Source organism: Chiloscyllium plagiosum, unplaced genomic scaffold (assembly GCF_037043375.1).
Source record: "Chiloscyllium plagiosum isolate Xiang-an unplaced genomic scaffold, Cpla_swu_hap1 HiC_scaffold_4, whole genome shotgun sequence".
NCBI lineage: Eukaryota > Metazoa > Chordata > Chondrichthyes > Orectolobiformes > Hemiscylliidae > Chiloscyllium > Chiloscyllium plagiosum.
The window spans coordinates 50,474,071-50,546,159 of NW_028270142.1; the positions used below are offsets into that span (position 1 = coordinate 50,474,071).

Here is a 72,089-nt window from a genome sequence, read left to right on the forward strand (position 1 = left end):
CCCGAAACGTCAATTCACCTGCTCCTCGGATGCTGCCTGACCTGCTGCGTTTTTCCAGCACCAGATTTTTCAACTCTGGTACTCCAGCATCTGCAGTCCTCACTTTCTCATAATTAGACTGGCCTGTGATCAGTACGCACGTAAATGGGATCTGGAAAGGTAAGCTTTCAAGTGCAGACGCCTGCACTTTATACTTGTCTGCGTGGTCAGATTTCAGACTCCCACCAAACAAAAATCCGCTTGAAAAGTGAAACACGTGCTGCAGGAAAGGTTGCACAGTGTCTCTGCTTCATTCCAATACATTCACTGAGTTCTGTAACTCCACCCGAGTTACACACCAGGAGTTCTCTTGTTTGTGGAGTGTGTTCAATATGCATATATTAACACCCTTTAAATTGTCTCTAGTAATGTATGGAAGGCAGCCTGATGTGAGAATGCAAAATCTTTTGTTTGTGTAAAGGAGGCCCACTCTGCACCAATAGAGAGGGTTAAGATGGGGCAAATCCTGCAAATTAAAGGGCGCTGAAAAAATCCTTGACCAAAACTAGAGCGCATGGATTTAAGGTGAGAGGGGAAAGATTTAAAAAGGGCCTAAGGGGCAACTTTTTTTCACTGCAGAGGGTGATGTGTGTATGAGTTGCCAGAGGAGGTGGAGGAGGCTGGTACAATTACAACATTGATGGAAATGTGTTGCTGGAAAAGCGCAGCAGGTCAGGCAGCATCTAGGGAACAGGAGAATCGACGTTTCGGGCATTAGCCCTTCTTCAGGAATCCTGAAGAAGGGCTAATGCCCGAAACGTCGATTCTCCTGTTCCCTAGATGCTGCCTGACCTGCTACGCTTTTCCAGCAACACATTTCCATCTCTGATCTCCAGCATCTGCAGACCTCACTTTCTCCTCAACAATTACAACATTAAAAGGCATCTGGATGGGTACATGAAAAGGAAGGGTTTAGAGGGATATGGGCCAAATGCTGGCAAATGGAACTAGATTAATTTAGGATATCTGGTCGGCATGGACGAGTGGGACCGAAGGGTCTGTTTTCATGCTGTACAACTCTATGACTCTGTAACTGTGACGGAGACCTCGCACTGTTGAGGTTACACGTGCGCTGGATGTGAGCCATAGGTAGTACGTCGCCTGATTCGAATCCCTTGAATGAACAGTTATCAATATTTTGAGGAGGCTTGAGGTGCAGTTATATTTTAATAATTGACTTCACATGCAGAGAAATGATGACAGGTAAATTATATTAACCAGGGTGCAATGAAAAATGGTCATTGCGAATTTGAAGTCCGAGAAATTGACTGCAGTTTTTCCAAGTCAATCAGCTGCTGTCTGTATCCTGGACTAGGACCAATGTCAGGATGCTCTCACACTCTCGAAACATTTTGATTTTCGTTTTTAAAAGGTCCTGAAAGTATTTATAAATGTGTTTTTAAGAGCGAACACCTAACGGGCCGTTTTAAAATATAGAGCTTTTTTAAAGTATAGGTGTTTGACTGTGCTATCGATGTATCGAACTCTTCTCAATCGCGTTGTCTCGATTTCGCTTCTCGATGCGAATGCAGTCATTTCGAGTTTGTCTTCTGAGCATATTAAGTGTCTTTGATGTGGAAACGGCTCCTCAGCGATGACTTTCAAGGTGCAGAAATCGCTGGGTAAACGAACAAGTTGCCTTACAGAAACATTGGAGAACGGGATGGGGGTTTCTAACGCGATGGTATCGAGTTGAGGAAATCGCCTTGTGTCTCTTCCAGCCCGCACGGCCAATCTCTGAGACAGACCCGGTGGAATACTGCATTGAGCAGGATGCTCCTTCAATCAGATTCCGAATCGGGCTGTCAATTTGATGCTCTCCCTGAAACAAAAGTTTTAACCCACGTTGCATTTTGTACAGCCCAAGTTAAAGTTTCTGATTTAACAGTGCCACCTGAGTGAATCAGCGGAAGAGAATTAAATAATTCATATTATTAGAGTGCACGTTTTAAATGTTCTATTTGTGACTAAATTCGATCGTTTTCCTCAGGCTTATATTCACACGATTGTGATAACGAACGTTTCAAGCCAAACACTGGGAGAGCCGAGCGGTGAAGTTTAGCTTTCAAAAGTCCACTCACTGTTTCTAGAGCGTAACCCGGGATCAAACCAGATAAATAAAATATGAGCATAACATCATCACTGCAAAACCAAGATATCATCGTGCACATACGGATGATTCCAATTTGTTTACGAAGAACGAAAATTCTATGATTATTAGATCCAATTGCCTTTCATCGAAAGTTATAACAATTTGAGGTGGACTATATTTTAAACAAACACAAAAACTCCCATCCCCGATGCATTATTTTCATATTTCTTTGGCTGTCTTCCAGTCCTTCTGACCCTGTGTGTTCCTTGCAGAGTACATATATCACAATGTGCAGTGATGCTGTTGTGCGGCTTTTTGAAGAGGAGCCATATTCGCCGATATTATACCCTGTTGGTCAGCAATGTTGGAGGTAAGCTGTTAAAATTGGTGCAACATTAGCTATGGAGAGTTAGTGCAGCACACAGGTAGCTGAGAATGTCCGTCAGTGTATGCTGAAAGTTTCTAAGTTTAATTACAAACTTTTGAGCAGGTTGTTCAGTGACTGACGAAGGCCTGGAGAAGACTCGGCTCATAAAATGTAAACAGAGATTCGCTTGCCTGGTTCTTATTCTCCTCTCTAAACGGTAACAGAATAAGTTGATGCCAGCATTGTAATTAATTTGTGAGCTGTGCTAATTCTGGTAATTTGAACCAGCCTCAATAATCTGGCTAAGTGCAGGCAGCCCGGTGGGATTCACACATTTCATGCTTCATTACTCAAGTCAAGCACCTCCTCTCAGTGTAACCTGAATGCGGACTGCTCTTTGAGATGAAAAGTGAGAAAAGAAAATCACAACAGAATTTTAAATTGAAACTTATCTTTAAACCTCCTCCACCACCCCCTCCATCCCCACCAACCGAAAACATCCGACTCAGATAAGATTAATGATTTTCCATGGAATTTAAGTTCAACATTACCTTGAAATTATAAAACAATAGGAATACTGCTCGTAGCGCCTGGAAGGTGCATCTTTAAATAACGAGGCTGATACACCTCAGCGGAGGTGGTAACTGCAGATCACAGACAATCCTGCACTCAGGAGGATTTCTAACATGACATTAAGATTGGCCAGAATTTGGTCCATCGTGACCTGGTCTGTTGTACTTAACATTATAAGGAGAATAACAGAGACGGTAAATCTATTCCACGGGTACAAATGATTGCGCAAGTGTCTGTTTGCCGTTTCCAACAACTGTCGCTTGCAAAGAGAACGGTGGCTCCCAATGTTAGCCATCTAGCAGTGCGCTGGCAGGCACCTTTTGATATTTCACAAGACTTCCACCAGGTACACATGGCAAACATGGAACGGCCCGAAAATTCCAGTATACCTACACTAACACGCACTCCTAGGTAGTGCCACTCGCTTAACAGACATGCACTTCAGAGCGAAATCGATCTAAAGTAAGTAAGAGAGATAGCGTCGTGAAATGCATTTATTAAGAATTCTGAGACCAACAAGATTCTTGTGGAGCGATTTCCTGCTGCACAGAGCGCATGATCTTGTGCAGTTGAAGTCTGATATGAATATGCCTGAGAAGTGTATACATCTAAAACTATAAGCGTATCATTAAAATAAATATATCTACTTAAAGACGACTAACAATTAACCTCCAACATATACACGAGCAGGTAGTTCACGTGCAGGGAAGGAAGCCATGCAAATATTATCAATACTTTAGTAGTGAGTGGCTGTTTAGTTTAAGCACGGAGGAGATTATATCTAACATGTACACAACAGAATATGCCTGAAAATATACACAAAGACATTGTGCACTGGACATTATTGAGTCGACCTTTTGCATTAGTGCAACAAGTGTCGGTCTGTTACAGTGCAAAGAAATGTAATTGATACTGGAGGGGACTGCTGAACAGAGAGAACAGAATTACAATGTTTCAACAAGCAATCTGCTTAGAGCAAGCAGGCTTTAGTATAAGTGCGGGTACATTATGAGGATATCCCAAGGAATTTCCTCAGAAAGTTGGAAAATAACAACAAAAATTCTAATTGCCTGAAGTCACCAATGCTTCCACTAACCCTAATTGGATTAAGTGATTAAGGGGATGGCTTTTGCTAAATAGCTAGAGAATCGAAATGTGAGACCTGGGCAAAAAATGACCATTTTGAGCAAGGAGGTTATTAAAGTAGCAGTAACTAACCTTATATCACCTAAACTTTTTTTTAAAAATTATAAACACCAGGAGACTAACGCAAAGCAATTGTAAAGTTGACGTAAAACACCTGTCGATTCCAAAATTAACAAAACAGTGAACATTAGTAAATAATGAAACATTGATTAAAATGCTTTGAAACCTTATGCATATCCAGACATTGCTTTCTCACTGGATATATAATACTGCTTAAGTATTGCATATCATTTCATGGAGCTGGAATCATCCGTTATCTACTCCAAAAGTCCTCATTGCAACTATGTCTCTAATTTCTGACCCTGCGCCTCACAGTGTACTTGTCAATGCTGATTAATTTATTTGGCCGACTTTTATTTTGACATGAGCGAATCCAATCGCAGAAATTATCCGCAATAAGAATTCGATTAAAGTTAACAACGTCAAACAAACGCCGACGCCAGCGCATTGCTAGGAATTAGAGCAAAATCAAAAGGCACGCTGGTTCGATTGTAGAGGAGACCAGCGGGTCGCATTTGTCCTTTATGTCGCAAACAGGTCCTTTTTTGTTTGTATACAGGTAACACAATACACGAGCAAAAAATGAGCAAAGCAAAGAGAGACAAAAAAAAAGCTACCCAACCATTCGGTGCATGTCGATTCATTTCCATCTGCCCTCTCTTTTCTCTCCGAAAAGCAACCTCGCCAGTTTTGTTTTTGCATAAATTCCGCCGAGCGTTTGCGCTTTCCTGCTGATGCTTTCCATTACCTGAACCGCCCCCCCCCCCCCCCCCCCACCCCCTCCGCTCCTCCTTCCACAACATCCCCAGTCATTGCAGATGCCTCTGTCTATTGTAGGCGCCTGGAAGACAAGGAAGCTCCCCCAAATTCACCGAGGTGTGACTCCTTTTTGTCATGAGTAGCCTTTGTTGGTGTTGTTGGTTGTCATTGAGGTCTGGTTGCCGATGGAGCTTCGTGGTACATGGCTGCTGTAAATCCATCAGTGCTGAGACAGGCGATTTTTTTTTTGAAGCTGCTAGGTGCTGACATTCCTGAGGAGTACGCAGGCGCGGACAGGTGGCACCCAACACTTTATGACCAGGTGAGATGATCCTGGAGAGGTAAAAGGAGAAATTACTCAACAGCTCGCAGATCTTTTGACGACACCACGGACAACTCGAGGCGATATGTCAATACTGGGCAAAATGGGGGACTGGCAGGTATGCGAACTTATCTATTAACTGCACTCCTTTGGCATTATTACAGAAGTCCCAGTAGCTATTGAAAGTTGCAGTCTGTTCCAGCGGTGCCTAATGTTTTATTATGTAGATGCAGCTCATTGATAAAGCCAAGGAATTGGGACAGTTACAATTTGTAAAGCAGTCAATGAATCCAAACTTTCTATCAGTATCTGCATTATGTTTACCTGCATGACGTAACTGATACAAACTCTATAAAGTTTGCGGTTGAAAAAAAAGATTAGATATCCAATTTACGGTACTGCAGGCGAAACTCTTGGTTTAGTTGATTTGTTTGGTTTAGTTGATTTGTTTGAATGGGCCCTGAAAAGGTTAACTCCATAAATACGCCTCAAACCTTTCTGTCTTTTCCCTTTTGCGATTTGAATTAATTTTCCTGTCAGTTTACTATCGCTACGGTGCTCTAGGTCCACATAAAGTAGCAGCCTACTGTAATCATCGCCATGTTACAATTTTTCCTAACTTGGAACCAATCACAATGAGATTAAAAACAAGAAAGATTAGCGTCTTGTTTAACATAGCGATTATATGACTTGTATTGGTCTAACAGTTTCTTAGAACAACACCAATCTTGGGCAAAACAACTATCTGATGAAGGAGCAGCACTCCGAAAGCTAGTGCTTCCAAATAAACCTGTGGACTATAAAATCTTATGTGAATTTTAACTTTGTCCACCCCAGTCCAGCACCGGCTCCTCCACATAATCGTTTTCTCAGGACAGATTAACTGATGTTAAATTTCATATTTTCTTTTACATTTCATTTTTTAACTACTTTTCAGATTGAGGAATGGCAGTTTGTCTGTCAACTGCCTTTTCACAAATACTCACGCTGTTTCAGGTTCATTGGAAATTTTACTTAATAGTCAATAATTTTTACAACGGGATTGAAATAGCAATAGATTTAACTATGTTTAGTGTGTGTGTTAAACTATATTAACTGATAGAGTATCCATTCAAATATATTTCTGTGAAATTTATGTACTATTTGATCCGTACAAAATGTGTAACCTAATCCCATTGTTTCATGTTTCCTAGATTTTCTGAAAGATTGAAAGTAGTCTGAAATAATGTGATATTGCTTGCGGGTTCCAATTGAAGAGTCATGCTCTCTGTATAATTTCCCAAACATTTGAGTGTATTTTCTAAACTGGAGTTATATAAGCTAACTTTGTTAAATAATTTAAAAGTTAGAACAGGTTTGACGTACCTAAAGTTTTGAAATGAGAAGGGATATTCTGTTTTAGCTGACACAAAAAGGTGTGCACCAAAGATTGTGTTTGTTAGATGCTGATTATTAACGCAGGTATTTATCATATTAGAATGTATTGAAATCCATCGTTCTATACAATAAACATAACGACAGCAGCATTCAAACAAAAGTATTTGCTGTACCGTATAACTATTCTCTAGCTTGTTTATGGTTTCTCCCGCAGAACGAAAAAAAAGTCAAAATATCTAAAGCACACGTATGACCAGGTACTACAATGTTGTAGGATAACTGGATCTTAAAAGTCCTCTTCACCTGTGTACCAAGTATGTGAATGCACAAATATCACGTACTTGAACATTGATTTAATAATCGATGCAGACTGCAACAGGTGTTGAAAAGTTATTTTCTTTTTGCCTATTTTGAAAAAGCAAATCGGGCAAATACTTTTTTAAAAATCCGTAAGGAGAAGATATTATTGTGGTTAATGGCATTTCACCTCTCTTCTCACACTTTAACGGAGAGGGCTACATTTATTCTAGTCCACTCTAACAAGACCTTGTGACCAAATGAACAGATGTGAATATTTCCCTCACCACAAAAAAATCGCTGGCATTTTTAAACGAAGTGAACCTTGTTATGGCTGCATGTGTATAGAATTACATTTAATTAAAAGAAGTGCAAATTAGGGAAGGGAGGAGCTGGAATACATTTCACCGGTTTAGGCTGCTCAGAAACTGCTCCACAAAAGCAGAAATAAAATCAGCATTGCATCACTCTTCTGATAAAAAGAGCTTCCACTCGACAGGAGCAAAAATTTTAATTATTCATTGTATTTGCTATAGCGATCGATTAGAAGTTAATTTCATACATTATTCTCAAATGAAATCACTCACTATGTTCTTATACTCCATGAGTCTGTCAGCACAGAAATGAACATTAAATGATTTCTAAACTAACTAGCATCAGTTTACCTGAGATCAGCAACTTATCAGTTGATAAAAAAGAGGGAGACCTAACAAATGTCTATTCCTTAAAGTAATCGAGATTTGTACACAGGTAACATAGAAAAGCTGCAAGTTCTTTGCTTTAAATCAATGATCTTGCAAACTCGTTATCTGTTTTAATACGTTGCTATTTTTAAGAGGTTACATCCCCTTCACAGCTCATGCAAGCAGCTTGTTATGAATAAATACTTCACAGTGGAAAGTGAGCAAATTAGGGGGGAAAAACAAATAATTTTTAAGGTAAAAATGCTGCCGGACTATTAGCGCCATCAAGAAAAAAAAGACATTAGATGCGTGATACTTTAATGTCATTGCATTGATAAATTTTAAAATCCAGGTATAAACAAAATATCTTCGCCCTTTAAGACCAAAGGGTGATTGTGACTCCAGCAATAAAAAATATTTTGAATTTAAATTTCAAAGTGTTCAGCCTTTTGGAGCGAGGTGTTCTGAATCGGTTGATATGTCGGGCCATCTAATTAAAGACAATAGATTCTGATGACATCTTTGTCCTAGAGCTCCACCAAAAATGGTAATGAAGATTAGCTGAAGACGACGCCTAGATCTGGTCACCCAGATTACCTGCGTTGATAGTTACCCTTACACACTTTCTCACCTTGAATGAAAGACTGCGATGCAACCTTCTGTCTCAATTCATAATTCATCGTCAGTTAGGCATATATTATGATAATAGCTTTAATGAAGCGGCTGTGAAGAGGTTTGCAATACGACGTTAGGTCAAAATAGTTTGCTTTTAAATTCCCTGTTCATGCATGAATTGAATAGCTACATAACAAACATGATTTCCACCTCAATGGTACCAAACCAACAGTCTACACGCTTGTTGTTTAAAGCCTCCAAATATCAAAGAAAGGTGAATGCCGAAAGAAGCTCTGGCGCACAAACCTAATATCTCACAGATAAGGAAAGGGACACGGCCACCGAAACAATCTAGTAGTAAAATCATCTGATTATCAATGCAATTCAGGATTACTGAGGTTTTCCACTCTGGTAAGCGTAAACGTGGAAATAACTTGCTGAGGGAATGTTGAAATTGCCCTTACTTTACCCTGAATTTTCCTGGGGAAAGTCAGCAAAAAGCAAGGTTATCGGAACCAGCTCGAAATCGGTTTCACTACATCCATTGTGAAATGGGTTTATTCTAAACTGCTAACTTAGTGAAAGGGCATATGGATGGAAATTGGGTGCTTGATGTGCAGAGGAATATGAAGTTAACAGTTGAATGAAAATATGGGTAATATTTATGTGTTAATAATTATCGCTATGTAATATAATGAAAATGTTAAGAACATTCGCCCTGTAGTTACATAGTAAACGATTGAGTTCGGTGTTTCAGCAAGGTTATTGCCTTCATTGGAAGGCACAATCAGGTAACGACAAAACAGTGCATGATCATTGTGTCTGCTGGGAAAAGAGTTAACCAAAGAAAAAAAGAAAGTCACATCGTATTCTGTGCATTGGTACAATGAAAGGTAAAGGGAGGGTTTAACAAGTAACAGAACAAGTAGCTCCATGTACATTTATTAACTGTTGTCCACCGCCAATGTATTTATGTTGACGTCCATTGCCAGGCGGCAGGGCAAGCTCTCTACCTGTGTCCATTGGAGCAGTAATGTGGTTGAATGAGTGTTTGGCTGGCGTTCATATGCTAATTGGGCTGTTATTAGCGAGTTACTAAAGAGCTGAGAGGGGAACACGATCGACCATTAGAGGGAGATCTCAGAGCACATTCAGAGCGCTAAACCAACACACACTCTCTGTACAGGACTGTCCGCTCTCTGAGACATCCAGTCAGCCACTTTTACACCAATCCATGAGAATGCTGTGGAAATTAGCGGACAATATCAAATATGAGGAGTGTGAGGTAAGCAATTTCATATTAGCTTCAAAAGAATTAAAATGCAGCTTTCAAAGCCCAGCCGAATGAAAAAAACAGCTGTGCATCACATCTCATTTAAACCGAATATTGCAAAGTTTTATTTTAAACATTAAGCATGTTTCACAATTAAATATTTTACAGAAAAATGTAGCATGTTAAAACAAATGAAGCACTAAGGCATTCGGCTTAATAATATTGTAAACTAATGCAAACGCCGATTGCAGTGTGCGTACCTCAGCTCTATTGTGTTGCAATAGCTCACGTTTGTAAACAATACAGGAATCGAGAGTTAAGAAACGACGTCCACTAGATTAAGCATGCGAAACGACAAATGTTTAGCCAACCTGGCTGAAAGCTTTCGCATACAAATTCTTAACAGAATCCTTAAAAACGGCCGAACCGCTGGCGATGTTTGTGAGAGTCAAGTCAAAATTAAAACATTAAGTTTGCTGCACTTATTTTCATAGAACGCTGTGGAAAAGTAAAATTTTGATCAAGCGAAGAAAAGGAGTTTACTTTTGTAGTCAATTATCAAGAACTAGTCTAAATTGTACATCGGTCTGCGTTTGTTGCTTAAACGTTCGTAATCCCCAACCCCCACCCAACCCCCTCCCCCCCAAAAAAAACCGCACATGGAAACATTGAAATCTGCACAAAATTGTGTCTTGGTCAAGATGAAAGGTTTTTGTGTTGTTTTTGTGTGGAAATGGCAGAAGGCGTTATAGATGGTTCTGGCTAAAGGCCGTGATTGTGCCCGGATTGAGAAAGTTGATCTAGAGTTTGCGAGGTAATATTTGGGGAGTTGTTTTGAAGTTGTACAGCCAGTCAAACGGGTTTTGTACAGCAGACTAGAAGACAGTTCACACCACGGGCTAAACCAAGCAGCCGTTTAGTTTCACTTTATTTCTTTTTGTTTTGAAAACGCGGCGAGGAAATTAGAAAAAAAAAATCCAAGAAAAGTATGAAGAGTCGGCGGGAGCTTCCGGCGGAGTAGGTTAACGATCAGAAGTGAAATCCGTTTGTTTGGAGCCGGTTTCGAGTTGGGTTTAGACAGGAGTTGTTTTTTTAGGATCGCAGTAGGGGAGCAGCTTGCGTAAAAGTGCGTGAAAACGAATGAGGGCTTTGGAGACTCCATAGTGTCTCTGTCGCTCCCTCTGTCTCTTAACTTTTAACCCATTGCACGATGGATCAGACTACTAGTGACCCAGGATCAGGGCAGCAGTCACCTCCGGATAAAGAGCTGAAAAGGAAGAGAGCTGAGAGCGCAGGTAGTCGCTCACCAGCCAGGAAGCGAGTGGCCGCGGACATGCCTTTGGCGTTTGCTGGATTCTCACACGATAACGAGGTGCAAATTCCTTCCCGCATCACTCTCTTTCTCTCTCTTTTTCCTTCCCCTCTTTCTTTCTCTTCTCTCTCTCTCCCCCCTCTGACTCTCACCATTCCTTCTCCCCTTCCCTCTCTCTCTCTCACTTTCGCATGCCCTCGTTCACTTGAAAATGTTCTCTTCTTCCCTGTGATTCGTCAGAAGCAGCAATGTGTGCCCCTCTATTCTCTCTCTCTCTCTCTCTCTGATTAGATACACTGATTCAACGGACGTCATTTATAACAGACACAGCTTTTAGTTGCTTCCTCGCTTCACGCTCGATTTCCGACCATTCTCCCCTTATTAAGTATTCGTGTAATATTAATAGTCATGAATATCTGCTATTATGTGCTGAGTGAAGCCACGGCTCGTCCTTAGAGGAGGAGAAAGAGAGAGAGAAAAAAAAAAGTTTGAAAAATCTACCGACGTGACGCCCTGAAACTAGACACAATTCTGATCATTTTTTTTTTGTTTGTGTGTGTTGTTTCCCAATGAAGAAATTGTTCAAGTTCTGATGGATTCGCCTGCCTTCCTCCTGCATGTGACTCCCCGGCGTTGTGATCGTGTTGTAGTTGTATAGTACTGGACTGTTTTTTCCAATTTTCCACCTCTAGGTCTCTCTATTTTTTCCCCCTGACGAACTCAGATCAGACTGCCCGCAGATGTTAGTGCACAGTTTCTCGGCCATGGTGAGTTTCAGTGAGATGACACTAAATTTAAACCGAGCCCCCGCCCCCTCCCCCCCCCCCCCAAAAAAAAACTGATAGCACTTTCGATTTTGAAAATAAAAAAAAACCCTAGCCTACCTCTTAAGGAGGATAATATTTTGCTGAATTCTACCCCGTGTGATAATTTACAATGACTAATATCGCCAGTAAAACGTACGCTTACCACCGCCAATGAAAGTGTCATGTCAGTGATGTTTCTTTAAAGAAATAAAATACTTTTTTTTTGTTTTAATGCAACTTTACATGTCTGATTTCGTTGCAGGACCGGCACGACGGCACGAGCAATGGGACTCCACGGTTGCCTCAGTTAGGGACGGTCAGCCAGTCTCCGTATCCGACCGCCCCGCCGCTCTCTCACACTCCCAACACGGACTTCCAGCCACCCTACTTCCCTCCTCCGTACCAGCCCATCTACCCGCAGTCGCAGGACCCCTATTCCCATGTGAACGACCCTTACTCGCTGAACTCGCTGCACCCGCAGCCCCAGCCGCAGCACCCGACCTGGCCTCAGCGGCAGAACCAGGAAGCGGGCATCCTTCACCAGCCCCGCGGGCTGCCCCAACTCGCCGGCCTGGACCCGCGGAGGGAATACCGGCGGCCCGAGGTCCTCCTCCACAGCACCCACGGACTCGAGTCCGGCCTCGGAGATACATTGCCCATCCACAGCATCGCACACGCCATCGAGGATGTACAGGTCGGTTGCCTGCTGTTCTTACGTTATACTGCTGCCTTGAGTTGCAATTAACTGTTTTCGAATTAGGGGAAATTCTCAACTCCTTCCTCAATCGCACCCCCCACCGCTGGCAAAATCTGCTTTCGTGCACCCTGCATCTGCTTAAGATTTTGAAAATAAAATCGACATGTAGGGATATCTGTCGTATTTGGATCTCTTTTTTAAATTGCCAATCAGGCGAAACAACTCTAAATTTATTTCTTTTCCAAATACCCAATATATATCAGCGTTATGTAATAACGTGCATCAAATGAGAACAAATTTGTCGTTTGCGTTGTTAGAAATATAAATTGCATCTTCCCTTAATTAAATCCAGCACTTGCCTTTTAACGCTGTCAATTTCTCTCATTCATATAAACAGTTTGGAATAGAGTAAATCAAATTGTATGGTGCGCTTTATTCAATATTTCAACTTTGATAAAACAGATTTATCCCAATCTGGACTCTGCCAAGAGCTGCAAAATTGAAATAATTAATTTTAAATATATACACAGTGCTGAAGATGTTTTAATTCCTCCCTCCACCCCGCATCTCAACGAGAAAATAAGAAACCGTTTATTAGCTGTGGCGAGTTACAAAGACCTGGTTTCAATGCCTGTGGTCATTGTTGAGTTACAGAAACGAGATTGCAAAATACAAAAGGCATGCGTCCATTTATACTAAATTGTTCGTTTTTCAGCTCCGTGGTGAACTGTGCTTTTGAATTATATTATAATATGAACGGGCTCCTTCAGCAATAATCTGGAATAGTTATTAGTGTGTTATTACTTACCTTGCAAACAAAGGATGCATATTAATGCGGAATGAAAACCATCCGCCCTCTTGGTAGCTGCATTTAAGGCTATGCTCACACCCCCTCCCCAAATGTTACTCTTAATTTCGTTTAAAAAGTGCCGATTTTAAAGCTCTCGTAAAATATTCATAAGCAAGAAACCGTCATGCATTCATTTCCAAACAAATACTCATTATGAATGCTTAGAGCGATTGAAAGCTGTTCAACATTCTACTTAATACCTGCGGCAATACTTCACCGAAATGTGACTGGCTCTTTAACACACACACACACACAATCTGCTGTAAACAAGCTTACAAATGCAGCCTTAACTGTATGATATGCGTCCCCACTACTTTAGGAGAATATTTAACAACAAAGGCATAATCTGCTCACAAAAAAGGTGCTACATAGAGAAGAAGGGGAGAGAATAAAAGTCTAAATGGTTCAGTTTGTTTTGGTGCGACTGTGTTTGTGTGATACCGGAATTAAAAAGTCTTTGCCTTAGTAAAGTATTTGGTCGGAGCTTTGTGTTTCTGTGATGTGTGGGGAATCTGCCGATCTGGTTTTAGAATGCAATGATTATTGATGATGATTATTGAAACCTCTTTTAACACTCTGGTGTCAATTGTTCAGATTGTCCAAGTGGTGCCAATTCTGTACGTCTTTGTAGTGTTGCGAGTGGGTGTTAAACGCTTTTAGCCACCATGATCTTGGGGGTGGGGAATCTTATTTTATAATACTTGCATAAAACCATGCAGCCTCCCAGATTAAATTATTTTTCTTAAAAAAAATACAGACCTGATCTTAGTCATGAAAAAAATCAGAACCCCGACAAATTCAGTCACTTTCCGGGTCGTTTTGAATGTATGGTTGATGTGGACAGAGTGCCAACATTAATTTAAGCAGCCGATTCAAAATTAGTTCGACTTAAAATCAAAAATCACTCGGGGCAAGTTGCATGTGAATGGTTGAACCACGTTTTGAGAAGAAAGGATAATGGAAACTCTCCCAATGATGTGATGGGGAACTAGTGCTAGCTTTAGATGCGGAGCATATCATAAATAATAATAAAGAGAAAAATCAAAGCTGCATGAATAATGTTAGATGGGTCGCTGACATTGCAGCGGCGATCTGGAAGTGAGTGTTATTTGTAAATGAACTGATTGTTCTGCAGTGATTGCCAATCGCTCAGTCTCAGTAGAATTCATGTTCACTTGGCGAACATATTCCGACGCTGTGCTGCATGTTGATGTTAAAATGAACAAACTTGCTTCATTTAATAACAAGGAAAAGCTGAGGGTTTTGTTTTACTGTAAAATATCTGCCAGGGGATGGTCATCAGAACGACTTCCCACCCCCTATACAAACACATACATACAAGATACATATTATACAGCCAAGTTATCAAATAAATAAATCTCACAACTTCACTTGTCCCATCAAGCCCAGAAATCCATTCATTAGAACAGGGGGAAGAATAGTGTTTCGCCTTATGCAAATATTGGACAAAGAGCGGGAATTATCATTCCATTATGACAATGTATTGTCATTTTTGTTCAGAAGAATGAACCAGGCTCTGGGTAGATTCTTACAACTTCTGACATGGCTCAGTTTCATGCAGTTCTTGCCATTCTAAATGTCTGCAGTCTTTATTTCCGCAAGTTTACGGTAGTATTCTTTTTCTAAATTCCGTTTCAGCATGTTGATGACCAAGGTATTAACATCCAGGACCATACCGTCATTAAGAAAGGCAAGTTGCTTTATTTAATCTTCTCATCCAACATGTTTGCACAGGCGGTACACAGCTCACCGAATCTTGGCTGTTTTTCTCCAGTTTATTGTGTGCAACATCTCATGTCAAACTAAGAAACAGCCATGATGGGTTGCAGGAGAGTTGTTTCTGTTGTTATTGGTCTTGGGTTTCGCGAGAGGAAAATATCCTGTCTGTACATCTCAGACTCCGAGCGTTGGTGTGGGTTTAAGGAATTCCTTACAGTCGTGCTCCTTTAATGAGCAAAGGAATTAGGGAGGGTATAAATCAAACCAAATGCCTGAACTTGCAGAAGCAATTATACTGTCGATTGGCGTTACATGCTTTTGAGGGTCTGGTTAGTCATGTGCATTTAGACGTGTATTTATTTCTGTGGGACACTGGTTGGGAAATGTGCGTTCTTAACTTAGCCATCCCAAATAGTCTGCTGCTTCCATTGCTGAATTGCTACGCGGTTGTTTTAATTCTGAGGATATCGAAATCGAATTAATGTGGGTACAGATTATGCACTGTAAATGCGTAGTAATTCATAAAACTGCAGCATACGATTAAATGGCTTAAGTTTCATCTTTCTACTTCTCCAGGTTTTGTCACGTCAAATTACATGTGCAAGGGATAAATCTTAAGAGATGCTCTTTCCACGTCGACATGATAATTGGCTCTTTTATTAGTAATCTCAAGAGTTCGTTTAACTCCTATTGTCTCTATTAGCCTCCCCAGAGCTATTAATGTCACAAGTGATCTATCCGGAACTAGAAGCTCGACGTCTTCAAAGATCCAGAGTAGATTTCCAGTGGCATGCAGAGAAAGCCAAACCAGGGCACTTGATTACACTGTAAAGACCCTTTTGTGTGTGTGTAGGGAACACGTGCAGGGCAATATTTATAGGAACCAAGCACAGAGTCTCTTAAGACATATTCTAGACGGCTAACCAGTAATAAAAACGAACAGTTTCTAAATAATTTTGGGGGAATTTAGCCAGTCGGTGGACATGTTACATTGTTTAGGTCTCATAGTGCATTGATAATCAGCTACCCAGATGTTCATTTTAAGCCTAACCGCACTCTCTTAGCTCTGAACAGTTAGAGCTAACCATCGGCAAAAGCCAAGGCTATTTCACGAAAACGTCAGCGTTAATTTTCTGTGAATCACTATCGCGATTCTTTTTAGTTGATTTATTTTCGCAATGAATTGATAAGTTTGGTTTGGAATTTGGCATGTTGATGTTCCACTGTATATAGTATACGTTCGTTCTGTAGTCAAAAGCAGTGCTTATTTTACTCGCGTGTTTAGATGTAGGGTAGAAGAGCTGGTGCAGAATGTAACAGGATCGAATTAGCTTGAGAATAAAACAGAATAACATCCTCCAACACGTCCTATTATTGTAATATTTATTCTATTGGGAAATAAATGCATACAAGTATATATTGTCTGAACAAATAACTAAGTGTGAAAATGAATACAGTACAATGCAAAGGGATGCTGGGAGTTTTAAAGGGTAACTGGAATAGATTAGAATATGTATTTACTCTTGACTTGTAACATAAAGCATCTATTTGCGTTCCATTGAAACACAAATTTTCTATTACACAATGGAAATGATTTCACTATGACATTAACTGACATTGGCATAGACAGTAAAACGCGCAGTTAACAACATAACTTTGGGAAGACCGTCTTTATAATAAAAAAAAGGTGCAATTCGATCTGAATGTCTTATATTTTGCACAAATGATCAGATTTCATTTTATTTTAGTTTTTAAAATGCACAATCTAAAGTCCAATTCAGTGGAGAGGACAGTTTGCAGCAATGTGCGCAGCGATTGCTGCTTATGACGGCCATATATCCTAGTAATGTGACAAAGGCCCCGCTTTATTATCGACTCTTTCATCGAATCTAATCCGAATCGGTCCAATTGAATTGTTTTAATATATCGTGCAGAGGTTGGAATTGTTGAGTTAGCGGGGGCCACAAGTACAGAGAGTTGTAAAGTGGCCATCTATGTTAGCTGATGGACATGGCAGATGTGCGCTTTTCAGGGGATGGCTGTTGATTTGTCTGATGGTTCTGTTTCAGGTCCCATGTCCCTATCTAAGTCTCACAGTGGGGCTGTCACCTCGATCTCACTCAATAAAGACGGGCTCTTTGGCGGGGTTGCGAACCCGAACGAGGTGTTTTGTTCAGTTCCGGGTCGCCTCTCCCTCCTCAGTTCAACATCAAAGTACAAGGTGACGGTGGCGGAAGTGCAGAGACGCCTGTCTCCGCCCGAGTGTCTCAACGCCTCGTTACTGGGAGGAGTGCTTAGGAGGTGAGGGCTACTGGTGCGTTGGACACCCTCCTACACATTTCCGCTTCAGAGATGGATAGGCCAGCACACACACCAATGAAAATTCCTTTTTAATACATCTGATTGTTAAATTATTTTAGTAATGCTACCAATATTTATTTTCACTCTTTGCTAATTGTTTTTGTTCTCTATCTAACCCTTAAAGGGCAATTATCACATTTTAGACAGAGTAGTTAACACTTGCACTGCAGATTGCCATTCTTTTGTATTCTATAAACACATATTCCTTTGGGTTGCCAATATATCAAAGGCACTGAATACAGTAATAAACTAAACATTTTTAAAAATTATACATATATTCTTTACAATTTAAAGTAAAATGCTTTTGGGACAGTCTTAGAAAGGACGTGTTCCTCACAAATTGCCTCACAGTGTGGACGAAAGTAAGACCAAACACAAATGTGAAATCAAATTCATTCAGAATCTAGTAGATTATTCTGAGATTTGGATTGTTAAAGGTGAAAAAAGAAACAGTGAATTTTATTCCATAGCGGAACTACACTCCATTTGAAAATTGCTTCGTAATTCCAAAATGTGCATTTTAAAAATTTCGTTGATTCAAGTCTAGAACAAGAATATTATTAAATATCTGAAAGTAATGTGTAACAGGACGTGCATCCATTTTCAATTTAACCAGGAGCTCCCCTTTTTCTTAATAGGGCGAAATCTAAAAATGGAGGACGGTCTTTAAGAGAAAAATTGGACAAAATTGGATTAAATTTACCGGCAGGCAGGCGCAAAGCTGCTAATGTAACGCTGCTAACCTCACTTGTTGAGGGTAAGTAAACTTTATTGCATTTTTCTCATATCTAAACTGAGGCGAGCTAATAAACGTGGGTTGTTTCCAGTCTGGTACAAGAGCGGGAATTTGTTTTTGTTTGCGAAGCCACGTGCCTTTATGTAACTCACCAGCACCAGCCTTGCCTCGTGTTAACCCATCAATGTGGCATAGAAATAAACACGCAACTGAACATTGTACTGTCTGAGACCTAGTATATACATCACGCATTGTGCAAGGTTATTAAATATGTAGCCTGGCTTGACCAGACCAGATACAGCCAGAAGATGCTTGTTGTGAGCAATGTGGGCAGGTTGTAAGAAAAAAACTTTTTTGTAAAAAAAAGGTGGTTGCATGAATTGATTTAGACATTTGTTTACTAATGACTGAAAAATCTTCCAGTGAGCGAGAAGCTAATGAGAAATCCTAAACCACAGATCTGTTAATTAACATGCTGCTTTCAGGATTGGTGAGTAGTGTAAAAAAAGACTAGTGTAGATCAGGCATCACAGCAAGTTCAGTACATAGGAATCTTCCATCATCTAATTTGCAGAGAAAGAGAGAGAGAGATAATGAACAGATTATGCTAAAACATTATTTTGATTAGCGGAGTGGAGAATACAGTCTCCCCCATCTGATTTATTTCTGTTTTTCATTGGATGCCTTAAGTCTGGTCTAAGAGTGAAATGCGTGGTTGTATCTGTTTGTAATTGATGCTCATTGTGTGCGGAGTAAAGGTTGTAGTGCCGCCAGAACTGTGTTGAGAACGGTCCTGTGTGTCAGGGTCTTGTGGAGAGAGCTTCTTAAAGAAAATCATTACTTTAATCTGATTATGGTTCTGGGTTATAATGAGCCAGGAGTGGATTCACGCGTAGATGGTTTGCTGATAAATGTGTGACCAGTTGGATTTCTAAGGGGGCAGGCTGTTGGACTGTGTCCTGTTGTTATTGTTTATGATCTGTTCGATTTTATGGAAACGAGTTACTGGACTGTGCCTTTGAAGCACTAATTGGCGCATGCGTCCTTCCGGAGCTGGCTAATGGCAGGAAGCCCTGCAGTAAAACCCAACTGGTTCAGGAAATTAAAACCAAAGGCTTTGAAATCAACAAAAAGACAGGGTTCTAGAGAATGATGTATTCTAACCGTTCAAGAGGAACAGACATATTTTTATACATATATATAATTTGTCGTTTGCAAAGAATGCATATCTTTCAAAATGTTCACGTATGCAATACTTATACTTTGCAAAACCATGCCTTTATTGATTATATTGACCAGCTGATTGCTATTATATATAAAAAAGTAGTGAATCGCTCCCAATGCCAGTTCCTTCTGCTGGACTGTATTGAACTGCATGGGCACTTAGTTTGAATCGTGCTCCTTTTAACTGATTTTTTTTTTGTTATTTTTCTGCCTGGTCAATGAACTGTTTCTATTCTCTTTGGTCGCTGCGGTTGATCTCCAAACCGTTCTTTTATTTAAATAATCGGAACAAGTTCAAATATATCCACACAACTCTTTTTTACAAAGTGTTGTCCAAAGCCAGTCTAGGTCTTGGGAACCATTCCGATATAATGTTTCCTTATAATGTTTATGAGCCAACATGTGAGAGATTGCAAACGGCCATTGCAGTACTGTATTACCACAACATGCTTTGGTATTTAGTTGCTTTGGGGTTTACAGAACATAGGCTTAAGTGCAAGAGGATGTTGTAGAGACATGGCTTGGACTGGTACTGAAGGCATGACAACAAAAGAGATATTGTCAACTTATTTGATATTCTATCCAGTTCACTGCTTAGCTCCTCGTAATGTCGTTAAATGACTCACTGGAGCTTTCCGATTTTTTTTATTGCATGCTTCAAATATTTAGTTTGTGACAAATGGTACTATGAGAGTTCCAGCAGGGTACTTTTGAACTATTTCTTCCATTATGATGACTGAAAGAAACCCGGAGTGCAGCATGCGGATGTTAGTTATCCTGTAATACAATCTAAATATTTAAAGAGACATTACCATTTTTTTGCTGCTGGGCAGTACCATGAGAAAAGTGATCGTTTTGAACAAACCTGCAAACAATATGGCTTGCTACCTGCCTTATCTCAGTCATGTCATTAAATTTAATCGACTTAATAAATAGCCCCAACCAAATTTCAATAATGCAAGTAAAAAGGCAGCCATCTTTTATACGGCTATAAAATGGGTTTGAGCCACTTAAAATGTAATATGTCCAACAATTCTATTAAACATTTTGAGAACGGTTGCTGGCATTAGCTCGCTTGTTAAATCAATTTAACATTATCAAAACCAAATGCGTTTAAAAAAAAATATAAAACCCCTACCTCCATTTTGAACATTGCTCTTCATTCCCCTGCCCAGGTGAAGCTGTGCACCTTGCCCGAGATTTTGGTTATGTTTGCGAAACAGAATTCCCAGCCAAAGCAATAGCTGAATATGTCAACCGGCAACATTCCGACCCGAGTGAACAAGTGACACGAAAAAACATGTTACTTGCAACAAAGTAAGTCTTTTTTTAAATTGAAAACTTTAGCTGAGTTCTTTTCCCCCATGTGGATTTTGCTCTGCTGTTAATTGCTGGCACATGGTGTGCGGGAACAATTCAGAATTGAACAAGGTGAATATCCTAACAGTGACTATTTGTTTTCTGACAAGTGCTTAGAAATAAGTGATAGATGGTAGAAGTTTTAGCTGCGAAATCTAAAACAGTGGTCGATGTCAGCCCAAACCAGGCCCTCACACCTGGTGTATACTTGTATTATCAGTATTAATTGTATGATCCGCTGCTGTCAAAAGCAGCGCCGCCTCAGTTGGGGTCCAGTGTTTTCACTGTCAGAGGATTGAAACCACTGTCATTTTGTGAGGTCACACATCACAGAGAATTACTTAAGCCATAATATTTTGCCGGCAGTTAATAAACATTATTTAGCAGTGGGTTGTAGCCGAACTGCTTGGATGAAAAGGCATGTGTGAAAAGTAAATTATCTGCGACGAAATGTTGAAGGTTTTGTTTTCTCTTTCCCAGTGTTGTTTTCTAGCCTTTAATTAAGAATTTGAAATGTCACCGAAGGGCATTGTGGTGCAGAAGTGTTGGGAGGTTGGTGCTGCAATTTGTACAGAAGGCTGCACGCCCACTGAAATAAGCATTCCTTCAGAAGATACAGCACAAAACACCTAGAAATAGGGTTTACATAATTCTGGCAAATTACAAAACAGACTTAGTCTTTCTTTATACTAAAATTTCAAACATAACTAGATTCACACACTGTACTACCCTCAAAGCTACACACATGTGCACACACGTCTGGTATTAGCTCGGTTTGTATACTCCAAATATGTGATGATTTCACCCTCATTATACTGATCTTTCTTAAGAGTGGCGTGTTGTTGAGCACTTTTGGACATTACCCCTCTATTCGATTTTCCAATTTGGCTTTAATGAATCAAATTGCTGTGTTTATATTATTTTGGATGGGGTACTCCCAACATATCAGCAACCTGCATGGGAGACAAAGATTACTTCTGACTCTGCAGCTCTGTGAATAACTTGATTGTCACACAATTGCATTCTGGTATGAACATTTTAAACTGGGAGTTGAGCTTTGGTGTACTGGGGTCTTGTAACAGAATAGTGGACATAATATTAAATGGCGTGCTGTTTTGTTGCAAGCGTGAAAGTTAGATTTGGGAAGAGGGATGTTGATAAACATGGCCACCACTTGTACTTTCCTTGCGCAATTGTGTGTTTCCAGATAACATTTATATCGGGCTATTGAAGTGAAACTTTGTCGTCATGAATGTCATTTTCGTGCAGAACAATAGCCTACGGTCCATTCATTTAAATGGAACAGGCATTATCCAAAACTTGGTTTAGACATAACGTTAAAAAATTGTCCATTTCAATTCGGAACAGAAAATGTATGTACAAGGCATTGACGCATGATCAAGGTGAAGCACTTGTTAATTTGTACCTGTGCCATGTTTATCCGAGTGGAAGAGCGGAACTTTTCCGGAAGTTAACTTGAATGCAGTTTAAAAGGACAATTTGCGAATAAAAGCTTGCCGTCCAATCTCCCCCGGAGATGTGCAGTATCTTAAACATTACAACTTGTTCTCTTAATTTTACAGACAAATCTGCAAAGAGTTTACAGACTTGCTGACTCAGGACCGATCTCCTTTGGGGAATTCTCGGCCAGCCCCGATCCTGGAGCCTGGCATTCAGAGTTGCCTCACTCACTTCAGCCTCATCACACACGGCTTCGGGAGCCCGGCTCTCTGCGCCGCCATCACCGCCTTGCAGAACTATCTCACCGAAGCGCTCAAAGCCATGGACAAAATGTACATGAACAATACTCCCAACAACCACACGGGCGAAAACCCCAGTAAAAGCGGAGACAAGGACGAGAAGCACAGAAAGTAATGGGATAGTTTAAAAACAAGTACAATTTCGTAAAAAATAAATAAAATAAATAAAAGTTGTCATATAGATGTGACTGTTTCTCCCTCAACCTGGAACCCGGAGCCTTAGCGAACAGTGCAGGCGATGAAGAATTTTGAACTGCTTTTGAAATGACACGAAAAAAAGTTTCTGAACTTTTTACCAAGTTAAAACTTCATCCGACTGCCTCCTGATTGACATAACCCCCCGTTGTTTATCTCTGTTAAGGTTGTAGTCACAATCATTTAAGGAAGGTAACGAGGACACATTTTATCAGTATTGTGAATAAACCTGCACAGTTCCTCTGTCATAATCATCGTTGTAGAGAAAAAAAAGTCCTCTAAGGTAACGGTCAACTTGAACATTTATTGCAACTTGCAGTCCGCGGTATAACAAGGGAAACAGTGTTCATGTATGTATATATTTATTTATGTGTAATTTAATGGGAATTGTAAATATGGTGCGTCTGTTTAAGCCTTTATTTTATTTAACTGGTGATATCGTTTACCTCCTGTTAGTGGGTTTTATTCCTCATCAACCACAGTAGTTCTTTCCGTGATTTTTATGGTACTTATTTAGAAAGGTATTGGGTAAACTCTGGGATACACATTTTAGCCCTCTGTAGCATGTCGTGGCGATAAGCAGTTGAACAAAATCCAAGGGGTTGGTGGGGTGGGGGGGGGGGGGGGGGGGGTCTGAGTTTTATACAAGCATCGAAATTAGTTTATAATACCACAGAAGTCCGAATTTTAAAAAAAAAAGTTAAGATCTTAAATGAAAGAAGCATCTGCGATGCTTTTTTTTGTGTTTTAAAATACCCCACGTGTTGTGACAAAGGAATTACCTGACACCATGTCCCCTTCCCTCCTGACAGAATCACAGCAATAAACTGATATTGTCTATAGAACGGTTTAGTATTTTATTGTTGAACTGACAGCATTTGGGACGACCTGATACCTTGTATGTCCGCTGGCCAAATTGGAAGCAGTTTTTAGCTGTATTATATAGAGTTGTGTTGGCAATAGTTTACATGCCTGTCGATGTATCATAGTCCTTTGTTACCCAGATAAATAAATATTTGATACGCTTTATGTCGATTTTTTTTTATTCAGTAGCTGTCTTTGCCCAGGCGTATTTTAACTTGGCAGTCTTTTCCTCCAGCCCTTCAGTATGCTTTTGCAGTAATTGGGTTTAACTCTCCCTTGACAATTGCTCCCCTGCAATAAGCAGCTGAACCCATTGTTTCCCTCAAGTATAATAAAAAATCTTGAACTTTCAAGTTAGAGTTGAGCAGGCTCGCTCTGGTAGGTTATTGAGTCATACTCAAAATAAATGATAAACCAGGCTGGGGCGGGGTGTGTGTGTGTGGGGTGGGGGGGGGGGGGGTGGGGGGAGAGAAGGGAAGGGTTGGGTGGGTGTTGGTGGTGGTGAGGTGGAGTTGATGTAGAGAGGGAGAGAGGAAAAAATAAGATGTATTGCTAAGGTCTTCAGTATCCTGAAATAATGTACCTAATGATGTGACAAGTCAGTAAATAAACCTCGCAGATTTTCGTGATGCTTTACTTACCAAATGTCAATTTGCTGTTTAACTCGTTATCAACCCTACTTCAACGTCGGCATTAAACAGTTTTGCTTTACGGAATAACAGATAATCTCAATAATGTTAATATTTTCCCCAGGTTTTCCTGAATCGAGCAAATATGTTGTGAAATGTTATGAACCGTTTACAGTGTTTCTTAATAAGTCGGCGTTCCCCAACACACAACATTGTTTTATACGTGCTTTTTTTTATTGTTATAGTACAGTGCACCCAATAGGTTTAACACAGTAAGGTTGAAAACGGCATTACCCTTTTTATATTGCATTTTTACAGGCTGGATGATTCGTGAATACAGAAATGTACACGCTATGCACACTAATGTTTTCCAGCCAAAAGATGGAATAAGCTTTTGAGATAAGGGAAGTTTAAGAAAATATAAACAATCGGGTCGTTTGGACCATGTTGACTGCAACGTTTAATTATTCTTTGTCAAATGCAAGTTAATTTGACTGTAAATGATAAACACTGAAATTCTAAGCCTGATAAACCAGTTAGTGTGTGTTTTTGACAGAAATGAAATGCACAATACTAGCAGGTGAGGTGAAGCGTTGTCTATCAGGGCTGTTTTTCTTGGCTAGGTCTCAGAATGTGTGTGGGATACTGTACTTACCTCGGGCACAATGGCATTCATAAACAGTGTTTCAAGTCTGCTGTTTATACAGAGAATAGACACAAAGCCCATTTTTAAAAACATCAAAGTATATTTATTAAATGCTAAATGCAACGTCAGAGCAGAGGTGTAAATCCACGGGAAACATATCTTAATTTTAAATAATGCTGAGTTGACAAAACGACAAAATTAGCATCTGTGTGTATGTGTAGTTTAACAGAACGTGACATTTTAATATTGGTCTGAGTTGATCGAAGTGACAATGGCATTTTAAAGAAGTGACAGATATTTTAGTGACTCAATTTTATTATGTTAAAGGGTTTAAAAGTTTTTAGAAGTCTAGCGGAATAACTAGGGAGAATTTCGCCACATTGAAAATGCCTTATGCTTGTTGATTTAGTTCCTGTATGACAATCAGTCGCAAGGGATTAATATTGATTTTTTTTTAAAAAACCGTTTCGAATAATCCCGAGCCTGAACGATTCATGGTGCTTTGATGTGGTAAACTTATTTAATAATTTTGCATAATATTTTGTCAATTATATTACTGCAATGCGGACCTGGCACTTGAAACTAACACATTTCAGCTGTTAAAAAAAACAGTTCAGCATTACCCCAGTGGTAATTGTTGGCCCAGCTATTTGTGGTGATCTTCTGGTTAGATTTTCAATGTTGCGAATTACTTTTGATAAGAACTGCGATTTGCTAATGCCTGTTCCTGGTGGAATGATCAGATGCGCCTCTCTGGTAGAAATTTGTGCTGGTTTCATGGCAATGGAAAACTTATTGGCCGCTGTTGTCTTACAGCTCTGCGTGTGTTTATGGGGAGGGTTAGGGTTAATTAGCGCCATTATCAATCATTAATGCTTGCCTAACGTGTCCAAGGTATAATCAAGTTAGAAGGCTGCAGTCAACATCTGCTTCGTTCCAATTAAATATTTTATGCTAAATCATTTATTACTTGAACAGCTCGCCAACCTTCCCCAAAGAGGCTGATTGTTTTTGTATCACAATCATAAAATAAAGGATGCTTAGTCAGTAAAGAGGAATCTCACCCTGAGGGTCTAATCTATACAAAAACCAAATAGTTAGAAATAACTCTGACATTTGTTTTGGTCGTTTTCTTCAGCCAACTTTTGTATTTAAAAAAAAAATGAGAATACATAAAGATCGCCTGGGTAGGAGCTGGTCAATAAGCAAGTCCGTTATTGGAAATTGGGGGGTAACAGTGGCGAAATAAGTCATTAACGTTAAGGGTGTTTCAAATGCAACTAATTCAGCTCGGCAACACTTTCAGGGTCAATAAGCCTTACAAGCCAATCCTCCTAAACCCCTCCCCCACTTCCAGTGAGGCGTACGAAACAAAAAAAAACGTCGCTAAAGTGTGGCGAAGTGGAAAGAACAAGCCCTCAAAAAAAAGTTGCTCCTAATTCTTTGTAGGCAATTTCACTCAGGTCCCAGGATGAGACACTCGTTAACAAGATTTCAAATGAAAGACAAGGCAAATAATTCAATGCATAGTTCGATAAGAGGTGAATCATTTTCCGGGTGTTCAGCTGTGTCACCTTTCCGCAATCGCATGGTTTCTGTAACAAATAATCCCGAATTACTGGGACCTAGAACCATCCGCATAGCCTAAGAGGCGTGGCGCTGTGGTGTCTATCTGTCAAACTGTGTCGTCCTCATGCTTATGCTTAATCAGTCCTTCCTCTTCTGAGACTGTGAGAGTTAAATTCAGTGAGTCGTGAACTAAATAGTTCAAGGATGTGAGAGAATTAGTTAAGATTTCGGGTGTGTATATTGTAATCTGAGGAAGGCTACACACCCCATGTGGTAACTTGCCTTTTCACCTTCTAGATGGAGACTGGTTTGCTAGCCATTTCCAGCACGTGTTGTTTCTGGTTCCATGTTTCCCAACATTTTCAGCTGCCCCTCTTTTCAGTGTAGTAAAGCAAATGTACTACTATTATGAGGACGCATCTTATCGCAATGTAGATGGGACAAAATGCAGGGTTACCACTAGATTTCAATTGCTTGGTATACTTCCACATTCGCTGTCTTTCTGAAGTATGTCTTCATTATTGTTACTTTGAAATCAACCCCGTTCCCGATTTAGTACTGTGTTTAAGGTGTGCACAGACCCTTGTTCTGTGCACCTGCCAATGTGAGCATCGCTAACTGGAGGGAAGGGTTGAGAAAAGTTCATTTCTTCCAAGGGTTGTCAGTGCTGCAGAGTAATATGCCAATATTAATTGTATAGGAGTGATCTTTCTGAGGTGTTCAGTGTGTAACTTGTCTTTCTTTATTTGTAGGTACAATGTTCTGGATACAGGGTAGGTGCAACTGATTTTTGTTTTTGCCAAGTGGATTTGTAGTTATAGTTAAGACATATACATCGCCTCTATTTGGTGCTACGTTTTCATTCGTTAACTTTACCGCTGTTTTTACTGTATGAGTTCGGGCTCAATTCAAACTCCTATTTTAAGGTCAAAGAAGTCAGATTCATTTTTTAAATCAACATGTCGCGCTAGCATGGTGTGAACGTGCATTGATATTTTACAGCAAGCAGACCCTTTACTCTCAGAGGCGAGCTTCTTAAACGAAGACATGCATGTAGATTGACCTGCTCCCTATTATTTGGCAGTGAGTGATCTGAGGGCTCGGGTCATTTGAGGTTTTCCAACTGCTAACCAATCCTATTTGTCACTTTTGAAAGAGGAACAGGATAAAGAAGTGGCTGAAAATAGGGAACCCCCTCCCCCCCCTTCCATTGAACTCATACAGTAATGTAATATCGATGGAGTTAATCAGTGCTTAATGATGTCATTTCACAGAACCCAAGAGGACTGAGGTGATAGATTTGTGAGAGTTAAAAACCTACTTTTAATTGATAGATCTAGTTAATGTAGAAATTGCTCCACCCATTTACCAGCCAAACTATTGTTCGACCCTTCCCAACATGAACCCGAAAATGTTTTGTTAAACACAGGTATTTGGTGAGAGTAGGAACGCCATCGCGAATTTGTTTGAAATGTGTCCCGTTAACTAAACAGAGAGTGCTAGGTCGAACCATTTCATTTTCACGCGTACCTATGATGGCCTCTTAATGGTGATCGCTCGAGGGTAGGAAATCCTATGAAGTCTCGAATAAGGGCATGGCCGAAGTCAGGAGCAGAAAAGGGCCGTTGCGGGATACCCGGTCAATCCCTGGGAAGTCAGTCAGCACATTGAGATTACATTAGAAGAAGTAGGATCTGTAAGTCCACTGGAACATCCTTTCAATATTACGAATGCGTATCTGCTTCCATTTCTATGTACCCATCTTAAAAATAACATCAGTATGAAGTTGAACAGTTTAATTCCTACATTACTGGATCCATTGCGGTGTTTATGTTATGGTGTAAGGAACCTCGGTGAAGTCTTCCTCTGTATGTGTGGGGAATAAGATCAGAATATAATTCGTTGAGCACAAATTGACTTTTTTTTATTTCCAAGTAATCCATGACGAGATCTTCTCTGCTGATTGGAAACTTAATGTGAGTCAAATAATTTGTTCCCAAGGCCTTTTGCTTTATTATTTGAGGAAGTCATATACATTTCGGACAGAATTTGAGCGTACTTTATTTTTAGTGTCCCCGGACTCAAACTAGAAAACATGTAATGAGTCTAAACGTCCAAGATGAGGCTTCACTGGAGGATTAGAGCACATCATGTCAACCGAACGTCCAGGCAAGGGCTGCGCCATCATGAGTGATATTTATTGCTGACATTGAGGTCTCTTCTCCCCGTCTCAGATGAATATTTAAAAAAAAACATCCAAAGAGCATTTGGGACTGCACCAGTTATGGTAGACAACATGTATTCCTTGCCCAACACTTTAAAACCGTGGAATGGAAGATCTATGTTAGACCTGTTGGTAGGACATATTGGCTGTAACCTGGCAGCAATGGTAACGCTCTGAAAGTACTTCATTGCTGTGAAGTGCTGAGGGACCTTCAGGGGCTGTGAAATGTCCTGTACCGAGTCTATATTCTGTGGGTGGTGCACTATGTCACCACTGACATAGTTTGTCAGCCGACCTTCTTGGATTGCCATTCAGTTGAAATTGGTCGACTGTACAGTTACTCTATCTCTTCGGAGCTGTTTAGCCCCAGGTATCTTTGATTACTGGACAGGGAGAGCTCATAGACGTACTATCTCAACTTCGGATCATGCTGTTGATATAGGTTTGACATTAGTGGCTACTTTGAACAGCTTTTATGTTGGTTAGGTTTTGATTTGGAATCTGAACGATCAGGTTCAGTCAGCTTGCGCTTGCCGTTTACAGCCCTGCCCCGAGTCCAGATCAGTTTACACTGTTAATAATCTTGAAGAACCATTTTTTTCTGATTGGGTTCCAAGTCTGCCTCTAGGGGAGCAGGGGTCGAATCTTGTTATTTATATTGCTCGTTTTGTGTTTTTAGGACATTTAGAGGGTTTCACAGCCAATTAATTACTTTTAAATTACATCACTATTGTTATGTAGAGAAGATCACACAAAACTCGAATGAGATGAATAACCAGTTAATTTATTTTGGTGTTAATCAACGAAGGAATGTCTGCCTTGGGCACCAGAAGAATGCTCTGCCTTCTTTGATTAGTGACTCAGTTGGACATTTCTTTAGAAGGATGGTGCCTCTGATAATGCCACACTCCCTCAGTACTGCAGTGAAGTGTCAATCACATTACTGCTAGACTAATGGAGTTTAGAATCCACAGCTCCTAGAGTCAAAGAGTCATAGAGATGCACAGCACAGAAACACATCCTGTGGTCCAACTTGTCCATGCCGACCAGATAGCTAGTCCCACTTGCCAGTACCCAACTCATATCCCTCCAAACCCTTCCTATTCATATATCCAGCCAAATGCCTTTTAAATGTTGCAATTGTACTAGCTTCTGCCACTTCCTCCAGCAGCTCATTCCATACATGTACCATCCTCAGCATGAAAATGTTGCTCCTTAGGTCTTTTTTATGTCTTTCCCATCTCACCCTAAACCTATGCTCTCTAGTTCTGGACTCCCCCAACCCATCTATGTCCTATCCATGCCCCTCATGATTTTATAAACCTCTATAAGGTCACCCGCAGCCTCCAATGCTCCAGGAAAAACAGCCCCAGCCTATTCAGCCTCTCCCTATAACTCAAATCTTCCAAACCTGGCAACATCCTTGTAAATCTTTTCTGAACCCTTTAAAGCTTACAACATCCAGAATTGCACTCAATATTCCAAAAGTGGTCTAACCCATGTCCTGTACAGCCACAACAGAACCTCCCAAATCCTGTACTCAGTGCTCTGACCAATAAAGGAAACGTAACAAATGCCTTCTTCACTATCCTATCTAGCTCATTGTGGCACTCCACTGGTCACAGGTCTCCAGTCTGAAAAACAACCCTCCATCACCACCCTCTGTCTTCTACTTTTGAGCCAGTTCTGTATCCAAATGGCTAGTTCTCCCTGTATTCCATGAGATCTAACCTTGAGAACCAGTCTCCCATGGGGAACCTTGTCAAACGCCTTACTGAAGTCTATATAGATCATGTGCACTGCTTTGCCCTCATCAATCCTCTTCGTTACTTCTTCAAAAAACTCAATCAAGTTTGTGAGACATGATTTCCCACACACAAAGCCATGTTGACTATCCCTAATCAGTTCTTTGATTATAGACAATAGTCTTACAACAACTTTAAATTGTATTTATAGTACAAATTTAGCGTGGCTAAGAAGCCATTTCAGTTTCACATCAACAGCTGAAATGTAAATGTGGAATTGGGGCCCAAATGGATCCTGGGGTAAGTCCCACAGAAGGATATATTTTTACATTGCTTCATTTAACATCACATACAACGTAGATCAAGTGCAAGCTCCAACCTGATTTGTAAAGTGCTGGAGGGCTGTATTGGATCCTTGATCCACTTGTCAACATGCACAAATCAAATTCTCGCAGAGTAGACAGTCTCCTGTCCTTACTCCCTAAGCATTTCGATTTCCAAAACTAGGAAAACAGGCTCTAAATATACATGTATCATTGCATATGCAGAGCTCTGTCTCAAAACTGGTTGGTTAAAGTTTCAACAAAAAGCCAAAAATGTTAACAATATTCAGAATGGCTAGAACTTAAACTGCAACAACAGTAGCTGCAATAATTGCACTTGAAGAGTGATATGAATTTCTAGCTTATAGTTACAGTGTCCACTTTCATTGGTCTGATACTAGGCTGGGGTGAGGATTAATAGAGAAACAGAAGTCTACATATGTAGACTTAACTATAAATGCTTTCACATTTACAAGTGCTTTGGAAATTTTAACGTAAACTGACAAGCAAATCCACTTGCCAAAGTTAAAAATGTAAATGTGTTCCAACAGACTGCCTGGGAATGTTTGAAGCATTAACATTAGAGATTTAAAGATCACGTTGCACCAGTTGCACTTGTACCATAACAACTGTATAGCCAAAACAATGTTAGACTATATCCTGGAATTAGTCTCAAGTGCAATTCCAGTACTACTTTTGCATAGATTTTAAACTGCTTCAACTTGCTAAAATGGAAACATTGGAATGCAACTCACTTGTCCCATTAATATGGGTTGTCATGAATAATAAAGTTTAAAGGAAGATTTTCATTCACATGCCATCTTTCAAAGCCATATTATCTCCCAAAACACTTTATAGTTAATTATTATTTTGATCTGTAGTCATGGTTGTAGTATAGGAACCATAGTGCCAAATTGTGCTCAGCCAGCTCACTCATACAGCAATGTGATAATGACCAAATAATCTATTTTTAAGTGTCAGTTAAGGTATTAAATGTTGGCCAGGACACCAAGGAAAACTCACTAGCTCTTCTCAAAAATAGTGCCATGGGATCTTTTACATTCATCTGAGAAAACAGATGGAGCCTCTGTTTAACATCTGATTTGAAAGAGAGCAGTTCCAACAGTGAAACACTCCTTCAATATCAGCTTAGATTTTGTGCTGAAGTCCCTGCATGGAATTCTGAAGCCACAACCTTCTGACTCAGAAAGAGGAGAGCTAACCACTGAGCAGCAGCTGATGCCATGCAATTTTATACCATCTGCAGGAGATTGTTGCACATTGCTTCAAACTCACTTTGCCATAATATTACATCAATGTGCTGCATGGAGGGTTTTCAAAAACTATTGTACGAGGTTTTTGCAATGTTTTGGAGTGGATGCTGGTATTTTGATATTTATGTTGAACAGACTGTGTGAGTAGCATTTGATTGACTTCAGTATGATCTTCACAACTGCGAACTTTTAGAATAAAATTCAAGTGAGTCTGATACAGGACAATGCTGTGTGTCACAGCAATGCTGCTGTGAGACAATGGACCTGATTTTTAACCCTGTTGGTGTGGGTGGCTTCGATTGAAAGAATTGCCCTATATCTGAAGCCTTAGCTTTACTTGGAAATAATACATTTGGCTTCAGTTATACCATGCATCTTGGAACATTTACGAAAGGGATTTAGGAAACCTCAGGATTACAGATTTATTATTACAGGTTTATCCTTGATGGTTGCATGTTGAGATCAAATTTCGCAAATTGCTTCAAATATGTCATCCTGATGTAGGAGGAAGTTTAATTGTAAATCCACAGAATGTGGTATGAAATTTTAACAACAATGCATGGGACCCAGAGGATGTCATTGACCATAAAATTGAAAGCTCAACTTTACTGAGTAAAGGCATTTTGTAAAGTTATATCATTGGCTTTTCATGTATTTGAGTTTGATTTTTATGCTCCTGTCACCAGATTTTGTTATGTGGGTTGACTTTATATGCTGCCAGGATATTTACAAACATGTACTTTATACAGTGAGGCATTTGCCAGAAGGTTAGTGTGATGGATAAGGAGTAGGTCAAAATATGAGGTTGACATGAGAGGGCATGGTGAATTCTTTAGAACTTCTTTATTTGTGAAATAATGCTTCATTGCATACAGATGTCCAACTACTTTCATAACGTATAAAACAATTGCAATCCTCATAAACCACTATAGGCTGTATTCTGGCATTCTTGAATACAATTAATAAATCAAGTCAGGACATCACTATGGGCCAACTCAACAGAAGGTTCCAGGCAGTAATAGCTGTTGTGACACCCACAAACTAAAAAAAAGACTTGCTCTGAAGCGATATTTTAAATTTATTTTTCATCACAGATCTTTACAATGTTCAATAGATAACAAATAATGAATGAATTTAATTGATAACAATGAAAATAATCTTGATGCTGGAGTTAGATAATAACAAATCATCTGAGTGGTTGGCTCATGGTTCATTACATCATTTGAACTTCCACAAGGTATTTTTCTTTACTTTTCTGCCTTTATATTCTATGTTTGAGTTTAATTTTCTGTATTTTACAATGGCGCTGCAGAATGGCAACACTTTATATAACAAAATATACGTGACAATAAACAAGTAAACCAAAATAAAAAAAATACCTTTTGCTAATTGTTGGCATTACTTATCATTTTCTATATAAAATATTTTGGCTATGTTAATTTCTACTTATTTATCAAAATTGTTGTTCATTATGTTTCTCGATTAACTCACAATTGTTAATCTGTCAGTAAAATGTTGCTCTGCATCAGTTCGATTGGATACTTTTGCTGTGGATCAGACCTGACCCACAGTGATAACAAAATGGAACAAAAACAGGCTAAAACATCCCTGGTCAATTGGGTCTGCTCTCTTCAACGTTAATGTTTTACATTGATAGGCTGGCCAAAAGTACACACAAGATGTTAACTCAATATCACCTCTTTACTTTTGTAGTGCAAGAATCTACCTACAAAAACAACACAATTTCTATTCCCCTTATTTAGATAGATTAGATACCCTACAGTGTGGAAACAGGCCCTTTGGCCCAACAAGTCCACACCAACCCTCCAAAGAGTAACATACCCAGACCTGTTTCTCTCTGACTAATGCACCTAACACCATAGGCAATTTAGTATGGCCAATTCACCTGACTTACATATCTTTGGACTGTGGGAGGAAACCAGAGCACCTGGAGCCAACCCATGCAGAGAATGTGTGAACTTTACACAAACAGTCACCTGAAGCTGGAATCAAACCTCGGACCCTGGTACTGTGAGGCAGCAGTGCGAACCACTGAGTCACTATGCCACCTCTTTTATGGCCTTATTAACTGACACTCAGATTTTCAGGAAATCACCAAGGTTAAAGAAGTGGGAGTGGGTAGGGAAAAAATTAAAAAGTAGTGAGCTGGCACAAGTTTGGGTTCTAAAGCCCTTATGATTGGAACACTGGGAGAGGGAGGTAGTAAACCAGATTTTTTGCTCTTGGAATGTTTGAGTTCCATTGCAGAAAGAACAATACACCTGTAATTGTAGTTCATTTACTGAGCCACAAATTAGAAGTTTTCTAACAGTCTTTTCACTGCTGTATTTTGAAAAATTGCTTTCTTCAGACATGGGAGTCGCGAGTGAGGCAGCCATTTATTGTCCATCTCTGGATGTCCTTGAAAAATGCGTTTTCAGCTGATCTTTCAAAGCTTGCTTCAAGGATGCCAGTGAAATCGTGTATTCTAATATACCCCTGTAGAAAATGACATTTAAGAAAATAAATCATGGGAGATTTTATATATTGTATTTCAATTTGGAGCCTAAATGTATGACTTTAATAAACTCAAGTTAACTCCAGAGAGAAATGGCTAATAAAATTTACCTGAAGTTCTGTCTGTAGAGACTGCTCTTTTTGCCTGTATTCCCGGTACCCTTGAGATGCTGATGATGTTCCTTCTTTTCATGATATTGTTAGTGGTTTCTTTCCCATGTGCCTGGTCCTAATACTTAAATTCCCAATCTCTATCTCCAAATTCTGATTCTTAGTCCTCCTGCTACAAGTATCTTGCTCTCTTTTCTTCTCTCCTGTGTGAAAATTTACCATTTGTGACAGAGATGTTCTAGTTTCCTTTCCTTGAACATGTGAGTTTAAAAACTGCTTTTTATTTTTTGCATGACATAGCTTTGAAATCCATAATCTAGCTTTATATTTTACCTAATATTTCTTCTTCCTTGCTCTCTTTAAAGTAATTCAAGGATGTGGGCACCACTGCCAAGGTTTGCATTAATTGGCCTTCCCTAAATAGCCATGACTTAGTGGTTTGCTAGGGCATGTTAATCGACAGTCATTGTTTTTAGCTCTTTTTACCTCATGTTAATCGACAGTTAAGAGTCAATTGTTATAGCCAGGCTGGGTGAGAACAACAATTTTCCTTCTCTAAAGGACAATAGAACTACTTCCAAACAGTTAGAAATTGAAATTTAAGGGAGAGAGAATGCCTAATCTATGTGTTAAGGCATGTTTAATAACTACCCGGGGATCCAATGGACCACACAAACACTTTGTAAATAAGATTTGAAAATTCTCAGGATCTATGCTAAAATGTCAAACTGAAGTGACATAAGACTATAATCTTCCACAAGACTGAGTCTAAAACCTTTATATGTCCTGATTCCAGATTTGCAAAGCAAGATGTGCATCACAGCGAAATCACTTCCTGCTGATTACATCTCCATCATGAATGCAGCTTAAAACTATTTTTCTATTGATTCAATTCATAATCTGGAAATTAGATTGAGGGAACCAATTCTTGAGATCTTGCAATGAAACAATATTTAGATGGTAACTATTACTGATAGTAACTTTTAATTATATATTTACTTATTAACCACAGAAGACCAATTTAAATGTTGGGATCATTAGTCTATACCACCAGATTACTAGTCACAAGGTATAAACATTATGCTATCTCTCTGCACTGAAAATGTCATGGGAAGTTTTATTTATATCACATATCGGCGAATAATTAGATGACTTAAATCTTCTTCTTCGTGGATCCTTGGAATTGAGGATGTTTTGCTTCCACTCTTTTACCATTATTTCTAAAATTGATAATAAATCCAATATGCCATTTGAAGACTCTGCCATATGCAAGGCTTGGGTGTATATGTGTTTTGGAGGTTTATGCCCTCCCTATGATCTCTTCACTTGGCCTCTGCATGTGTCCCACAATGTCTCTTAACATGTGCAGTGCTTTTCTAAATTAACTTTCTCCATTTTGGGTTGGTCACAAGCCAGGGCCTATTATGAGTCAGTGGAGATGTTTGACCTCTTGACTGGTACTTTGAAGATATCTCTGGAACATTTCTGTTGGCTTCCTGGCAGTCATCCGGTGAACTGAGTTCTGAGCACAGCAGTTGCTTTGGGAATCTGATACATACAAATGACACATCCCTCAACCAGTTGTGCTGGTTTTGATCCTCGCCTGTTGGCTTGGGAAAGGACACTATGGTTGGATCACTTCTCTCACCACTAGATTCAGAGGATCTTGGAAAGGCACTGCCTATAGCACTTCTCTATTGGTTTGAAGTCCTGGTGTATGTCACCTGAGTCTGTGTAGCATATAGGAGGATGGGGATCATATCTGTCCAGTAAACCATTACCATACTCTCAGTTTTAAAATACCTGCTCGTCAAATATCCTTTCCCTCAGTTAGCTAAGGCTGCTTTGGTACATTGGTAGCAATAATGCATTTTAAAAACTTAATGGCTTTAATATGCTCAAATCAACTCTTATTTACCTAAATCTTCAGGCCCTAAGAACTATCTTGAAATTGAATCAGAATTACTATATATGTGAATAATTATACTTGATCTGATGAATTTATTATCCATTTCCAACATTTACTCAGAACTTACTCAGAATCCCTACAGTGTGGAAACAGGCCCTTCAGCCCAACAAGTCCACACCGACCCTCTGAAGAGTAACCCACCCAGACCCACTCCCCAACACTATATTTACCCCTGACTATTGCACCTAATACTGTGGGCAATTTAGCATGGCCAATTCACCTGACCTGCACATCTTTGGATTGTGGGAGGAAACTGGAGCACCCGGAGGAAACCCACACAGACACGTGGAGAATGTGCAAACTCCACACAGATTCTGGAGTAAAGCGATGATGTATTTTAATTGATATCTAACAGTGATCAGTTCCTATTTGGTTCCAGAGTGCTCTATTTAAGTAACTGATTCCAGCATATTTTGATGTTATGTATCTAACTACTCTAAATTACATTCACAATATCAATGTTGAATACTGGTTTACTCTATTGTTCCTGCGGAATAAAAATATGCCCATCTTTTATCCACCAGATTTCTTCTAGCTGTGAATCAAATGATTCAGATCAAGTTCTCATAAACAGGCATATATGAATCCCCACTGATTTTATGTCCCTTCTATCCCGCGCAGCACATGTGCCATATGATAATTTGACAGAATTTAATGTATATTCTGTTTCAGGGACAGCGTTGCATGTAAATACTTGGAGAGATCAAATTCTTTTCCGTTTACCAGATCCTAACTGAATTTGATTGTTTCTGGAAAGAACCTTTCTAATACCTAAAGTAATGGATCTTTAAAGAAGTTTTTAATTTCTTTGCTTCACCTCTGGCCCTGAGTGCTATTCTCTGAGGTGTTTTTTGGTAAATTGACTTGGTAAACACGACTTGATAAACACATAGTCTTTTTTAAATACAAGCTCCACACACACAGTTATATGGTGCAATATTATAATATAAAAACTGATTCAATGACGATTCAAATGTAAACACACCTTTTTGGTCTGCCCTTCTTCCCCAACTTGTCTTTCTGAGTAAAGGGACTTGATCCAGACACTCAATTTGTAAAATATTTTAATGTTGTAGCAGTCATTTCCTGTGTTTAGTGCAGGCCTGAAATGAAGTTAGCAGGGGAAAAAATATGTTGTCCATTGTTCTGCAGTTTTTTTGTATGAACTGCTTCTTCCTATTATTCATAATCAAATATCCTTATTTGTTATTTTAGTAATGCAGTCAACAATGGTCCTACTTCTAAATGCCCTCAATCTAATGCATTTATCTGGAAAAGAAATAGATCCTGAAAGGCACTTTAAACTGTAGTCTATTTTTGATTAAATCTTCTCTGGCCTTTCAAGATCCAGTTTGTTCCTGATATTTAAAGATATACAGAATTCAATACAAATTACGCCAGCGAGATGTCGGGCTTAGCTTACAAAGAGACTTAACTTGGCAACTTATGGCACAAACCAATATTTAAGTATTTTTCTCAATTTATCTGTCATAACTCGGCATGAGAAATATAATTCTGAGAGTTCAACAGTGGCAGGTTCTAAATACAACTCAGAAGCTGGGGCTGGTCCTGTACTTGGGATTGTTATGTGCCTGCAGTCCCAGGTCTGTGTCTCCTCTCTCAGCCTGATCACTCTGCCGCAGCCGGAGGGAGTCTTGCCCCAGGCCAAACATATGCTTCTTTCCAGCAAACTAATACAAATTCACCATGGAGAAATAATTGCTCGAGTGAACATTTTTTCTCTCAGCTTTGTCATTCGCTCACTCAAATCGGCGAGGCACACGCCATTTAAATCAGGGGCTTTGATGCTTGTCTCTTTTTTAATGAAAACCTGGGCCCTTGTAAATGATGTGAACGTTTAAAAAGGCTTCACGGTTCTCCATCAAATGCGTAACTGTTTGGCAAATGGATGAATTCAGACAGAGAACTTTCAAAAACAACTTCAGTTGGGTTGATTGAAAAATGGTCCCAATTATTGTGCCGATTAGGATCCATTTTTTCTCTTTTTTAACTTCATTTTTGCTAAAATTGATTCTCTTCCTCACCTCTGTCCTCCCCTGTAAAAAAAAATGCTTCATTTTTTTAAAGCTTACTCTTTCTTTCTTAAGGCCCACTGAATCAATCATTCAATGTTTGCTGTATCATTCTCTGATTTTCACATTGAGTGTTGTCCTATTTTGTCCTTTTTGCTTTTGCTGTGTTGCAATGTCCATTTTTGTTTCCCTCACTGCCTCTCTTCTACACACAAAGAAACACTGCCACAAATATGAATAAGAATAATTACTCAGAATAATTGAAACAGCAATGTCTCCAAAGCACTCCAGAAAAAAAAAATTTAAAAATGAAGAAAATCAAAAGCTTATTCATACGATTGTACAAATATTTTTTTTATTTCAGTGTTGGTGCTATAGCTTTCAAAATAAATTCATGCGATAAACATCATGGTACAGTATCAATTCTTTTTGCATGCATAGATACATGAAATTTGTTGACAGTTCTGAGATACGATTTTAAGTATTTAAGATTTCATAAAACCTAACAAGCAGCTCAATACAGCTTTGCTTTCTTTCTGGAAGCGGTTTGTTAAGTTTGTATTTTCGAACATTTTGAACAGTCCACCGTCTGCTTAACATGAAACAACTGTTATGCTGTAAGCTAATCTAGAATTAAATAAACGTTGATGGCTTAAGACCACACAAATATATTTACAGATTCAAAATAATTATGTTAATATAGCAAAGATGGTGGAGTGCTGTGGTAATGGATTGGGTGACAGCACTGAGTTGCTGCTTCCTCATGGTGATGGTTTATCCAGCAGAGACTCCAGATGCCTCAAGATTTTTTTCTAAAGATAAGTGCATGTCTGTAGCTAGAAAGGGAATTAGAAATGGAGCCATTTTGGGTTTTCGTTTTCAAGCTGGTGGCTAAATGCTGATGGTGTAGAATGGAAAAAAGAAATCAAAGAATATTTGCTGTAGTAATTCAGAATTGATTTGTATTAGGAGACATAATTCATAAGCATAAAAGAATGTAATTGTTAATGATCCTTATTTGCATCATATTGTAGTATATTTGCCTGTAATTTGAGATTTTCACTTGCACAATCCTGTAATGGGGTTTGATTTGACCTGGCCCTTGAAGACAATAACCTAGATTTCAGACCATAACATTGCCTTGCAATTCTATTTTCACTGCAATATTTTATGCTTGCTTGGCACTCTGGGAACCAGAGCTCATAAAGCAAATTCAAGCAAGTGGGAGTTTTACGAACATCCCAAAATAGTTATCAGCATTTAACTCAGATATCCATCATAGGTATTTAAAACAAACATTCAAAATGTGTTTCCCAACCAGTTTCTGAGAGTATCGAAATTATGTATGAAAGGGTATACAACTTGACGCAAACAATGTTTCTTTTCATCTATTATCCACTGGGCTGCATTTCCCTCCATGATGTATACGCTGTAAGAAGGAAGGCTCTTGGCTTTTTGCCAGCTGATGCTTCATCCAGAGCCATTTTCTTTTCTCAGTGGTGGATTGACAGTGTTGTCTGCTCCCAAGGGTAGAGTAAGGAAGCAGGTCTAAAGTCTACCTCAGCTGGAATGAGAATCAAACCCACGCTGTTGGTGTTATTCTGAATTATGCACTAGCCATCCAGCCAACTGAGTTAAGTGGCCACATACAATGCTCAGTTCTTCCATAAATTACAGCTAATAAATCTAAATTTAATTTCACAAGGTATATCTCATTATTCATCACTTAATTTATGAGGCAGTGCAAGGTTACAGTTACCAACATAGCCAATATACTTATTGTCATTTTCCTAACCCAAGCTTTAATCCAACTGACAGATGCAATTGCTTCAGAATGAATGTCATTTGTATAGAAGCAGTCTTAAAATCTTCATTGTAGTTTATTTGTGAATTTTTACAAGATAAGTCATATCTTATTATTTCCTTATGACCTTTTTCCCATACTTCCATTCTTTTAATTTAGATCGAAATAGAGGTGGGAGACTCATATGTCCTAAATCTTATCAAAACGCTTTTATCAATAACTCCAGTGTTTGTTGACTAGTTAGGCCCCACTTGACTTTAAAACTTATATCCTTGTTTGCAAATCCCTTGTGGCCTTACCTGTCCCTATCTCTATTGTCTTATTGAGCTCTACAACTCCTGTATTTCTCTAATTCAACCTTCTCGAGCATCCCCAATCTGAATTATTTTACGATTGGTAGTTATGCTTTCTGCTGCCAAGTCTCTATTGTCTGGAATTCTCTCCCTGAACTTTTCCAATCTTGCTCCATCATTTACCTTCTTTTAAGACATTTCTTAAGGCCTATTTCTTTTGGTCAACAGACTTCCTACCATCATGTTATATCATGCTTTATGAGCACCTTGGGAAATTTTATGTTTGTCACACTATACAGTCAAAAGTTAGGACAGTTGCTGAATCTCTTTTCTTTTATCAAGATGTGCTCTTACAAACAAGTGAACATTTTTATTCTCCCCATCACCAAATTATCTGTGGTATTTTCACATTTATTAATCGCCATCAGTGAATAACCCATATTTTATAAATGATTAATTCACATGAAAAACCTGTGAAGTGCAATGCACACCACCAAAGGTGAATGAGGGGTAGGGACAAGAGGGAGGGGGCTGAATCAAAATGAAGTTGGAAAGGGAGATAAAACAAATCCCCTATAATTCCCACCTCTCTCCAAAGGCCTGGAGAATATTGAGAATATTGCTCTCTCTCCAAGGATACCAAGCCATCGAAGAGGGACAGTCAACTCTGATACCTTTCACTGCCCACTGGACCTGTTAATAGCCAACTTGGCCTGACCCAGGAGCAGATCCACAGAAGGTCCTCTGACTTGCTTACACCCCTCCACACCAGATGCTCTAAGATCAGGAGTGGGGTCTGAAGTGCAACCAAAAGCATAACAAAAGATATTTCAAATAACCAAAAAGGGGGTGCAATCACCCACAACCAAAACATACATGATCCACAGATTTCAAGTTGGATATCAACAGGTACAGATGAAAGTGGGTGCTGGAAAAGCACATCAGGTCAGGCAACATCTGAGGAGCAGGAAAAGTGACATTTCGGGCAAAAGCCCTTTCCTGATAAAGGGCTTTTGCCCAAAACGTTGATTTTCCTGCTCCTCAGAAGCTGCCTGACCGGCTGTGCATTCCAGCACCACTCTAATCTCCAGTATCTGCAGTACCGACTTCTGCCAATTAACAGGTACAGACAGCCACCTGTAGAGGGGGGTCATATCTGCTGATGGCCAGTCCCTCTTCCATGGCTATGTTCATATCTGGATGCCTTTGGAGAGGGAGCATGTGGTGTCTCCCTTTAAAGAGCGATGGGCACCTCAGGGGATACTGTGCTTTATCTCCCCATCCAAGTCCATTTTGATTTAGCCCTTTCCCATTCTCCCTGTCTCTCCCTCACATATGATGGTTTGCATTGTCCTTAATGGGATTCGCATGTAAATACTTCAAGTTGCTACACTGATAGTTGGTAAAACCAAAAACAAAAATGTCATGGTGCCTTGGTGATGGAGGAGATAAACATTTAGTTGTGTGAAAGAGAATTCCTGGATATAAAAAACATGATAAAGTAATGACAAAGGGGGCTATTGTGATGCAGTGGTACAGTCCTTCCCTCTAGCCCAAGTGGACCAGGTTCAAGTCTCACCTGCCCCAGGGATATTTTAAAAAATGATAAGGTAGACTCAAGGGCACATATGGGGCAGTGTAGTGTCCCTACCTCTGCAGCAGAAGACCCAAGTTCAAGTCCTACCTACTGAAGAGCTATGAAATAACATTTTATAATAGATTGATTAGAAAACAGAGAAGTAGACTCAGGGATGGGTCTGCAGAACTGTCTACTAGAGGCCAGGACTAGCCTATACTCACCACAAGTAGTGGCTCTATTTTAATGTTAAACAATAAATGACATACCTGAGTACATAATTTCCTGAGTTATTACAGTTGGAAATTGTTTTAATCCAAATGCTACCTTGTGAGGAAAGTAAATGTGTAGCTAAATCTAACCTTGAATGTTTTAATTTCTCCATGAACTCTAAAGTCATTTATTACTGTTTCTCCTTCCAGAGTAAGTGATTATAAAGGCTTAAACTGTAAAAGTTTTTTTTGTTATTACAAATTTACTTGTTTATGTTTTCAATGTGCTTATCCACACAAATCAATGATGAAAAGTTATTGGGTTGAACTTTGCTACACAATTTGGTGTTCCAACTTCACAAAGAAAAGTCAGGCCTAAGGCTGGATTTGCCAGTTGTGAGAATTGCTGGGCAATTTTACCACAAATAACTTCCTAATTGGTTATTGGTAAGCCTGTCATCCAATTAAAAATGGTGAGCTCAGCCCCTTGAAGCTGTCCCAATCTGAGAAATGCAGGAGATTGGGATCTGAGGTAGGTCATTTTCAGGAGAATATTAATTTTAAAAAAAACAGGGGAATGAGGGAGTTAAAGACTATCTTCCTTGCTGCGTCTTTGGACCATTTAGCCTTTGGTTCTGATATACTATTCCACCACATATATACATACACTAAAATAGGAACAGACTAGAGTACTCAGTCCATCAATTCTGCCCCATCATTCAATGAGATCACAGCTGATATATTTGTGTTTTGAATTTACCCTGATAACCATTGATTTCCTTTCCTAATAAGAAACTATCCATCTCTGTCTTAAAAATACTGAATGGCATTGCTTCCACCACCTTCTGAGGCAGTCCGTTCCAAAGCTATGCAACCATGTGAGAGAAAATTATTCTTCTCATCAGCGACCCCTAACTTTAAAAAGTGCATCCTAGTTCTGGACTGACTCACAAGAGAAAACGTGTTTTCCACATCCGTGTTGTCGAGACCATTCAAGATCTCAAACATCAGTCAAATCATTCCTTGTTCTTCTAAAATCCAGTGGAAACAAGCCCAGCATGTCCCAACCTATCCTCATAAGACAACCATTAATTCCAGGTATCTACACGCACAACTGTTAGTGGGACTGCATCAGGGGGCCATTCCTCAACATTTTACTCACCCAGCCTGCCATTCACAGGCTAGTAAAATCCTAAAAGAAGCTTCTTGTATAAGTACTTCCAGAATTTCTTGTTTTTTTTTCAAAATAAATATAAATGATGATAATACTGGAGAAAGGAGCATTTTCTGTTTTGGCCAGTCAGTAGAATGCCACAGAACATATCACCCTCCAGCAGAGACACAGTGGACTGATGACCTTATTTTTGTTGTTTCCTTTTACTTTTATATCTTTGTAATAGTTCCCATATCCATTATCCTGGGAACTCGCTCTGTAAGAGTGTCAACTAGTGCCAAATAAGAGTTGTTTATGTTTTGAAGGCCGAGCAGTTAATTGAGACTGAGCAGAAGTTTTGCCGAGTTACTTGTATATGAAGTTTTCATTAGAATGGTAACATAAAGATTTTGTTTTAAACTGTCAATTCAAATATATTGTTTACACATGAATTAAGTAACAGATTTATGCAGTTGATGGTATTAGGTGTGAATATGTACAGTCAACTCATAGTAAAAAAATTTGAATATTTGGTGAAACAATTATCAAACTGGTTTCCTGTGGTATAAATTGTTGTGATCATTTGTAATGTGGCATTCTTGCATTTGTCCTGTTGATTGCAACTTTACAAACTTTGACAACATGCCTTTCTTTTCAGCAATAGATTTAGAAATATTGATTTGTATTACATTTGATCCTTCTCAACATCAACACATTATCTGGTCACAAAACTAAACCACTGCTTCAGATGGAATTGGAATAACCCAGCATTATGCAGTACAGGGAGGTGTGACACGAATGGAAATCTCAACCAGTCCAGTTAAAACTGCAGTTAAAATAATTTAAAGTTAGATTAGTACACCCAAACAGATCGGTCAGCGAAAAACAAAATTATAATATAATAAACAGATAAGCATAAGTTACAACTTAAATTGATGTAAATTACTTATGGACCAAAAATATGAACCCTGTTAACGATATTTATAAAATGTTGCTAGAAAATTCCAGAGAGTATGTATGCTTCCAATTCAAATGGGAGATTGCCATTAACGAATGATACGTTCAGTTAGATTTTGATATGGAACTACGATGGTATCAGTAACCTTTACACTAGCTAGTTACAGGGGTGTTTTGCTTTTACTTCTTGGGTATTGATTGGTACATATTTTCATTGTAAGCTCAATTCAGGCAAAAAGTTGCAATGGGTGTTCAGAGTTTAACTCTACCTGGTATTCCTATCATTTGCTATTGAAGTAAAATATGAACTTCAGTTTCTGCAACAAATGAATAAGATTATCTTAAACTGCCTTCTTGCTGTTGTAAAGGGAGCTCTATGAGGTTCAAGATAATTAGAACATCATTCTGCCTCAAAACTACAACTCTGCTGTAACAATTGTCCACAGTTTGTATATGTTGTCTTGGAAAGAGAGACTTTTCTGTGATTCAAAACTTTAGTTGCATTAGATTGCATTTTGTCGTCTATTATGAACTTTGACTTAAATAAGCAAAGTAGAAGTCAGTGGAGAATGCCAACAGCAAATCTGTTGACCCAAATGACATTAAGTAAAATTCTGTTGATATTTGATTGCAATCTTTTGATTATCTTACTGGAGCACACCTCACCCTATACTCACATACAAACCTGTTTTTCTGAAATATAGTTTATGACTCATGACAGAATAAAGTCTCAAGCCAGACTTAAGTTTATCTGTTAATCGAAGTCATGTCTGAACATGCACATTGCACATTTAGTGTGGCATGGGTAATGTAGTTTTACTTTTATATAGTGTCTCAATGTACAAACTTTGCTATGGTCTTTTCCCCATATGCTGTAAGTTCTCTTTACGAACCATTTAAATTTCATCTTGTCCTGTTGGTGACTCTGTCAGAGTTCATGCAACCTCTCAACAGAAGCAGTGGCATTTAACTCATTCACTGCCAAGCAAGCTGCTCAGTATTATTGTTGATGCAGTTTTTGGTTCCTGAACAGCTGCCAGTTTCCATCTTTTTCACAGATTTAGATTTAAATGGCAGAAAGTGGTATCTCAAATAGTAACAAGAGGCCAATGCTTCCTGTTGCGAAACCTCAAATTAAATGTGTCAAGAATTTTGGATAACTCTGAGGGTGATAACATGAACAGTTAAAATGTAGCTGGCATCTGTATTTTAAGATTGAATTACAAATCTTTCGATACAATTACCAATATAATGTTTTCTAACCAAGATTACCAAGGGTTACGGAGACGAGTTTGGTGGATGGAGTTATAACAGTGAAATGCAGAGCTGAAAGTGATTGGAAGTCATGATGCAGTGAAATCACTGCAGAGGAATTTGCCAGGGATGACAAAACACAAAATACAGAGAGTTAGGAATTGTGATGAGACAATATTCTTGATTAAGATTTACTAAGATAATAGGGATACATGTAACTTTGCAATGGTAGAACAGACCCAATTTTCATCCTTCTGATCTGAAAGGAACCAATATGGAGCCAATTCTACAATGTGCAGACAACCTATTGTTCATGGATATCATGATAACATGGAAAATTAAATCTCCCACCACCCACTTCCTCTCCAGGCGCATTGCTGTCCATGTCATCTGAAAGGAAGAACACACTACACAGCCATGCATCATTTATATTGCACTGCTGTTAAGAATATATCATAACTGGAACTTTTAAAAATTGCTGACCATTTCAAAATAAGAGTGTACTTTAACATGCTATTAAACATCATGAGGGTTAGTTATTTCAGTTGGATTGATGGAAGTTTGCAATACAGACAGATTGGGTTCAATTCCTGTACTGGCTGTAACCATGAAGGACTTTCATTCTCAACCTCTCCCCTCAGCTGAGATATGGTTACCCTCAGATTAAACTCATCAGCAGTTGTCTCTCTCTAACTGGAGGTCAGTCCTATAGCTTGGAAATTCAATGGCAACTTTATCTTTACACATCAAGACCGCATTCTGTAAAATGTTCTCATTTGAGAATGGTAACACTCAGTCTGTTGTGATCCATCCCGTACCTTACATGTTGTAAATAACATTTTATAATGCTATGTATACATGACTCATGATCTGATCATTAGAGGATTTTAAGCAAAGTTTGCACTTTCTTGCTTCCAAAGCAAGTTGGAATCATTGTTATGGATTGGTGATGAATGGTAACACTGTGATTCTGTTACACAGGCCTATGCATCCTACATATTGAGATGTGCAGACTGGGTAAAAAGAGATGCTGAGTGAGTTTTCTCCTTATTCTAGGAGGCTGCTGAAGATCAATAAGGAGCTAGTTTACAGTCAGTCTGACTGGGGTTGTCAGTTGACATAATACCATCTGGAAAATAAAACGGGAATCTTTATCTGATAAATGACATTCTACTGCCCATTGGGTGAAGACACAGAGACATTCATGTACTGAAATGGGTAGCCACAGCTTCTTGAATAGGATATCAGGGATTTCAAGAGGACCAATGAAGAAATCTGCTATTTAACAGAATAAAGGCAGAACTAACCCACCATTTGCTGTGGGTGAATATGACGCTCAATATCAGTGCACAGTTCATGTACTATGTATGTGCTCTTTAATGTCCCACATTGGTGATGAACATACCAGGGCCTTTGTCCACCCAGAATGCTACCAAACCTGATTTGCAATGTACTCAAGGGGACTGGTGGAGCTGCAGGTTCTTTGTAAAAGTGACCTGGGTTTTTAACTTCAATGTTTCGAAAGTAGAGATTTGCAAACTTTCAAATGTTACAACATGAACATTTCTCCGTACTAGGGATAGAGCTCCACTCATGCCTGGGCACAACGCTCAAAACAAAACATGCAGCTAAATGGAACAATTAAAATCTCAGGCAATCTAACACACCTTGGACTGTCTATTGTAGCAATGTGGCCATTGTTGACCACAGGGCTGTTATGTCTGAGCCTAATTTCTGCTTCATCTACCCCAATCATACTGAAAATTCAAAGATAAAGGACAAATCTCAGAGGGATCTGAGTGACATATGGGCTATCATGAGATTTGTAGCAGAATGAGATGAGAAGTCCACCAATGCTGATCACAAACTTAGAAGTATCTCACTTCATCTTATGCTTTTGAGATGTGGCGCAGTGAGTTTCTCACTAGGCAGCAGTGAGTTGCCACCTAAAGGGGGATTATTACTTGTTAAATGCCTTGTTAGTGGCCCAACTGACCTCATTAATGTTCAGCTTGCTACCTTACCGAACAGGCTAGATGTTAAGAAAACTGTGTGCACCTCATGTCCATAGATACTGGCATCTACCATGTGACAGCCTCTTAAAAACCCTTAAGGCCTATCTCTAATCAACTAGTGAGATATTTCTACACTTCAATGCTGCACATCGGGCTGCAGTGGCAACTCTCATCATTATGCTGCAGCAAAGATACTGTATGTTCAGGGACATGCACCCAGCTCATGAATTGCACAAGGCTGTATCTTGGGGTTTTTTGCTCGCTGTCATAGCACTCACTCACCCTGACCTTACCTGGATGTTCACAGTATCCCTGCCATGTCTTGCCTTTTTACCTTTTGCCCCTAAGCTGAAAGTACCAAGCTTATACTACTTCTGTCTTGCCTTGCCGATTAGCACAGACACAAAGGAAGGAAGCTTGTCATGGTTGTCAGCTGGTTTCAGCCTTGTCAATGGGATAGCCTTCACACAGGTGGTCAGTAAATTAAGTGCAGCTTCAGATACCAGTCCAGAGGCTTGGAAATGGAAGTCAACCACTTGGGATGGTTAGAATCAGTATGCTCTTCATTTGAGGAACTGAATGTTGGGCAGTCCACCACTCATCTTGACTCTGTTTGCTCTATTGTGCACTGTTTGCCTCCTGGAATACAACAGAGGCAGACATTAAGGGAGACAAAAGTGTGTGGCATAGCTGTTACTGTTGGGGCCCATGGAGACGTGTCTCCAGTAAGTCAATAGGTAGCACAGAGGGTATTGAGGGTGACAGGGAGTAAGGGCAGATGTTGCAGGCCATGATGAGAGCAGTAGAGCATGAGCCTTGGTGAGAGGTAGGTCCAACACCAGAGGGAAAGTGAGTATGAGGTATTGGAGATAATGTGATGGTACTTATGCTGGAGGAATTCTTTCTACACTGCTATGGATTTCATCAGATTGCTGAGATTGCAATGATTCAAGTGGAATCACAGACAAAGTTGGCATCATCTGGAGTTGCAGCCACTACTGCTGCTCCTGGGGGAGGAAGAAGACTGGTGCCGCACAACCCCATCAACAGAACATGAGGACTGTTCCTGCATAATGAGGTGCTAACTTTTCCCTGTCTGCCATGTCAGGAGCAAGTATCAGGGACAGAGCAGGGCAGGACCGGACTGCCCAAGTACACAATAGGCTTATGTCCAACTACACAATGGCAAATTAAAGGTAGTGTGGCATAAAGGATGCTAGTTAATTTTATGATACCCCACTGAGTGGTGAGTTGCTCCAGGAATGATGGATGGCAATGTGGGGCTGAAATCAAACATGACGGCATGACGGATGCTATAGTGAGGTAGGTAGCTAATGATGTGAATTTGTTAAGATATAGTGAGAAAGAGATCTTGGAATTCAGGTTCATAGCTCCTTGAAATTGGAAACTCAGATAGATACAATAGTGAGTAAGGCGTTTGGTATGCTTGCCTTTATTGGTCAGTGTACTGAGTAAAGGAATTGGGACATTATGTTGCAGTTATACAGTACATTGGTTTGGCCACTTTTGGAATACTGTGTACAATTCTGGTTTCCCTGCTGTAGGGAGGACGTTGTGAAACCTGAAAGATTTATAAGGATGGTGCTAGGGTTGGAGGGTTTGAGCTTTAGGGAGAGGATGAACAGGCTGGGACTGTTTTCCTTGGAGCGTTAGAGGCTGAGGGATCACCTTGTAGAGGTTTATAACATTGTGAGGGGCATGGATAGGTAAATAGAAAGGATCTTTTCCCTGGGGTAGGGGAGTCCAAAACTAGAGGGGTAAGGTGAGTGGCACCTTTTTACACAGAGGGTGGTGCGTGTATGGAAGGAGCTGCCAGAGGAAGTAGTAGAGGTGGGTATAATTACAACATTTAAAAGGCATCTGGATGGATACATGAATAGAAAGGGTTTAGAGGGATATGGACTGAATGTTGACAAATGGGACTAGATCAGTTTAGCATATCTGGTTGACATGGGTGAGTAGGACTGAAGGGTTTGTTTCCATGCTGGACATCTCTATGACTCTATTGCTTTAATTTTGCACAAATCTATTTCAGCCTTTTCCAATCTTCATCACTTTGCACCATATTATTCAAAATACTCTGTGTCTATTCCATTGGGCAGCTTATTTTATTTCATTTATTTTCTTTTAATTTCTTTTCCTAAAAATAGTTTAATTGGCCACCAATCCACTCCAACACTGAGTTAGAAAGGATGAGCGGTCTTGGTAATGGAACTTCTAACAAAAACGCTATTGTAACAAAGGGCCCAAACTGGTAACATCTTGCTTATTCTCTCTCCACAGATGCTGCCCAAACTGCCGAGTGTTTCCAGCACTTATTTTAACCTTTTCAGAATCTGCAGCATTTTGTTTATTTTTTGTTTAGCAGATTAAGTGCATGCAAGTTTGAAGCCCTTCTGTGACTGAAGGATAGTAAAAATACAGAACAATTAAACTTTCAATGAACCAGGACAAGCATAATGGGTTGAATGGCTTAATTCTGTCCTTTATGATTCTAGAATAGCACCTCGATATATATGCAGAAACACCTGTATGACACAAAATCTATCATTTGTATGTGTCTACCTCAAAGCAACTGAGCACAGATCACCACAAAAATGAATACCCAACATTACACTCATACTAACAATATTAAACTCCATGTCGCTTCAAGATTATTTCAGCCAAAACGTACCCTTTGATATGAATTGTATATTAATTGTAGTTGATTATATGTAAGTGTTGGATATTAACTGGGGATTTACTTTTCCCCTTCGAAATAAAGAGACTATAATTATAGTTTTTGGCTGAGGAGGTGCATGCTTGTAATGGATATCTCTGCAAATAAACACTTATAAATGTGTAAAGCTTGGCTCCAGTTCTATCCTTCATGGCTTTCTAGCAAATAAGTGCTAACACATTTTTTTCTCATCAGATCCTGCAGAACCAGCCTTTTATTTTCTATTTTTGAATAAGTTTGCTTTTTTTTCTTTTAGCTTGGGTTGTGGTTGGAGTGAGTCAAAAATCCCACATAATCTTATAAATGTGGGATTAAAAACACTGTATCCCATTTAATTCAGGGCAGTTTGCATTCTCCCCCCATCTCTGAGACATCATTAAGCATAGCAAGCACTCACTATACCACTCCCCTAGCCTCACAATTATTATATGCTAACAAAAACACAGCATCCAATGTCTGACTAAATTAATAGACATGATAATTTCACACCAAAGGAGTACATTATTTCATCTAAGTGCTATCTGCTCCATCACAAAGGGTCATACCACAGCTGTGGCAACCTCCGTGTTATTATGAAGTTCAATGATAGAATCCCTTTGCCATCTAAGCACTTACCTTTAGGCTAGCAATGGCTGCAGGCAAAACCAGTGCCACCCATGATAAAGGACTTACCCAGTGTGCAGAAGATGGAGTAGCTTTGAGATGAGTGGTAATCAGCTGCAGCCACTACAGCAGCTTGCTTTTTTTTAATGTCCCCAGCTAACTTTCTGCCAAATCTTCTTATCCATTTCTTTCACCTTCTGCTTTTGTCCTGGTGAAACAAAAAGAGCTCGGCAGTCTGATTTCTTGTCATCAAGAATCACGTTTGTAAAGTTAAAGACAGTTGTAGTTGATGGATTTCTGGTGTCAAGGATTTAGAGTCTCGGAGCTGTGAGACAATATATTAACCACATCCCATCATCTGCTAATCACATTACAGTTTAAATGAGCATTTGTAATTTCACCCATCAATGATTTATTTCATCACTGAAGAACAATTACTCGTCTCACATATATTCCAACCACAATATTATTTTCAGTTGAGAAGGAAAGTATGAAAAAAATTGAATTTTCATACACATAAATGGCAATATTCCTTCTGTTGAAATTATAATTTTTAAATCACCAGCCTTCGGACTACCTAATGATCAGATATTCAAAGAATGAATTACTTGATTTTCTTTCGTTGTTTCTGCTCAATCCAAAGTAAATTCTGTATTTCTGCAGTATTATTTTTCCAGCAAGTGTAGAATTATTTTTCCAAATTAAAAAATAATCCTGTTTATTTTTCTTACAATCATTAAAGTGGTAGTCCATTAGTGTGCTGCCTCATATTGGCTTCTTCTTTGAAAACAAACAAAATGTGTTTTGGCCAGGAAGCAAATGGAAGTAAAGGAGGCATCCAAGATTATGACTGAGAGGAATTTGTGGATTTTTTTTTTAACAAAGTCAAAGTCTTTTATCCTTCCAATCTGATTGGTTCTGGGTCGGTGTAACAAAGGGAGCAGAGTGCATTCCCAACAAACTGATAAGTGTTTTACCTATTTCAAAGGAAAGTAACTAATCCTAAAATGACCACATTAATGTGCAGTGCTTGAATTCCCTGATAGCAGCAGTAAAGTAGAGGAGAAAATGTGGTTCCCCTGGAAAAATACTATATTGGTAACACTTGTTTAGTTGCAAAGGAACACACACATCACTTTTCTTTATTCAGACTGGGATATTTTAGCTCTTATAATATAAAGCCACCATGTGGCAATTGTGGGTGTACAATTAACAGATTAGAGTGATAAAGAGGTTCAACTCCTGCAGGCAGGCAATAGCAAGGCAACCTCCCTGGGGCCCTATGGGTTGGAGTGGGGCGTACCATCAATGCTTAGGTCAGATAATCTCTCCCCTACCTCCCCTCCTCCTCTGTGCCCTGGAGCACCTTACAAATACCTGCTGTATATTCTGGTCCAACATTAGGCCATGGCTATGACACAGAGATACAAAGACTCCTAAACAAAAAGCTCTGCTTTTAAAAGTGACATCTGTTAAACCTGCTCACAAACGAGCATTCGAGGATTGCAGGTTACAGTGACAATACTGGATGTGGAAGAAATCAGATTGCATTCAGTTATTGTTATAGAACTGATGGCCTTACATTCATCCTTAAAAGCAATTTTGTCATAAACTTAACCCTGAAGGTACAATTTTGCCATATACAGGTCTGCTCTTGTTTTCTTATTTATGCGAAAGCTTCTTCAAACAGCTTTCTCAGTGCTGATGGAACACCCGCAGCATTCACAGCTCACTCCTGTCTGAGAACAATGGAGTTCTAAAGAGGGATTTAAGTCAAACACTGTGATGCCAATTTCGTAATAGGACAGATTCAGGAAGTGTGCTTGATGTCACAGAAGTAATCCGACTCGAAGGAGGCATGCACATGTTGGTAAGTAATGAACAAAGCAATTCAACCTCAGTGGAAATCACTGAATTGATAAATTGACCATTTCTGATTTTTAAAAAATATCACTCCCAGGCTGGCATTTATTGTTTTAATTAGTGTCTGACCTGTGAACATTGTACTTTGTGCAAGGTATCTACTTACTGAAAATATCAGTCAGCATGAATAACTCAGAAGTGCAAGTTGAATACATAATGTTCGTTGTGCCCAGCAGTGGGCACGAGGGACATTGTCTCAACTGCAAAGTTATTTTATCCTGATAACTCGTCAGCTACAGGGATTGTAAAGAGCTAAGAGGATGGTGTATTTTATCATATATTTTACCCCAATCATGTATACATCACAATAAGACTTACATGCAAATTTAAGCAGTATAATCCACACACAGTTTACAAAATACTAGACATGTACCATTGCCTGTTAATGACTGTATCACAGACCTCATTGAACTGCTATTTGACCTGACAATTAGCTACAAGGAAATTAAAGCGAGAATTCATTGAAATAATTGTTAAATTGGCAAAAATACAGAATGTTAATTTAAACTGAGACTGTATTGAACAATCTGACTAGCACACAGGAAGCAACGAGTTACCAGATTGACCTTAAAGTATCAAAAGTAGAGGAGCTGAGTGGCATAGTGGGTCAGGACACTCTCCTTTCACCTCAGGGGATCTGGGATCAAACACAGTTTAAAGTGATGTGATGAAAGACTCCTCTCTGACAGGAGTTAAGAGTTCTAATTGTACTCCATTCATACTTGCCACTATGAAAATTGGTACTGAAACCAATATAAATGCTGATGCAATTGAATATCATTTTCAAAACCTATCCTTTATTTTTGACAACAGGATGCCTTTAGTTAGTATAATATTGAGAGGCACTTGGCATCCTTTCACCTTATTTCTCAATCACTGAAACCAAAATAAATGATGTTTAATGTTTTTGTATAGGTCATTACTTCATTGTGCAGAACTGAACAATGGTACAAATACAAGACTGAAAATTGGATTGGTAATGAATGCCAACATGGAGAGCACAAATGTAGAGGATAATCCTGACTATTACAAAGTATAAATAGCTGCCATTAAACTCTTAATATATACCACATTGGAAGAAATCTCCTGGCAGTTAATGAAAATTTTTACATAATAAAGGGCACTACATTATGGTCTTTTCGATGAGGTGTTAAACTAAGGTTATGTCTGTAATCCCAGGTAAGGGTAGAAGATTATTTGAAAGCAATATTCAAACAGGAGCAATCTCCCAGTATCTTGTTAAACAAGCATCCTCCAATCAATGCCATTGAAATAAATTAGCTGATCATATATCTCACCACTGTTTGTGGGAACTTGCTGCCATAATTCCAACATTACAACAGTGACTGCAGCACATACATACCTGAACAGCTGGGAGCACTTTGAACAACTCAAGGTTGTGACAAGTATTATGTAAATTAAAGTTTTCTTCTTTCTTCCATGGAAGATACAGTAATATCTTTGGCTTGGGAGCAAAGAGAATTACAAAACAAAAGCAAATAAATCATTTCATTAAAAGCATAACCTACAGGGTCGCAGCTCTTTAAGGTGGTACTACTTAAAGGCACCACATCTAAGTAACGTCCACTACAAGAGCATTAACAGTGAAATGGAAAGTGGTGACTGGTTTAAAGGTGTAAATTGATCATTATAATTGACCTAAATATCTAATAAATTAATGTTGATCAATTTTTTTTAAAATTCCTCCATTCACTACATATGCAAAAAAGTTTCCAATAGGAAATGGTGAAAAGATAATTTTTAAAAACCCTCCAAATTAGATTGATCTGTTTTTTCAACTACAGCAATCTGAGAACAACTACTAAACACAAGACAAAGCAATTTACTCAAGAAATTATTTCCTCTCATTCTACATGCCTATCGCTTGTTCATTTCTAAGTCAGTAATGAAATTATATAGCACCGAAGTCAGCCATTCAGCCTATCATACTTGTGTAATCTCAGAAAATTGCTACCTAATTGTTCCCAATCCCCTGCAAATGTTTTCCTTTTCCAAGTATTTACCCTGTTCCCTTTTGAAAGTTCTGATTGCATCTTCTTTCACTGTTGTCAAGCAGTGCACTCCAGATCAGATTGACTGACTGACAATAAAATATTACCTACATAGCTGAATATAAAGAGTGAGAAATTCCTTTTGTCTAGCCACGTAAAAAAAATCACACATTATAGGAGGGGAATGTGGAATCTGGGTCAAAACTTGGTTCCACCAAGTGTTGGTCCCTATATGCTTCCGTTCATGATTCTAGCAGAAGGAAAGGAGAGTGGTAGTCTGTCCCATTTGTAATACAGGAACAAGTAGTACTGATGTGCTGACATTAGGCATGTTAGCCTTCACTGGCTCTATTCCATGTGTCCCCACTGTACAATATGTTTGCTGAAAGCATACATGCAGAGTGTTCTCAGATCTGGTGAAGTGGTCCCGTAGTTTAACAGATATGGATTTTGCCATTGAAAGATGACCACAGAACCATTGTTACCAGGTTGACACTTGGCAAACTGTTACCCAACTATCCTGCCCTCTGTATTGGGATGACAGTCCCAGTTACACACAGACAACATGGAAGTTTTACCAAAGTAATGGAAGGTTGCTAAACTTAGGACTTGCTTGTCAGTGGAAAATCTAATTCAGCTCTGAATAACCTCATTGTTTCAGTCTCCACCAAGACTAATAAAGTTAAAAATCTCTCAATACCAGGTTATAGTCTAACAGGTTCACTTTGAAGCACTAGTTTTTGGAGCGCTGCTCCTTCATCAGCTTCCAAATAAACCTGTTGGACTATAACCCGGTGTTGTGTGATTTTTAAATTTGTACACTCCAGTCCAGACCTCCAAATCATGACAGACTAATAAACCTCTGATAGAAAAATACACTTCTCATTTCCATTTAGAAGCAAGACTTCTTATTTTTAAACTGTGTCCTCTAGTTCTTGTCATTCTTGCATTGTCTCAGAATCCATTCTGTCAAGTCTTCTCAGGAATTTATATTTTGTTAAAATCATCTCTAATTATTCTAAGCTAATTGATTCAAGATCTAACCTGTTCAACTTTTCTTCATAAGATATGCCCTTCATTCCAGTGATGAGTTGAGTAAACCTTCTCTGAGTTACTTCTAATGCAGTTAGTTATATTCCTTTTCAAATAAGGAGAACAAAATAATACATAGTGCTTCAGATGTGGTCTCACCAAAGCCTGTCTGTAGTCATGGCCGAGTGGTTAAGGCGATGTATTAGCAATCCATTCGGGTTTCCGCACATAGGTTCGAATCTTGTGGGCGGCACGGTGGCACAGTGGTTAGCACTGCTGCCTCACAGCGCCAGAGACCCGGGTTCAATTCCTGCCTCAGGCGACTGACTGTGTGGAGTTTGCACATTCTCCCCGTGTCTGCATGGGTTTCCTCCGGGTGCTCCGGTTTCCTCCCACAGTCCAAAGATGTGCGGGTTAGGTGAATTGTCTGTAGTGTTAGGTAAGGGGTAAATGTAGGGGTGTGGGTGGCTGGCGGGTCGGTGTGGACATGTTGGGCCGAAGGGCCTGTTTCCACACTGTAAAGTAATCTAATAACTACAATAAAATTCCCCTACTCATCTATTCCATTCCCTCTGCAATAAATGCTAACATTTGAGTTACCTACCTAATCATACTGTACATGAAAACTAACCTTTTGTGATTCATGTACCAAGACACTCAACTCCCTCTAAGTTCTGCATTCTCTTTTCTATTCTTCCTGCCAAATGGACAAGTTCACTTTTCCCTACAATTATACCTTGTCTGCTAATGTTTTGCCCACTCACTTCATCTAACTATACCCCTATGCAGACTCTCCACCTCCCTGTGACGACCTACTTATTAATTTCCTTACTTATCTTTGCGTCATTGGAAAATGTAGCTATCATACGCTCTATCTCCACAGTCACACAGATACTGATCCTTGTGGCAATCCATTCGCTACAACTTGCCAACCTGAAAAAAAAATTAATCCCTACTCTTTGTCACCCATTAGCGTACCAACTCTTTATTCACGCTAATATGTTACCTTCTACAGCATGAGCTCTTATTTTGTGCAGTAACCATTGATCTGGTCATAGAGCAATATAGTCATAGAATTCTGCAGCTTAGAAACAGATCCTTCAGTCCAACTTGTCCATGCTGACCATTAATTTAGTCCCCTTTGCCAGCATTTGGCCCATATCCTTCTAAACACTTTCTATTCGTACACCTACCCAGACACCTTTTAAATGTTGCAGTTGTATCAGCATCCACCACTTCCTCTGGCACCTTATGCACCACCCTCTGTGTGAAAAAGTTTCCCCTTAGGTCCCAGTTAAATCTTTCCCCTCTGACTGTACATCTACGACCTCTAGTTTTGAAATCCCCTACCCCGGGGAAAAGACCTTAGCTATTCACCTTAACCATACCTCTCATGATTTTATAGACTTCTATTAGGTTGCTTCTCAGCCTCCGACCTTCCAGGGAAAATAGCCCCAGTCTATCTAGCCTCTCCCTAGAGCTCAAACCCTCCAACCCTGGCAACATCCTTGTAAATATTTTCTGAACTCTTTAGGAGGGAGAGCAGAATTGTACACAGTATTCCAAACTTGGCCTAACTGATGTCCTCTACAGCCGTAACATGACCTCCCATCTCCTATACTCAGCACACTGACCAATAAAGGTTCTTGTACATAATAAAGTTTGTTTTATAGTCATAGGGTCATAGAGATGTAGAGCATGGAAAAAGACCCTTCAGTGCAACTTTTCTTTGCCAACTAGAAATCTTCAATAATTCTAATCGCATTTGCCAACATTTGGTCCATATCCCTCTAAAAACCTTCTTATTCATATATCCATCCAGATACCTTTTAAATGTTGAAATTGTAACAGTTAGGGAATATTATACCAATATATGAAAATGGACTTTGTAAAGCTAATGTGTTTTTAGAATCATATAGCATGGAAACATATCTCCTGCATTGTATCAAACATTTTTTTTGGAAATTCAAACAGACCACATCCACAGATTCCCCTGTATCCACCTCACTTATTACTTCCTCAATAAACTCAAACAAATTAGTTAAACAATTTCCTTTTCATAAAACTATATTGACTCTGCCTGATCACATTATGATTTATGAAGTATCCTATCACAAATTCCTTCATCGTAGATTCTAGTAATTTTACTCTGACAGATATTAGGCTAACTAACAAATACTTTCCTGTTTTCTGACTTCTTCCTTTCTTGAATAGTATGTTACATTAGCTATTTTCCAAACTGCTGGATCCTTCCAAAATTAAGGGTTTTTGGAAGGTTATAATCAATACCTCTACTAATTTTGTGGTCACTTCTTTTAAAACCTGAGGAAACGGGCCATCTGGTCCTGAGTATTTATCACATTTAGATGTGATAGCTTTTCCAGCACCTCTTTGTTGGTAGATTAGATTAGGTTCCCTACAGTGTGGAAACAGGCCTTTCAACACCATACGTCCACACCTACCCGCTGAAGAGTAACCCACCCAGACCCATTTCCCTCTGACAAATGCACCTAACACTATGGAAGAATCAGGATAGCCAATTCACCTAACCTGTACATCTTTGGATTGTGGGAGGAAACCGGAGCACCTGGAGGAAACCCATGCAGACACGGGGAGAATGTGCAAACTCCACACAGACAGTTGCCTGAGGCTGGAATCGAACCTGGGATCCTAGTGCTGTGAAGCAGCAGTGCTAACCACTGAGCCATCATGCCTTCCTTAATGGTGACTTTTTTCAGTTCTTCCTTCCCTAATTTTAAGTGTCTTGGGAAGTCTCCTAAATTGTCCTCAGTGAAGACAGACACAAATACTGGTTGAATGTCTCAGCCAAGTCCTTGTTTTTGATGATCAATTTGTCAGACTTATTCTCAACATAGCCTTTAATTGCTCTTTTCCTATTTAAATAGTTGTCGAAACTGCTTTTATATTAGTAGCTAGGTTTCTCTCATGCTGTAAATGTTCCAGCAGTTTAGACATTCCTTGCTGTTCCTTACAATCTATTCAATGTTCTGACCTATCACTAATCTTTACTGAACTGTGCAGTGTTCTTTTCAATCTGATTTTATCCTAAACTTTCATAGTTACCCACGGATGCTCCCTCTTTGTCAATGAATTTTATTTTGTCACTGGGATAAATCTTTGCTGACAGCTTTTAAAAATCTGCTACCTCATCTGTATTGTCCTAAATTTTAACTAGTTTCCTGGTTCATTTTAGTCAGTCTGCATTCACACTGTTACACTTCTCTTTACTTAAGTTTAAAGCACGATTCTTAGAACTGAACCGTTCCTTTTTAACATGAAATGCCACCATCTTATGATTGCTGTTACCTGGAGGCTACTTTACATGAATTATTGATAAATCTGCTCGAAGAAATTATTCCAGAACTTATTTTTCTAGATTATCCTTATCAATCTGATTTTTGCAATTTACATGTGGAATATAGACATGATTGTTGTGGCACTTCCTTACATGTCCCATTTAATTCTTCCTCTTAGAGCGTAGCTACAGTTTGGGGGCCTATAAACTACTCCCTCAAGTGACCTATTACGTTTCCTAGCACTTATCTGTATCTAGCTCTTATAAACCATTGCATGACAAAGATCCTTAATTCACCCAAAGAGCATTAGTGAACAAGATGGAATTTTTGAAATGATAATGGCTACACTTCACCATGAGACTAACCTGCAATTCGAGATTTTCATTGAATTCAAATTTCACCATCTGCTGTGGTGAGATTTGAACCCATGTCCTCATAATTCTGGATTAGTGGTGCTGGAAGAGCACAGCGGTTCAGGCAGCATCCAAGGAGCTTCAAAATCGACGTTTCGGGCAAATGCCCGCCCGAAACGTCGATTTCGAAGCTCCTTGGATATGGCCTGAACCGCTGTGCTCTTCCAGCACCACTAATCCAGAATCTGGTTTCCAGCATCTGCAGTCATTGTTTTTACCATGTCCTCATAACACTATCCTGGGTCATTGGATTACTAGTCTAGTGACAATACCACTACACCACAGCTTCCCCTGAAAGGAAGATTGTAAGGAGTTTAGTAAAAATTCCAGACAACAGCCCCAAAGAGGTTATTTTAAGCTATTTTAGTTTAAGCTCCGTTGTATGAAACTCAAGAAGAGGCTCTCAGATTCTCAAGACTGGAAATGAAGCCATAGCTAAATTAAACCCTATACAGGTTGGAGAGAAGGGAATTTTCTCTGGTGTGAGCAGTGTAAAGCTATGCTTTTAGGGTTACTGGGATCATGTTTTTATTGTGTGTTTTGAAATCTTCAAAGTTATATGGAAATAACTTTGTTTATTCTATTTAATCTTCATTACTAATGAGCATGCTGTGAAGCCACATTGACCTAATTGGACTCCTCTTTCCTCTGGCTGTGTGTCCTAAGTCTGCCTCCAGAGTGCTCAGCAAGGTCTAATCTGCATTTCAACCATGTGTCAGGGTGTTATGTGAATAGTCATGTCGAGGGAAGAAAGCACGTGTTTTTTAAGGTAGCATCCATTTTGACTTCCTTGAAGCAAGGTCCATAACTCTGTGTCCCTTCAGGAGCCTGTGGATGTGAGAGAACACAGTGTCATGCAGATGCAGTTGCAATTTGCACAAAAGCTAGGTTTCTCTGTACTGATTGCTTTCTCTATAATGATTGGTTTCTCTGTACTGATTGACAGAAGCAAGGGACTATACTACCAGCAGAATCAAAGTGCAACTGAACACTTTATTTAACAAAACAAAAAACAATGCAAATTAACTAACACAATCATGTATGCTTTAAGTAGGAAGCAGTGCCCTACCAAACAGCAGGTTTTTAAAAAAGCATAACAAAAAAAAACAAGTATCAATAGTTTCTTAAGCCTGGAATCCATTTGCAGTAAGGATTCCACAGGCCTGACTCTCATCTCTCACCTTTGCTGTTGTATCTTTCTGTTAGTATACAGCTTCCTAATCCATGTCACAGTCATTTTCTTGCTTATCTGAGGAGATCACTCAGTCTTCCAACTTTTCCTTTCCAAATATATCCTCTCTGTCAGTGAAGTTGAGGACCCGTGCAGGACATCATGATGTTGTGCGAGATTATCCAGGGATTGTTACCTGAATGGTTCAAAAAGCTGATTCTCATTTTTTGCAGTCCTATCATCTTCTCAATGGTGGCTGCTGTTGAGGGATGTATGACAACGTATCTCTCCTCAGTGGTAATCAGGAGATTTCGGCTGTAATCAGCTCCATCTTCTGGTGGTCCACATTGACTTCGAAAAGTCAATCCTGGAACCAATGAATGATATTGAAAACTTCAATCACTTATAAGTGCACCAGAATGAAGGAGTCGTAAGATCTCCCTCCATATTGTGCACAAACATAGAACATTTAGCTAGTGTGGTCACATATTAGCTGCTCATTTATGGTAGGGAACCCTTTCCCGTTCACAATGACAGCGTGCATTGCTCAGTGCTCTGATGGCATTATATATGCAATCTATAACACTTTGCAATTGTAGGAAACTGCTATTTCAGCAAACCCCACTGTGCTGGCTGTCTGACTCTCTGCAGATTTAGCATTAAGAAGGGGCAATTTTACATCCATCCATCCTCTGGCTGGTGAATGTGTGAGATCATGCATTTTTCAAACATAAAAGGGACCTGTGGGGCAACTGTTTCATCCAGAAGGTGGTGTGCATGTGTATATATATATATATATATATATATATATATAAAATGAGCAGAGGAAGTGGCAGAGGCAGGTACAATTATAATGTTTAAAAGACATTTGGACAGGTACATGGATAGGAAAGGTTTAGAGGGATATGAGCCAAATACAGGCAAATGGGATGAGTTCAGTATAGGAAATCTGGTCGACATGGACAAGCTGGGATGAAGTGCCTGTTTCTGTGCTATATAACTCTATCAACAAAGCATATAATATCTTCACTTCATGTGATACATATGCTAAGTTACTTCAGTTTACTTGTCATATTACAGTTGTGGGAAAACAGCTCATGTGTTTAGGTTGTGGCCAGACTGCAGTAAATATCGGAAACCACACTACAGGCCGAGGCCTGTCCTTGAGTAGCATCACGGGTGATGTACCAGTTCAATTTAATCTGCTTGATCGATGTCAGCCAGGAAATTGGTGTTAGAGTTATACAAAGAGGCAGTCACTTGTGAAAACCTTTGCTCTCTGTGAAAATCCTGACAGATACTTGGGAAAACAAAAGAATTAGATAGTTGCAAACATAAAACTAATTCAAATACTTTATAGTTTTGTAAATGGAACGTCACAGACAACAGCCTCATTACATAATATTGTTGAAATATGCCTTTGACATTGCTCATGTGGGAAATACAAATGTCTCACTGTGGTGTTAACAATATTCAACAGATATATATCTCTTATCAGATATAAGAATATTCCTGTTCTGTTGATTATCCGGTGCAGCATTCAGTTATTTGGTGTTCAACTATGTGAATGGTCCATGATCTATCATAACTTGACTTGACTGGTTAAGTCTAGATGTTGACTCAACAAAATAAAGAGGCCTGTGTTGGGTAAGCAGAAGTGCAGATATTTTCAGGATTGCAGAGATACAACGAACTACTATAGTAACTGGCACATTGTCAGGTTGGGGGTTGGACTTTTAATTTGATGACACTGTGGAGTCTGTGGGAGGGAGAAGGTTGGCCCAGTAGTACGTGGGAAACTCAGAGTTGTATGTGCAACGAAAGTTAGTTGCCTTTTAATCCAATGTCTGACCTCTGGACTTTCCAGCCAAATTGATTGAGTGCGTGTGACGATGACTGGTTCTTGTTGATTTCTGCTTCAGAACTGAAGGGGTCATTACAAAGATGACTGTTGATGGGTCCTGGAGGTTGGAATGGATGGAGAATGGAGTCCCAACCTTCCAAATGGTGAACCTGCCCTGGATATGATGCTGGAAGCTGTAATGTTTAGCAGGGAGATGGTGTTCCCAATTTGCAGGTGAAATCAGGACGGTACAGCCAAAAGTAGCTCGGGAGGTGAACATCAGGGGTGTCTTTTAATTTTCGTTTATGGAATGTAGATGCTGTTGGCTGGCTAGCATTTGTTACCCATCCCTAGTTGTCCTTGAGAAGATGGCGGTGAGCTGTCTGCTTGAACCACTGCTGTCCTGTGAGTAGATCTAAATTGCCCTTATGGAGGGAGTTCCAGGATTTTGACCCAGAAATATTGAAAATGTGACCATATATGTGGTGGTATTCTTACAGGTAGTGTCAAAATGTTTACCTACATCCTAACATGTGTATCACAGCAACCGCCTCATTCTTCCTACTCATGCTTACTCCTACACATGGCAACTCACACCAACATACCTTGCAGGTACATACACACCCCCACCCCATCAGTGCTGACACTGCCCTCTGTCCAATCACCATTCACATAGCCCTTCACATTTTTGCAATGTTCTGCCTCTTACTCATAGTCACTCTTAATGAATGTTATGCATCAATTCATTCAGCACATTCTGTTATCCTCATTGAGACGTCACTTCTTTCACTCCTTGCAGTAGAAGGGAGTAAAGATACCAGAGAGAAGCAGAGAAACTGAGATGGTCTTCCATGATCTTGTATTAATATCAGCAGAGAAGGAAACGCTGTAGACCAGTGGATTCTGGGCGTGTTTCAGCCTTGGATACAGAGATGGGGGGCATTTCCCCCAATTCCTACTCCCCAGTTACCTGGCAACAGAATGAAATGTTGGATGGTCATTTATACTGGCTTGATGTCAGCAGTGGATGAAATATGGTCATGTTCAGAATGAGTGCATTTGTACATTGGACAATTTTAAGTCATGTCTTTGATCTCCCACCAGACCACCAAATGTTACACAGGGATGATGATGATGATTTATTAGGAAAGCAGATAGTTTTTTCTCACTTGTTGGCTCACACATTACCAGTGAGCAAGTGCAGATGGTGGTGTCAGGCACAGCAGTTCACAGTCCACCTCAGAATTCACAAGATACTTCAAGCTCCACTCATCTGAATGCATATTCTGTACCTCAGCATGAACAGAATGGGTGGAATCTTACCATGTTTCAACAAAGTATAATTTTATTTAGCTTCCAGGACAGATTTTCTCCATGGGGTCGAGTGAGGTTTCCCATGCTATTATCTCAAACTCACCTCACTAAACACCTATCATGCTCCCATGATGCTCCACTCATCTGATACTAGCTCAACTCTTCCACTTACCAGAGCCAGATGTCCCACTTTCAGGATATCCCAGGATCACTGACATGGTGCCATCTTTAAAAGGCCATTGTGGACCCATTCAAATGCTGGCAGTCCAAAGCTGCCCAAGATTTGTGACATCTGCCTGAGACATGGCAGATCATGGGAAATTGGTGTCCTGCTTTGTGGACAGGGGCTTGGAGATACTGAATGAACTTTGAGGTGGAGAGCAAGGATGTCCTCTTCAGGCAGAGGATACCATGACTTCCAACCCTGTCAGCCTTGTCTGAGGTTGCTCCTGGGTCAGTGAGGACTCAGCCATCTGGAGAAACACCTAGGAGTGTAGGAAGCAACATTCCCTCTAAGGTGCACGCACATGCAGAGACTGCATGTTTTTGCCCATGAGAATTGGTGTTGGCATGATAGCAGCATTGACATCTTCTTTCAGAAATCTCTGCTGCACATGGACCTCAGAAGTCCGCACAGACATTGAGAAAATTGGAGTGAATTCTGGTACGAGGAAAGTCAATGACCTTCTTTGTTCCATCATGATAAATGCCATTATTTTCTCTCCAATATCTTACACTTTTACTCTATCTCTGCTTACTGTGCCCATTTACCACTAAGGCTCATTCTCTGTGAGTCACACTGGTACATGCAACATCTTCTCTCCCGCAGTGTTACCTATCAATCCAATGGCCCCCACATACATGGCCTATGTGCTACCTATTCACTCAGTTGGGCAACCTCACTACCTTTCTCCACCTGCATTAACACTAATAGTCATGTCACTGACTTAGATCTGACTCAAACTCTCCATTTCTCATGTTCCAGGAGAATCAGTACATAATATAACAAAAATGAGCCAAATAAGGTGATGGGGTGCCCAACATTCAGCTGCTCATCTGTGATGTGGAGAAGATTCTGACCTGACCACCCCTCTGTGGTAAATGATTGCACTCAAACCCTTGAACTAATGTTATCGGCTGCCTTTAACTTACTGTGCCCGTATCTCTAACTGATGGGTATCATCCTTGACTTGAGTGAAAACTACTCCCTGTAATCTTTGAGAAATGGCCATTTGCTTGAAGAGAAATGCAGTGTGTTTGTTCTGTTAGCCACTGGCACATAGTGCAGGTGTGTGATTGATGTAGTACTGTGCTCCACAGTAACACATGCATCCCCTTGACCAATGACTGTTGACAAGTATTTCAAGCTACCTGGTTTTGTGTCTGCACTAAAAGCCAAGTCATGTTAGAAGTGATATCTGCCAATTAGCTTTGGCTGTCAGGGAAAAGCAGTAAAGGGCAAGGCAAAGTTGGAATGCTGTGAGCATTCAGGTAGGCAGCAAGTGAATGTGCACTAAGAAAGCAAGTGCACAGCCCTGAGGTGCAGTCAGGTCCAATTCACAATAGGGGTGGCTATCCCTGTGTCCATTAGTGTCCTTGCAGCAGCCTTTCAATGATACTTGGTAATGTGTTCTTAAGTGCAGCATCAAAGTGCAGAAGCATAAGTGAATCGGAGATGTGCCATGATGGTGTGGAGAGATTGGCAAGTGTTGAATGCCAGCCTTTCTGGATGTTGGGTATGTGTGGTCAATGACTATGGAACATGTCCTGAAATGTTGATGCTGGGTGTCAAAAATGGAGACTTGGAGGAGAAGGCGGTGAGCTGGAGTCATCAGATCAGATCATCGCTTTGATTTTTGTGTCGGGATTCTTAATATCTAGTTTCTATCTGGTGGGTGATAGAATGATACATATTCATGAGGCAGGATTAAATAATAATAAAGGTGATCATCAGCGATAATCCCTGTTAAGAGGTTTCTTGCCAGTCATGAATGAGGCTCTTGCCTCAGCATCTTGAACTTGGTTGGACAATGTGACTTGTTGCTCCCAACTTGAGTAAGCTCTCACTTGACTTCTCCCATATTTCTCGCTATAGATATTCAGGACCTGGGAGGACACCTTCCAATATTTCTGAAGTAGGAGCAGAGAATGTATGATGTAAGAGTAGGTGGTTCCAGATGCACTGAGCAGAGAATTTAGGGGAGTATTCTCAAGCATTATTCACATGGCATCACCGATGTTTGTGATGATGTTTTTGTCTGCAAGGGTCATCAATCATGTTCTAAGGGGGTATCCCCTTGTTACTGAGCCAGGCAAGGTTGCCTTGAGGTGCCAAGTGATCAGGGAGCATGAGCAATCGCTGGATGAAAGCTGGCTGGAAATTGTGCACATCGTGTTTCCTCATCTTGTGGTAGCAGCTGAACATAAATGGAAAGGGCATTCACCAACAGTCCTGGTGCCTGGAGGTACTTCAATTGGTACAAGAGTTCAGTCAACAGTTGTGGGTAGTCAGTCAAAACAGTGAACCTGACTTCCAGCTCTGATTAGCATCATTGCAGACTAAGCTGATGTAATTGGTAGGTTACTGACTCTGTGCCAGGGCTATTTTATGTGTTTGTGTGCTGTCAACTATAAGATCTTGCAAATGTCTCTATGTAGCTGACAGTGTCTTTCAGAAATTAAAGCAAACGTCCATTGGAGTGTGTCAATATTCAAGATGAACATCCCCAAAACAGATAAGTTTGATTATGATTGAAGTAGACAGAGTTTTGAAGTCAATCTAACCACAGATTGGTCACACAATGTAGGCTTTTATGATACCACGAGAAGGAAAAGGGTTGCTTTAATTTACCAATCCTGTAAGGTCATGATACTTCATCTTGCTGAACTCAAATGAAAAGATTAGGGAAAGAAAGAAGCTTTAAAGAAACAGAATAGAATCAAAATGATTTCTGACCACTAACAAGGAAGAAGCACTTTGGGTTTCATCAAAACCTTTCCATTGATTTACTGTTATGCCAATATAAATTAGATATAGATAGATTCCCAATTCTCTTATTTGTTTCTCGACAAGGGATAATTCAATGAGATTGTGCTGAAGCTGTTTGAAAACAGCTGGCATTTAATAGATGATAAACAGTACATGAGATCTATCTGTTAGTTCAATTGTAACGTAATAGTGGATACACCTTTTCTATCCAAACAATCACAGTACCTTTCACTAAAGGTTTGCTTTCCTAACATTATGATCATCTGTCTTCCAGAGTGAACGTTATTGTGCATTCATGACATGGAGCACAGTAATACGCAAAACCTCCGCTAAGGCAGACTTACATATAAATAAAGATATTTCAAATTGCGAATCTGCTTTAAAGAATCATGAACAATTTGGGTAGCTTTTTAGGTGGCACAGCAGGTAAATGTGCTTCCTAGTGCAGAATAAGCCAAAGAATACAAAAGGACATCCCAAGCCTGGAGTGATTGGATCTCAGCTCAGATGGCGACATTGCCATGAAAATTAACCTTGGGATACTTGCACTGCAGCTGAGAGAAAAGTCAGCCAACGTTCCTATTGCTAACAGCTAGCCAGGGATATGTGTGGTTAAGGGGGAAGATTAGCATTACAGTTATGTTTAACCCTTCACCCCCTCCTTAGAAGACACCCAACACTGGAGCTCACACATCATGAATGACGACTTGAGTAACATGATAAAACTGCTGGCTCTGATGTCAGCCAGGATTATGGTCAATATGAGAAAAGGGGAGGCAATTTGAAAAACAAATGTTGTTTTTGAAACAAGGGAAGAAATATACAACATAATACCAAGTAGATCTTGAATTTTCAGTGCTGTATGACTTATATAGTCAGCATTCATAAACACGTGTCACAAAGAAATACGTACAGTGCAGTCAAACAATTTGATCCTGATAAGATGGGCCAAATGGGCTGAGAAGTAGCAGATTAGGTTTAATTTAGATAAATGTGAGGTGCTGCATTTTGGGAAAGAAAATCTTAGCAGGTCTTATACACTTAATGGTAAGGTCCTAGGGAGTGTTGCTGAACAAAGAGACCTTGGAGTGCAGGTTCATAGTTCCCTAAAAGTGGAGTCGCAGATAGACAGGACCTTGTTGGTCAGAGTATTGAGTACAGGCATTGGGAGGTCATGTTGTTGCTGTACAGGACATGGGTTAGGCCACTGTTGGAATATAGTGTGCAATTCTGGTCTCCTTCCTATCAGAAAGATGTTGTGAAACTTGAAAGGGTTCAGAAAAGATTTACAAGGATGTTGCCAGGGCTGGAAGATTTGAGCATAGGGAGAGGTTGAATAGGCTATGGCTGTTTTCCGTGGAGCGTTGGAGGCTGGGGGTGACTTTATAGAGGTTTATAAAATCATGAGGGGCATGGATAGGATAGGATAGAATCAAAATGATTTCTGACCTGGGGTGCGGGAGCCCAGAACTAGAGGGAATAGGTTTAGGGTGATAGGGGAAAGATATAAAAGAGACCTAGGAGGGTGGTACGTGTATGGAAAAAGCTGCCAGAAGAAATGGTGGAGGCTAGTACAATTGCAACATTTAAAATACATCTGGATGGATATATGAACACGAAGAGTTTGGAGGGATATGGGCCAGGTGCTGGCAGTTGGGTCTAGATTGGGTTGGGAGATCTGGCCGGCATGGACGAGTTGGACCGAAGGGTCTGTTTCCATGCTGTACATTTCTATGACTCTATGACTCTATAACTTGAGTTATTTTTAATAGCTGTAGAACAAGGTCAGTAATGAACTTATAGTGATCCATCAATTGGCATAGTGTGGTGGAAAATGATTCCATCGATTACAACATCTTTATCATCAAACTATATGGTATTGATTGAGATAGAATGTAGGTCAATTAATTTCTGGGTAAAAATGCCCAATTAAAGGAGTGATTCAGCTTTGGTAAAGTTGCTAATAATCCTTGGATGTTGTTGTTGTGATTTAAAGATTCCATTGTACATTCTCATTTGGTGTGTTAACTCACAACTTTACCCCAGTAACATAAATGAACTTAATTAAATCTCATTTTTACCTTTTACTTTGCTCATAAATTTTCTCTGCAACTTTTTCTCTCTCCCATGAGGTGTTGGCATATGGCTCCAAGAGCACCCTCTGCAAACAGAGAGAAAAAAATTGATTTGACATATTATTGTCATATGAATCCAGGTATAGTGAGAGGTTGTTTGTTTTGCATACAAGCAGATCATATCATACAAAGTGCATTAAGGTAATAGAACAGAATGAAGAATGCAATGTCACAGCTGCAAAGAAAATGCACAACATTTCAATTTAAAATTTGAGAGGCCCATTCAAAAGTCTGATAACAGCAGTGAAGAAGCTGTTCTTCAATCTGTTAGTAAGTGTTTTTTAAGCATTTGTATTTTCTGCCTGATGGAAGAGATTGGAAGAGATTATAGCGGGTGGGTGCGGTCTTTGATTATGTTGGCTGCCTTCGTGAGTCATTGAGAAGGATAAATGGAGTCAATAGATGGAAGGTTGGCTTGCATGATGAGTGACCATAATCTCTGCCTTGTTATGTACAATGCCACCTTCATTATAAAGTCCTATCCACATTTATTACAAATTACCACATCGTAATTATATCCTTCCACTTGTGGTGACATAATAACATTGTTGTTTGTCTTCCAGCTCCCTGCCTCTTTAGTAATAAACTCTTCTTCTTTGAATTCATTTTCTTCTGTTTATCTGGGAGGAATTTTAGTACTGTGGACCCACAATTTTTAAAACATTTATTTTACTGGATGAAAAATTATATGCAGCTATTTTATGGCATCTGGTTAAAGCAACATCTTGATGTTAAAATACTCATCCTTGTTTCGAAATTCCTCCACAATCTTTGCATCTCCATAACTCTAGAACCTCCTCTAAATCTCAGTATTTGCACTGCTCTATTTCTAACCATTTGAGATCATGATTTTAATTGCTCTGTCACAACTGGCTATATCTAGGTCTGCCTAGGTCCAAAGCTTTGGGACTCCTTTTCTAAACATCCTTGTCTTTACTTTCTCCTTTAAATTAATGCATTGGTTTTAATTTTCCAAAATTTATCAGATTCAGGGAAAGTTCCTTTAGATTGGAAAATAGCTCACGAAACTTTATTTAAAAAGTGAGAGAGGCAGCAACAGGAATCTACAAGCTGGTTAGCTTAACATTCATAAGGATAGGGTTAGAAGCAATTATCAAAGAATTTATAACAGAACACTTGGATAATGTCAAGGTAATCAGGCAGAGCTAACATGGTTTTGTCAAGGAGAAATCATGTTTAACTAATTTATTGGAGTTCTTTGAAGTTGGGAGGTCATGTTGCAGCTGTATGGGACATTGGTTAGGTAAAAACAAGGTAAAAACAATGACTGCAGATGCTGGAAACCAGATTCTGGATTAGTGGTGCTGGAAGAGCACAGCAGTTCAGGCAGCATCCAAGGAGCAGTAAAATCGACGTTTCGAGCAAAAGCCCTTCATCAGGAATAAAGGCAGAGAGCCTGAAGCATGGAGGGATGACATGGTTAGGCCACTTTTGCAATATTGTGTGCAATTCTGGTCTTCGTCCTTTGGAAAGGATGTTGTGAAACTTGAAAGGGTTCAGAAAGGATTTACAAGGATGTTGCCAGGGTTGGAGGATTTGAGCTATAGGGAGAGGCTGAACAGACTGGGGCTGTTTTCCCATTGGAGGCTGAGGGGTGATTTTCTAGACGTTAATAAAATCATGAGGGGCGCAGACAGGATAAATAGACAAGGTCTTTTCCCTGGGGTGGGGGAGCCCAGAACTAGTGGGCATAGGTTCAGGATGAGAGGACAAAGATATAAAAGGGACAGATGGTGATGCGTGTATGGAATGAGCTGCTGGAGGAAGTGGTGGAAACTGGCACAATTACAGCTTTAAAAGGCATCTGGATGGGTATATGAATAGGAAGGGTTTAGAGGGCTTTGGGCCAAGTGCTGGCAAAGGGACTAGATTAGGTAGGATATCTGGTCGGCTTGGTTGAGTTGGATTGAAGGGTCTATTTCCATGTTGTACATCTCGATAAGTCTATGCCTCTAAGTAACATGTGCTATAGAAGTGGGGGAGCAGTGAATGTATTGTACTGAGATTTCCAAAAGGCATTTGATAAAGTGCCACAACAAAAGTTATTTTTGTGGAAAATAAAAACTCATGGTATAGGGTTAATGTATAGGCATGGATCAAAGATTGTTTGCTAACAGGAAGCAGACAGTAGGAATAAGTGGGTCTTTTTCAGGCTGGTAGGATGTCAGGAATGTTGTGCTACAGGGGTCAACTGTTTATAATTTATATAAATGATTTGGATGAAGGATCAAAGGTATGGTTGTTAAATCTTCCGATGACATAAAAGAAAGTACCTTGTGAAGATGATATAAGGAGCCTGCATAACGATATAGATAGGTTAAGAAGAAAGCTTATGTCAGGTATAGATAGGATGGATTGAGTGAATCCTTAGAAGAGTATAAAGGCAGTAGGAATATACTTAAGAGGGAAATCAGGAGGGGAAAAAGGCAACATGAGATAACTTTGGTAAATAGAATTAAGGAGAACCCAAAGGGATTTTACAAATACATTAAGGACAAATGGGTAATGAGGGAGAGAATAAGGCCCCTCAAAGATCAGCAAGGCGGCCTTTGTGTGGAGCCACAGAAAATGGGCGAGATACTAAACGAGTATTTTATATCAGTATTTGCTGTGGAAAAGGATATGGAAGATATAGACTGTAGGGAAATAGATGGTGACCTCCTTTAAAAATGTCCATATTACAGAGGAGTAAGTGCTGGATGTCTTGAAACGCATGAAGGTGCATAAATCCCCAGGATCTGATCAGGTGTACCCTAGAACTCTGT

The 72,089-nt window shown here is 39.6% G+C and overlaps 1 protein-coding gene across 5 annotated transcripts; it reads left to right on the forward strand.

Moving 5' to 3' along the window:
• Positions 1 to 5,298: 5,298 nt before the first annotated feature.
• tfap2a (transcription factor AP-2 alpha) lies at positions 5,299 to 23,672 on the forward strand. Of its 5 annotated transcripts, none has more exons than XM_043688598.2 (8): positions 5,299 to 5,476; positions 11,608 to 11,682; positions 11,984 to 12,415; positions 14,928 to 14,979; positions 17,078 to 17,309; positions 18,008 to 18,126; positions 20,505 to 20,646; positions 22,272 to 23,672. In XM_043688598.2, exons 1-8 carry the CDS (start codon positions 5,444 to 5,446, stop codon positions 22,561 to 22,563), a joined length of 1,377 nt encoding a protein of 458 aa, XP_043544533.1. In that variant the 5' UTR covers positions 5,299 to 5,443; the 3' UTR covers positions 22,564 to 23,672. The 5 variants fall into 5 exon arrangements, with proteins under 5 accessions (XP_043544533.1, XP_043544532.2, XP_043544530.2 ...); XM_043688595.2 differs by lacking the exon at positions 5,299 to 5,476 and adding an exon at positions 9,517 to 9,615; XM_043688594.2 differs by lacking the exon at positions 5,299 to 5,476 and adding an exon at positions 9,660 to 10,975.
• Positions 23,673 to 72,089: the final 48,417 nt, after the last annotated feature.

Coding starts and splice junctions, on each gene's coding strand:
- tfap2a (XM_043688594.2), top strand. CDS start 10,814: ATGGATCAGACTACTAGTGACCCAGGATCAGGGCAGCAGTCACCTCCG. Junction 10,976..11,607: donor GATTCTCACACGATAACGAG/GTGCAAATTCCT, acceptor TTCCACCTCTAG/GTCTCTCTATTTTTTCCCCC. Junction 17,310..18,007: donor CTGGGAGGAGTGCTTAGGAG/GTGAGGGCTACT, acceptor TTTTCTTAATAG/GGCGAAATCTAAAAATGGAG.